Source organism: Cervus canadensis, chromosome 17 (assembly GCF_019320065.1).
Source record: "Cervus canadensis isolate Bull #8, Minnesota chromosome 17, ASM1932006v1, whole genome shotgun sequence".
Lineage (NCBI taxonomy): Eukaryota > Metazoa > Chordata > Mammalia > Artiodactyla > Cervidae > Cervus > Cervus canadensis.
Genome location: NC_057402.1, coordinates 14,927,189 through 14,999,277, shown reverse-complemented (window position 1 = coordinate 14,999,277; position 72,089 = coordinate 14,927,189). Strand labels below are relative to the sequence as shown.

The window sequence follows — 72,089 nt, the reverse complement described above, 5'->3', positions numbered from 1 at the left end:
AATAGCATAGAAAATTTTTAGATGTTCACATTTATTAATTTTGTGTTTTAAATCAATTGGGTACTATTTTCAAATAATCAGAAATTTGAGGATACACCATTTAGACAAGGTATGATATAGGGGTTTCAAGCCAGTGTTACCTTTAGATCATTTAGCACAACTCCCTAATTTCATGAACGAGGAAGCTTAGAAAAGTAAACATCTACCCAAAGTCATACTGTGAGTTAATGGCAGAATTAGGACTTAAAACCATGCTCTTCTGTCTCCCGGCCACACAATATAAGCTAAAATCAAGCAGAAGAAAAATGTAAGCCACTTTAAAGATTAAAGCATTTAAAAGATATTTTTTAATTGACTAATTCTATATAGAATCTCTATGCAAGTCACAATGTTTGAATTTTCTTCCTACAAGCTTTTTTATCAGAAGTGATCACATCACCTTGGCCAGATCATATAGTGAGAATTTTAACACACCCCATCAATCAATGTGCTACTCTCAAATATCATGCTATCCGGGTGTGGCCTTTTGCCACTTAATTTAGAATACTGATAATCTCAACACTTATAGAGGAATGGCCTTCTACACTTTACCCACTCAAACAAATATGCAGAATGTTAATTAGCTCATGCCTGCATGCTTAGTTGCTCAGTCGTGTCTGACGCTTTGTGACTGTTTGGACTGTAGCCCGCCAGCCTCCTCTCTCCATGGAATTTTTCAGCAAGAATACTAGAGCAGGTTACCATTTCCTCCTCCAGGGCATCTTCCAGATCCAGGGATCGAACCCACATCTCCTGTGTCTCCTGCACTGCAGGCATATTGTTTCCCCACTGAGCCATCAGGGAAGCCTATTAATTAGCTTCAGTTCAGTTCAGTCGCTCAGTCACGTCCGACTCTTTGCGACCCCATGAACCGCAGCACGCCAGGCCTCCCTGTCCATCACCAACTCCCGGAGACCACCCAAACCCATGGCCATTGTGTCGGTGATGCCATCCAACCATCTCATCCTCTGTCATCCCCTTCTCCTCCTGCCCTCAATCTTTCCCAGAATCAGGGTCTTTTCAAATGAGTCAGCTCTTCACATCAGGTGGCCAAAGTATTGGAGTTTCAGCTTCAACATCAGTCCTTCCAACGAACACATGGGCCTGATCTCCTTTAGGATGGACTGGTTGGATCTCCTTGCTGTCCAAGGGACTCTCAAGAGTCTTCTCCAACACCACAGTTCAAAAGCATCAATTCTTTGGCACTCAGCTTTCTTTATAGTTCAACTCTCACATCCATACATGACTACTGGTAAAACCATAGCCTTGATTAGATGGACCTTTGTTGGCAAAGTAATGTCTCTGCTTTTTAATATGTTATCTAGGTTGATCATAACTTTCCTTTCAAGGAGTAAGCGTCTTTTAATTTCATGGCTGCAATCACTATCTGCAGTGATTTTGGAGCCCAAAAAAATAAAGTCAGTCACTGTTTCCCCATCTATTTGCCATGAAGTAATGGGACCAGATGTCATGATCTTAGTTTTCTGAATGTTGAGTTTTAAGCCAACTTTTTCACTCTCCTCTTTCACTTTCATCAAGAGACTCTTTAGTTCTTCTTCACTTTCACTTTTCTGCTTACCATTACTTAAATTATTTGGCCCACTAGGAGGCTTACTTAAGCAAAAACATCACTTTGCAACCAAAGGTCAATACAGTCAAAGCTATGGTTCTTCCAGTAGTCATGTACCAACGTGAGAGTTGGACCATAGAGAAGACGGAGCACTGAAGAAATTTATGCTTTCAAACTGTGGTGCTGAAGACTCCTGAGAGTCCCTTGGACAGAAAAAAGATCAAACCGGTCAACCCTAAAGGAGATTAAACCTAAATATTCACTAGAAGGACTGATGCTGAAGTTCCAATACTTTGGCCACCTGATGCAAAGAGCCGACTCATTGGAAAAGACTCTGATGCTGGAAAAGATTGAGGGCAGGAGGGAAGAGGGTGACAGAGGATGAGATAGTTGGATGGTATCATCGATTCAATGGACATGAGTTTGACCAAACTCCAGGAGATAGTGAAGGACAGGAAAGCCTGGTGTGCTGCTGTCCATGGGGTTGCAAAGAGTCAGACATGACTGAGCGACTGAACAACAGGAGGCTTACAATCTGCCCATAAGACATCTAGGTAAAGTACACAATTGGATCTTCAAACACATAGACCTCTGCAATCTTGAAACACAAATTAGACAAGGGTTGGAACTTCCCTGGTGGTCCTTTGGCTAAGACTCTGCCCTCCCAATTCAGGTGGCCTAGGTTCCATCCCTGGTCAAGAAACTAGATCCCACATGCCACAACTAAAACCCTGCATGCCACATCAAAGATTGAAGAAGACTGAAAAAGATTGAAGATCCAATGTGTCACAACTAAGACCAGGCACTGCCAAATAAATAAATTAGTTAATAAAAAACATTAGATAAGGATCAAACCTGAAAGACACGCTGAGCTTTCTTGCTACTTTAATTGTGTAGAAGGGTCTACATGTAAAAGAGAAAGGAACACGAGATAAAGGAGTCCTAAAGAATGTTCAAATTAGTGATTTTATAAGGAGAACATGTTAAATCAACTGTTTATTAAGATAGACTGATAAGAGTTTGTGAATTTTCTGCAAGATATGAGAAAAAATGTATATATTAACTGGAAATTTTTTGTAGCTATGAAGACAAATAGGGTAAGCCTTTTGAATTCAAGAGGTTATTAATTTCTCAAATCTGTGTTAACTGGAAATTCAGAAGGGCCAGTAGAACATTGCCAGACTGGTAGAAGTGAAAAAAGGATTCCCACCATTAGTTAATCAGCAAATAACACCCTGATAACTCAAGTTGGTAAAGAATCCACCTGCAATGCAGGAGACTCCCGTTCAATTCCTGGGTTGGGAAGATCTGCTGGAGAAGGGATAGGCTATCTACTATAGTATTCTTGGGCTTCCCTTGTAGCTCAGCTGGTAAAGAATCCGACTGCAATGTGGGAGACCTAGGTTTGATCCCTGGGTTGGGAAGATCCCCTGAAGAGGGGAAAGGCTACCCACTCCATTATTCTGGCCTGGAGAATTCCATGGACTATATAGTCCATGGGGTTGCAAAGAGTTGGACACAACTGAGTGACTTTCACTTCACTTCACAACACAATTCCTAAGGATATGTCATTAATTCATTAGATTGAACTACTTAGAGTTACATACAAAATATACAATGTAGTAGGGAAAAAGAAAACTTGAGAATAAAGGAAGGACCTCAAGAAGTAAAATACACACAGGGCCAAGATACACTGAAAAGATGTGAGAATCAATAAATTTTCTGTTTGCATTTTGGTCTGGTCCCAGTGGGGCATGAAAGGAAGTAAAATTTTTCACTTCAGATTTAAAGGAAATGGGGCAACAGAAGTATAATTTTCCTGTTCTAAGGCTAAACTATATCCTCAGATATCAAGTTTCTGAAAACCAGAATAAAGACATCTATTAAGCTTTTATATTAGACATTCACTCATATTATCACTGTTTTTTTTATAGTCAATACACAAGGAAAATCAAGTCTCCTCTCTGTTTCGACCAGGGAAAGAGGGCAATGAGTAGATATCTTCAATTGGAAGAGAAACATGGTCCCTAATTTCAAGGTGCTCTTGTACATTCATCTCTCCATTCTTAATCTTCAAACTAATCTTTTATGTCAAATGACTTAATCACTATATTATGTAAGCGTCAAGGATTATACCATGAACACAAAGACAGATAGTAAAATGCTTCTAGCCCTAGTCCCATCATATGCTTGGGGAACAGTCATAAGGTATATATAAGCCTGTTTGCAAGATAGAGCAACAAAGAATAACACACTCTTTGAATGAAATAGTCATTTAAGTATACGGCATTTCCTCCAAGTGATATAGAAATCAATTATTTTTGTTTCAAATTTATCGTATTAACCACTAAAATGAGGACAAAAGACAATGAAAATTAATTGGAGAAACTTTAGATTATGTAAGTGAAGTTTGACAAAAACATTTTTTCCCCACATAATGGAGACAGTTTGTTGTATTATGCAGTGCTATTCAAGCATTCCCAGGCACATACCAGTGGTTCTGCTCTATAGCACCCACATCATCATGACAAGCAATGAAGTGTGTTTCTGTTATGACTGTCACCATTGTTTTGACTGTCTTTAACCTACTTGGCAATTTGTGAATCCTTTTGTCAGAATCTGCACCCATAAAGTGGTCACAGCATGGCCTTTGTTGATAAACTGTTCTCACTTCACTGACGGATCTATTCTGATGTCTCAAATATAGTGACAGTGATCCCACAGTGACAGCTAAGACTGGAAAAATTCAACAACCCAATTTTAACTACAAGATACAGAAGAAGACCCAGAAGACCCTGGTGAATTGAATTCATAGGTCTCAAGGTACAAATGCAAACTTCTTCCAGCAATGTTTGAGAATACCTAGTTAAATACATTCTTCCCAATATTAGGTATTATGCTATTTTAAAATCTTTGTCAAATGGATTAATTAAAATAATATCTTGCTGTAATTTATCTTTTTTCTTATTTAATATTTTCATATCTTAATCTGTCATTTCTGTTTTTCACTTGTTTATTCTCTTTGCCTGATTTTCTATTGAGAACATTGTCTTTCATTTCTTGAATTGTATGTACAGAATACCAATTCTAAACTTGGGAATTTATTAAGGGATAAGTAACCAATATCTCTTTGGTCTAAAATACCTGCAACAGGATGAAGAAAACATTATTAATTAAAATTCCAGAGGAGCTGGTAGGGGAGAAATGTATTTCTCCCGAGTCTGTACTTGAAGAAAGGGTTGCTTTGGAACTTGAATTTTTGGAAGTTTGAGGTATAGGATAGGCATGAGAAAAACAGTGGGATGTTGTGGGTATGTGAAGTGATTGGAAGCAATCTAAATGTCCAGGAATATAAGATTGGTTAAGTAATAGTATGGTAGGCAGCTTCTAAAGCAGCCCCCAGTGATACCCAGTCCATTGTATCCTCCTCACCCTTTTATGCTGGCTGGACCTAGTGACTTGCTTCTAACTAACAGAATATGGCAAAAGTGACGGGATGTTACCTCTGAGACTGAGGTATAAAAAGATTCTAGCTTCTGTCTTGGTCATCCCTCTTGTTCTCTCACTATCTCTGATAGAGGCCAGCTGCTATGAGCTGCTCTGTGGAGAAGCCCATATGGCAAGGAACTAAGGGTGGCCTCAAGCCAACAAGTGAGGAACTGAGATCTCAGACCAATGGCCTACCAGGAACACAATCCCACCAACAAACATCAGTATAAAGTTTGTAAATTCTGCCCCATTTGAGGCTTATGATTTCTGTGATTCATTTAAAGCAGATGTTTGTTGCTTTAAACCAACTTTTGGGGTAACTGGATAATGCAGCAGACATTAAAAATTATAATGTGGATGGATGTGTGGCATTGGGAGGGTGATGTGGATATGGGTGTATGTACATGTAGTCTCTCCTGATGCAACACATGCAAGCCAAGACCCTAAAGACCTCATAAAAGCTCACACCTTCTCTATCCCTTCTAGCACTTTTCACTTTCCATCTCTTCTGAATTACCAATTTTCATACGTTGTGCAACCCTCTGAACCTTGGCAAGTTTCACTAGTATACACTAATTTGATGCAGCTGCTGTTTTGACTCTGCCCTCACATATCCTTTCCCCTTATGTTTGACTCTTGCAATTCTCTTTACTTTCTCACTCTGCCTTTTCCTTAGGTCAGTCTTAAAAGAGTTTTGTTTGTTGTTTAGTCGCTGAGTTGTGTCTGACTCTTTTGCAACCCCATGGACTGTAGCCTGCCAGGCTCCTCTGTCCATGGGATTTCCCAGGCAAGAATACTGAAGTGGGTTGCCCTTTCCTCCTCCAGGGGGGTCTTCCTGACCCAGGGATCAAACCTGCATCTCCTGCATTGGCAGGCGGATTCTTTATCACTGAGCCACCCAGGAAGCCCTCATTAGAGTTAAGGGGCACTAGAAACACTAAGACTCTATCCATCAGCCCCTTAACACACCTATAGCACAATTACTGACATCCTTAAAGGAAGCTTTTAAGTCTTCCCATAAGCTAATGCTGGAGAAGGAAATGGCAACCCACTCCAGTACTCTTGCCTTGGAAATCCCAGGGACGGAGGAGCCTGGTAGGCTGCAGTCCATGGGATCGCTAAGAGTCGGACACAACTGAGCGACTTCACTTTCACTTTTCACTTCCATGCACTGGAGAAGGAAATGGCAACCCACTCCAGTGTTCTTGCCTGGAGAATCCCAGGGACGGGGGAGCCTGGTGGGCTGCCATCTATGGGGTCGCACAGTCGGACACAACTGACGCGACTTAGCAGCAGCAGCAGCATAAGCTAATGCCTTCTAAATAATTTGTGTCCCTTCCCAAAGTCAACTATGATAACATGATTTTAATGTTAATATTATTTCATTCTGGTCTTTAAACAATTAATAAAAATGGCATAAGTGATAACTCTCAGTTCAGTTCGGTTCAGTCACTCAGTCGTGTCCAATTCTTTGCGACCCCATACACTGCAGCACGCCAGGCTTCCCTGTCCACCACCAACTCCCAGAGTTTACTCAAACTCACGCCCATTGAGTCAGTGATGCCATCCAACCATCTCATCCTCTGTCATTCCCTTCTCCTCCTGCCTTCAATCTTTTCCAGCATCAGGGTTTTCCAATGAGTCAGTTCTGGTGAGTCGTATCCAATGAGTCGTATCTGGTGGCCAAAATATTGGAGCTTCATTCAGCTTCAGCATCAGTCCTTCACATGAATATTCAGGACTGATTTCCTTTAGGATGGACTGGTTGGATCTCCTTGCAGTTCAAGGGACTCTCAAGAGTCTTCTCCAACACCACAGTTTAAAAGCATCAATCCTTCAGCACTCAGCTTTCTTTATGGTCCAACTCTCACATCCATACATGACTACTGAAAAAAGCATAGCTTTGACTATATGGACCTTTGTTGGCAAAGTAAAGTCTCTGCTTTTTAATATGCTATCTAGGTTTGTCATAACTTTTCTTACAAGGAGGAAGCATCTTTTAACTTCATGGCTGCAGTCACCATCTCAATGGACATAAGTCTGAGCAGACTCTGGAAGTTGGTGAAGGACAGGGAAGCCTGGCATGGTGCTTCATTCGATGGGGTTGTAAAGAATCAGACACAACTGAGTGACTGAACAGCAACAGTAATCATATAAGGAAGTTATCATTATCCTCACCTTACATATGAAGAAATTGAAGCTAAAGAAATTTGATAACAGACCTGGGATCAGAAGGCCTAGATTAGATGTTGACTTTTCACCATCTCCTAGTGACCTTAAACAAATCAATTAACCTCTCTCAGTATGAACTGATGTTCTAAATGAAGACAATAAATTTTCCTCTCTGGTCTTTTATTAACTGTTATCTATGTGGGAATGACTACAGAATCTGTCTCTCTTAAATTTTACCTCTAGATTCGTGTTTCCAAATGCCTACTAGATAGATGTTCTTGAAAATAAATGTCCCAAACTGAATTCATTATCTTAATTTAAAATATCTCTCTGCTTCCTAAATTCTTGACTTCATTAAGTGACAGCTATATCATCTTTCAAGCTAGAAACAGAGTTACACTCAACTCCAGGGATTCAGGACTCCCACAGCCAAATACACACTCTTCCATAAGCAGATACCTAATCCAAAAAGAAACATTTCCCAGAGCAATCTTCTTGAGTATGTCTTCACGGTCACTCTGTTCATGCTCTCATGTCCCCTAGGCTGCAGATGAATGACTCTCACCAATAATCACTATCTGCCCCAGTCTGTCCTCTTAATAGTCATAACTGCCATATATATATTACAAACTGAGTCTGATCATGTCACTGTACTGCTTAAAAACTCTGTTAACTCTCACTCCTACCAGTGCAATCCAAAGTTCTTAGCTAGGCATTCTAGACCCTTCTCAGTCAGCCTCAACTTCTTGCCAAGTGCCACCTCTAATTGCCCCTCCCCACTGAGCATCAGTTAGGAAACTCTCCCTCTGCATCATCTGTTCCCTCTCTGAAATTCCATCCTCTAATTTTGCCCCTGGTCAAATGCCTTCAAGATCCAAGCCAAATGTTATATTTTTCCCTGACTTCCTCTGGCATCATCTCCTCATCCTCCTGACATCCAAGGTACTTTTGTCCATGTCTCTAACATAGTCCCTAATTGCAAAGGAATTTAATGTCCCATTTATCTCTTTCATCAAAAGAGAAGCTTCCTAAATGTAAAGACCATGTGTGAGTCACACTATATCTCCTGAGTCTTACTTTATCATAACACCTGCAATACATTTCTTAAGCCACAAAATTAGAGAAAATAAGGTAACTCTTTGTCCATCATTTAAAATCAAGAAAAACAAAGACAACTAAAATTCAATATGCAATGATAATTCAAACTCAGCAAGGTTCCCGTTCATTTAAAAGTAAGGAAAAATAAGATCCAAAAAACTAGTCCCCTAGGATTAAAACACATTATTGTATAATTATAGACTACATTTTAAAAATTGAAGTGTGTTGCTTCTTTAGGGACTTGATTTCTTTCATTCCATTTACTATTTTTATAGCACGTATGATAAGCCTCCTAAAGTCATTTCCTAAGTAACTACTAGAATAAAAGAAATTCAAATTAAATCAAGTTTTTCCTAGGAATATTAAATCACCATTGCCTATGATTACCCAATGTATATTCTGGGTCACTATGATTCTTAGTTAAAAAATTAAATTCTATGATAAAAAAACATTAAAACTTCCTCTGCAATAAAGTAATCCTAAATCAATTAATAGCAATGTACAGATATATAAGCTCATTATTTGCAATATTCTTCATTGTTTTAGCTATCAGAGATGAGTTACAAATATTATAAACAGTTTAAAATATATAATTGCTTTATTATTCTTATAAAATATTAAATTTTAATTATTAAACAATGCACTTTAAATTGTAACATAATCTAAATACTTATTATACAATCTGTCACTAAATTCTGTGATCTTAATGATCCATGTTGACCCATCCAGAGTTATTATGAACTGTAATTTGAACCTCTGCTGATACTCAAAACTTTTTCTGAGCAATGTCTTTCAACAGACAGAACAATGTAGAGTTAAATCCATTATTCTTCTGAAGAATTTAACAAATCTTTTTATCTCTAAATTACATTTATCATCTACACTATATTGTAAAGAGCATTTCAAATTCTAAGTAGTTGCATAGCAGTCTTATTTGCCCCACAGCATGTGGGATATTAGTTCCCTGACCAGGGTTTGAACCCACATTCCCTACATTGCAAGGCAGATTCTTAACCACTGGGCCACCAGGGAAGTCCTACAAATAGACATTTTATCTACCTTTCAGGTATATTTTACTTTGTCAGAGACTGCTGGTTATCTACTCAATGTGCATTCTCCCCCTCTTTGCCATTAATGGGATTCCAATTCTGTTGGCAGCATCCATGTTCAAAAAAAGAAAAGAAAAAACAGCACCTATATTTCCTACCTCCCTTGAAGATTGGGATGGTCTTGAGACATAGAACAGGCCAATGCCATGGAAATGGAATTTGTTGTTGTCTTCTGGAGAAGCTCCAAAATAGGAAATTTAACTCAGTTGACACAGTCATTTTTGAACTTTGCTCTTGTCCCTTCTTCCTTCTTTAGGTCTTGAAAAAAGGGCCCGAAGAATTGCAGACATTTTAGCCCTGACACCTGCAGCCACCAAGGCAACACCAGCAACCAGACTTCTCATTACGTAAGAAAAAAAGAACAAGCCTCTATCTTATTTATGCCACTGTTATTTGAGTTTTCTGTTTCATGCAGCTGAACCAAATCCCGGGGAAATTTGTACTAATACAATAGTGCCAGTTACTAGAATCACACTGCGTACCTATCTGCACAAAAGAATGGCACCGCTTTCACCCATAGGTTTTATTAAATTTTAAATTTCATCACTTTAATAAAAGTCATTAGACAGATCCAATTTTGTCTATAAATGAAAAGTTTTTGAGAGAGTAGGTCCCAAAAAAAGAGTAGAGTATACAGTAAAGAAGCAGGACAATGAAAGAAAGGAAGGTCAGCAGCCTCAGAGATAGATTCCTCCACAATAGAGCACTGGAAAAGGATTAGGCAGAGTCCAACAGAACTGTTTCAGAAAATAATGACTATGTTTAAAAAAAAAAGAAAAGGAAGGAAAAGACTATGAGCCTTTGAAATGTGTAGAGTGTTACAAAAATAATGATTTGGTCTGTTTTTCTGTTCTTTACATTGTGGCTTCATTATTTTGTTTGAAATTCTCAGAACATCAGACATATTCATAGACACCAAGTCATATATAAAAGATTTTGAATTCATTGTATCTTTCACTGAATATTTTCAATGACTACTCTATGCCAGACACTAACTATTCTAGGTCCTGAAGACAGGGCTGAAAAGGAGACAAAGTTTTTGTTACTAAGGAGGTCATAGTCTGAAGCAGAGGAGGGGAGACAGATGTACACAAGTTAGACAGTGGTAAGTGCTAAAGAGGAAAAAAAAAAGGAAGAGTTGAGAGATGTCAGGACTAGGTATGATTTGCTATGAGACAGTGAGGAAACCTCCCTGAGATGATTTTAAGTAAGTAAATGTTAATCACTCAGTTGTGTCCAACTCTTTGTGACCCCATGGACTATAGCCCACCAGGCTCCTCTCTCATGGAATTTTCAGGCAAGAATACTGGACTGGGTAGCCATTCCCTTCTCCAGGAGATCTTCCCGACCCAGGGATCGAACCCAGGTCTCCTGCACTGCAGGTAGATTCTTTATGGTTGGAGCCACCAGGGAAGCCCAGATGACTTTAATAAAGATCTAAAAGGAGTAAGCAAACAGCTTATGTCAATATCTAGGGAAAGAACATTCCAGGTCAGTGGGGGAGGGGAAATGAGCAGAAGTTGGGAAGTTGGAGTGCTTACTTCACATGCAGCTCAGAGTATAGTTGGAGGCCAGCAGGCTAGAGGGGAATAAAGCACTAATCTGAGAACAATGTGATTGTGTCACATCTCAGACAGCACATCTATTTGTCAACACTCATCCATAACATAAAAAGCCTACGTTAGAGCATCACAGTTTGCAGTGATATTGGAGGAGGGATGGTTCTTAAAAAGGAATGTTTTTTAAAACAATAACAACAATAGAATTCTTGATATATCATAAGAAAATTTGCTTTTAAATAACTGGTCTCAAAAAAACAATATTTTCATATTGTCATCAATTTTTAAAAGGGAGTAGACTCAAATATTTCTTGCACTTTTTAAATCTCAGGGTTTCAAAACTGTATTGGACATATTAAGTACTAGTTTCAACCTTTAGATGATTTTTATCCTGTAATACAAGTAATTTTCTGAGAGAGTATTGCTTGTGTGAAGAAAATTAAGCTCCTGTCTCGATTTAGGAGTATGTCTGAAAGAGTATCCCTTAGAAGGGTTATATTCTTAGGGGTCAGAAATAGTAGATTGAGGTTTGTAATGTATATCAAAATGGAAATTTTATTTTGATAGATTTTATATCATTCCAATTGCCCCACTGAAATGTAGATATAAGAATACTAAAATCTGCTACATTAAGATTTTCAGCTCGTTGCTCTAAAATGAATGTATCTTGACTGCCTATGTGCTTGGGGTGAGTCATTTATCCTCTTATTCTCCCACAGAGAATTTGATTGCATTCAAACTATCCAGCTGGAGAACTCAGCTACCTTTGGAAAAGTTGATATCAAATAAGGATCTGTGAAGAGCTCTCCTACCCTGCTCAGGAGTTTGAATGTGGCCTGAGATGGCCATCATCACCTCTTCACAGCTAAGGGAGCCAGAACAGGCATCCTGCCATTTCCTTCAGTTACTTCTTGTGTTTGTGAATTCACCACTCTAGAAGATGAGAGAATAGATTTTAGCATGCTTGTGTTTATTTTCAAAAGTTTATATGTTACTTTGACTCATCTTTTCCCTCAATATTCATATCAATTAACACTATTCAATTAGATTTTAGAACTTTAATTAGTATTAAAACCATTTAAACAATCTAATTTATAGGTCCGCTAGTTTGTAGATTTCTAAATAAATCAATGATGACAATCATCTTTTTCATCTTTGTCTTTAATAACAATCATGGTATAATCTTGTATAGTACTTGTAATAGCAGAGACTATTTCAAATGCTCTAAAACCATTAATTCTTTGATCTTTTAACCTACTCTAAGTAAGCACCATTATCACCTAACAGACAAGGAAACTAAGCAACTTGGAGCTAAGTATCTTGTCTCACATCACACAACTGGTAAGTAACAGAAACAGGATTGAGACCTGGCATTGTGAGCTCCAGACCCTGGGCTTTAACCATGATGTCATGCTGTTTAACCTATGTTCTTGGTGCTATATTTTCTTCAAGTGAATTACATCTACACAATGTGAATCTGTTATTCTGCAGATACATAATTGTGCATAAAGTAAGGCACTACCAGATGAGAGGTAGCCAAGATAGTGACCCAAAGATAAGAAACGTAAGCATACATCCATGGAAACATACCTAGTGCTACCAACTTATAAACTATAAACAATAGTTAACTAAGCTGAGTGTGTAAAAGGAAATTCCGTCTGAGTTTAGGAGAAAAACTCCTAAATCAAAGTTATTAGCAAATGGTCAAAATGAGACCAGGTATCATTGAAAAAAGAGGAATAGGATTTAGGAAAGAGAAGGCATAGAAGGGAAGGTCAGCTTTAGTCAAGAACATGAAGAAGGAAAACAAAGGATTGTTAACAGAACAAATACACCAACTATAGGAGAAGTAGATTCACCAACACCAATATATGATTCAAGGATTTATTCATTTACATATATCATGCTCTTTTAATATCTTGGGGCTGGGTATTTAAATAAATCCTATTGCTATTACTTTTGCTTATGGATTTTTTTCACCCAATTCTAATTTTCAAACATCAGAGAAACTGCTAGCCCTCCTACAAACTTGGAGCCCTTGGCTTTCAGATCATTCAGTTACAGAATCAGAAAATCAGAATCAGCTCTGTAATCTAATCCAGGCTTAAAACTTACTTGCTCTGGGGAGTCACTTGAATTCTCTAAATCCCCATTTCCTTCTCTGTACTATTGGAAAACAGTACCTCTCTCATGTGGTACACTGGGAGAATTAAAATGAGCTCATGTCTAGAATTCACTGAATATCAGTACTATGTTTTGGCCACCCACTCCTGTGTTCCCCTTCCCAGGGCTTCCCTGGTGGCTCGTGGATAAAGAATATACCTGCAATTCAGAAGACATGGGTTTGATCCAAAGGTCAGGAACATTCCCTGGAGAAGGCAAAGGCAACCAATCCAGTATTATTGCCTGGAAAATCTCACAGACAGAAGAGCATGGCAGGTTATAGTCTATGGAGTTGCAGAGTCAGACACAACTTAGCAACTAAACAACAACAACCCATTCCCTTGTTCCCCTTCCCTACACACACACATACACACACACACTAGAATTTAAGGTGAGTCTTAAGATCACCTAGTACACCTTTCTTGATTCAGAAAGGAAAAACACAAAGGCTAGTAACGTGAAAATGTTTATCAGTTCAGTTCAGTAGCTCAGTCATGTCCGATTATTTGCAACCCCATGGACTGCAGTACGCCAGGCTTCCCTGTGCATCACCAACTCTCGGAGCTTGCTCAAACTTAGGTCCATCAAGTTGGTGATGCCATCCAGCCATCTCATCCTCTGTCATCCCCTTCTTCTCCCACCTTCAATCTTGCCCAGCATCAGGGTCTTTTCAAATGAGTCAGTTCTTCGCATCAGGTGGTTTGTCAAAGTATTGGAGTTTCAGCTTCAGCATCAGTCCTTCCAATGAATATTTAGAACGGATTTCCTTTAGGATGAACTGGTTTTATATCTTGCAGTCCAAGGGACTCTCAAGAGTCTTCTCCAACACCACAGTTCAAAAGCAGCATTTCTTCAGCACTCAGCTTTCTTAATAGTCCAACTCTCACATCCATTCATGACTACTTGAAAAACCAGAGCTTTGACTCAACAGAACTTTGTTGGCAAGCTAATGTCTCTGTTTTTTAATATGCCATCTAGGTTAGCCAAAACTTTTCTTCCCAAGAGCAAGCACCTTTTAACTTCATGGCTGCAGTCACCATCTGCAGTGATTTTGGAGCCCAAAAAAATAAAGTCTCTCACTGTTTCCATTGTTTCCCCATCTATTTGCCATGAAGTAATGGGACTGGATGCCATGATCTTTGTTTTTTGAATGTTGAGTTTTATGCCAGCTTTTTCACTCTCCTCTTTCACTTTCATCAAGAAGTCTTTAGTTCCTCTTCACTTTCTGCCATAAGGGTGGTGTCATCTGAGTATCTGAGGTTATTGATATTTCTCCCGGCAATCTTGATTCCAGCTTGTGCTTCATCCAGCCCAGCATTTCACATGATGTACTCTGCATGTAAGTTAAATAAGCAGGGTGACAATATACAGCCTTGACATACTCCTTTCCTGATATGGAACCACTCTGTTGTTCCATGTCCAGTTCTAACTGTTATGTCTTGACCTGCATACAGATTTCTCAGGAGGCAGGTAAGGTGGTCTGGTATTCTGCACTCTTGAAGAATTTTTACAGTTTGTTGTGACCCACACTGTCAAAGGCTTTGGCATAGTCAATAAAGCAGAAGTAGATGCTTTTCCAGATCTCTCTTGCTTTTTCAGTGATCCAATGGATGTTGGCAATTTGATCTCTGGTTCCTCTGCCTTTTCTAAATCCAGCTTGAACATCTGGAAGTTCACGGTTCATATACTGTTGAAGTCTGACTTCAAGAATTTTGAGAACACTTTGCTAGTGTGTGAGATAACTGCAATTGTGAGGTAGTTTGAGCATTCTTTGGCATTGCCTTTCTTTGGGATTGGAATGAAAACTGACCTTTTCCAGTCCTGTGGCAACTGCTGAGTTTTCCAAATTTGCTGGCATATTGAGTGCAGCACTTTAACAACATCATCTTTTAGGATTTGAAATAGCTCGGCTGGATTTCCATCACCTCCACTAGCTTTGTTCATCGTGATGCTTCCTAAGGCCCACTTGACTTCGCATTCCAGGATGTCTGGCTCTAAGTGAGTGATCACACCACTGTGGTTATCTGGGTCATGAAGATCTTTTTTGTACAGTTCTTCTGTGTATTCTTGCCACCTCTTCTCACAAAACCATACAAATATAGGAAACATTCTGTTTGTTTGATTTTAACTTTTAACTTGCTGAGGGGAGTAGATTTTCATTGTCTTTCCATTGACTAAAACCACCATCTAGAGAAGGTATCACTGCCTGAGGTTGAGCTCACTGACAAGCACTCTGCCTGCTTCATCTTACCTGGAGCTGACCACTCATTTCCCAAGGCCCTAGGCCTCAATTTATTTCAGGCCTTTCTTCCCTCTGGAACTTTCACAATCATAGTCATCCCCTGAAGATCCCAGTTCTACTCCTGCCAAACCTCTAACATGGCATGCATTTGCTTTAGGGCATTCTTTAAATTGAATCTACAAAGGAATAATGAAATAGAGAGGAAGTGAAAGTCAGTCAGTCATATCTGACTCTGCAACCCCATGGACCTTAGCCTACCAGGCTCCTCCATCCATGGGATTTTCCGGGCAAGAGTACTAGAGTGGGTTGCCATTTCCTTCTCCAGAGGATCTTTCCCACCCAGGGATTGATCCCGGGTCTCCCGCATTATAGGCAGAAGCTTTACCATCTGAGCCACCAGGGAAATCTTTAAATAGAGAACATAAGCAATATTTTAGGTAATATTGGCCAGAAACCTTTCCACATATAAAATGTACTGAATGGTAGCTCAGCTACTTATCTCACTCAGCCAATGTGGACATAATGTTATAGCTTCATGAAACCTTCAAAATGTGTATACATATAAGTAGCCCTAGAAGAAAACATTCCTTCTGCACCACTCTTCCTATTTCTTAATTTTCAGATGCCAAATGGTCTTTCACTCTCTGTGATGAATATCCATACTTTAAAAATGCTCTATTAGTCATTTTTACCTTAATATGAAATTAAACACATAAGTTACCTCAAGTTACCACTCCTGGGAGTATTTGCATTTGAGGTGTAACTACTAGTTGTACAAAGAAAATATTTGTCATATGTTAGGAGGACTTCCAGCATCATCACTTAGATGAAAGAGAGATAAGAAAATAACTGGCTAGTCCCCTAAAACCACAGAGCTTACCTATTTACATTGCTCTTCAAAAGATCAGCTTTAGGGAAGGAAAATTATAAAATGACTTAAAAGTTACATCCTTAACATATATTTTCATACATACAATTCAAGTTTTTTTCTTGCTTATCCCTTAATTCCTAGTCTTTTCCCTTACCCACACCTTACCAAGCCCTTCTCCTCCATGCTCATTCTCTGTTCTGTGCCCCAGCATGAATTTGCTTTTTACCCATCTAACTAAGTATTGGTTCTTTCTTGGCTCATCTGGTCACTGGGATAACAAATTCTATCTACCCAGTGTGTTAGTCACTCAGTCATATCAAAATCTTTGTGACCCCATAGACTGTAGCCCACCAGGCTCTTCTGTCCATGGGATTCTCCAGGCAAGAATACTGGAGTGGGTTGCCATTTTCTTCTCCAGGGCATCTTCCCCACCCAGGGATCAAACCCAGGTCTCCTGAATTGCAAGCAGATTCTTTACCATCTGAGCCACCAGGGAAGCCCTAGATTGGGTGCAGTTACTGTCATATCAGCATGCAGTGTGATTAACCCTCTGTCTCTCAAGCTACCGTGCTCCCCTAGTTAAATCATTCTGTTCCCTAGTCTACTTCCTTGAGGACAAGTGAATCTTTCTTTAAGGTTCTTCATCCCCATTAATAACAAGATTGGAGGGGGGATGGGGAGTTAGTGTTTAGTCAGGACAGCTTCCATTTAGGAAGGTAAAACATTTGGGAGATGGATGATGATAAACAGTTGCAGAACAATGTGAATGCACTTAGTGCCACTGAACTATAAAGTTAAATATGGTTAAAATAGTATGTTTTATATCATATGACTTTTACCACAAAAAAAATTTTAGAAAAAGAGAAAAAAAAAAATTTTAGAAAACACTATTCGCAATTTTTTTTTAAATGGCTAGCTAGCATTTATGGAGCCTGTTCTCTGTAGCATTTCACTGTTGTTGCTGCTGCTGTTGTTTAGTCGCTAAGTCATTTCCGACTCTTTGCCACCCTGTGGGCTGCAGCACGCCAGGCTCCTCTGTCCTGCATTATCTCCTGAAGGTTGCTCAAATGTATGGCCATTGAGCATTTCATCAAGTTTTTTCATTAAGTTTTTTATATACACCACTGCATTAAAAACCCTACTAAGCCAACTAATAAAAAAAATTTTTTTTAATTTAAAAAAAAACCCTACTAAGCCCACTTTACAGGTTAGGAAATTGACAAATAAGACAGATAATGTCTGATCTCACAGCAAAGTGGTAGAGCCAGGATTAGCTGACATTCAAATTCTCTGTGTCCACTTCTGCCTGTCCCTAATTAAAATTGCCTAGGTGGGCACAGACAAAAGTGACTCAAAGCACATGCTGGAGGAACCAAGTGCCTCAAAAGTATTTTCTCCACACTTGCATTTTCTACAAATTGGGTCCTATAGACCTTAACATTCTTATTCTTGTTAACTCCCGGCATTTCTCAAAGCTTCCTCTTCAGTTTACAGCCCATCAAATTCTCAGCTCACACATCAGGAGTCTATGTGCCTGGCACATGCCGATCTATCAGATAGTATTCTCACTCAGCATGGATAAATCTTACATCTGCACTTAATAATGACTCCCATTTCCTGTTCAGGGGTTGTAATATCTATACACAGATGGATAGATGAGAAGGTGGAATTTGCCACTAAGTGTCACAAGATTGCCAGTCTGAAGCATTTGAATGCAGGACTTGTTCATTGGCAAAATCTTGGCAATCTAAGTTCTTTTGGTTTTGTTAGTTGTCCCTTTAAATTAAAAAGTTAGGGATAATTTCATTTTTATAATCCCTTAACTACTTCTGACAGACTAAGCCTAGTACACATCTGAAAATGACACTGTATTATAACTGCTTGTAAGACAAAACTGGAGATTAAAACTATAAGCTCACATTTTTTTTTTTTTTTAAGCTCACATTTTAATGTTCAAATACATAAAAGGAAACAAAATAATAATGCAGATACCCTTTGTTACACAGAAATCACTCCTGTAGAATTTTGGAGATTACAGAATTAAAACCTAAGGAAAGGCCTCAATGCCCAGAGTCAAATGAAAGTAAAATAGATTTGAATTTTGCTCTGTTTTGCTCAGTACTCATCCATAAGGAAAATATGCTAGTCTTCACTAGGTTATAAGCCTTTTAAAAATGAGATTGTTTAGAAAATGAAATTTAACACTTGGCTACCAGGGTAAACTTGATACAAGTGAATAAGTATGTCAACCATCATGTTTTAAGTTCCAACTATGTGAAAAAATGTTCTAATAAAAAGAATGGTTCTTTTCTTGCTATCCAAGTAGGTGTCGTGTCTCTTTGTCAATAGGAAATTGGCTTCAGTCATACACCCAATAACAATAGCACCGACTCACACCCTCTTTGGAACATTGGTATGTCGGTGTCATCAAACGTCACAATGAGAGATGAGTCTATAACTATGAGGAAAAAGTCCCATGGTACAAAGCTGACCTGATCAAACAATGACTTTGTCACTGTCCTTTTATGACCAACTAAGCCTGCAGAGTTAAGCTAAAGACAGTAAAATAGCTCTCTGTATTCACTCATTTTTACTCTGGCACAATACTATGCAAGATACCTGATCAAAGATTCCTAAAGTATCTTAAAACCTTCCAATTTTGCTTTTGCACACAAAAAACCCAAACCTCCTCTTTCCCGTTGTCTCATTCTGTCTCCTAACTTCCCCTTCAACATCTTCCACGTCAGACAAGGGTACCCAAACTCCTGATCCATGTAGCTCACATCTCTGGCCCAACCCAGACAGAGCTTTGAAGACCCACTCATCCTCATTCCTTCCAAAGCCAACCAGAAGATCTCTTTTTATCATCAACACAGCTCTTTAGAATCTACCATTCTACTTACTACTAAATTTTGAAAGTGAATGGCATGTGTATATCTTCTCCTAAATCATGATCACACTAAAATAATAGGAATTAAAAAAAAAAAAAGATACAACAAACGCAAAGACAATGAGAGGTGGGAGTGAGGCAGAAGGTTGAAAACAGGGAAAGTGATTGAAATTCTGTATACAGAGAAATTTGATTTTCCTCAGGCACACTCCCTTCCCGCAAACCGCCGTGTCTCTCACCCCACTCACCCATCTCTCACACATACCCCACTCACCCACCTCTCACACATACCCCACTCACCCACCTCTCACACATACCCCACTCACCCACCTCTCACACATACCCCACTCACCCATCTCTCACACATACCCCACTCACCCATCTCTCACACATACCCCACTCACCCATCTCTCACACATACCCCACTCGCAGGTGGAGACCAAGAGTAAATTCTCTGTAGAATGAACCTGAGAGGGCTCAGATTCTGGGATACCAGAGGCAGAGCAGGGAAGTGAGACAAAGTGCTAGCATCAAAAATTTGCATCCTGAAAGCTAGGACCACCTAATCTTTTGCATCATGCTGTTCCCAGAATACTGGCAGCCAGGCTTATGGCCACTGATTAGAAACTGAATCTTTCTCTAATAAAAACTGACCACTCGAGAAAAAGGACTTAGAGATGCTGACATCTAAGGGCTAACCTCATCCCCAATCCCAGCTAAAACTCTGGCTTTCTTCCTAATTGCCCTAAAATGATACCCACTAGTAAGTAAGCCCTGGCTTGACATACAGAAAGCTTCCAGCCAGGCTTTCAATTCCCTGCTATAAATAAAAACAGACATGTGCAGATCTCCAGAAAGTTGAATCTCTAACATGAGAGGCATAGAAGAGAACAAACAGGTAGAAAATAGTAGCCTGGAAGAAACATACAATGACAAGTATAAAACAAATAAAACTCTGTAAGTAATATCTTAAAAGAGATAAGAAGAGATAGCATTTTTTTAATAATAAATGCTGGGGAGGGTGTAGAGAAAAAGGAAACTTCCTCCACTGTTGGTGGGAATATAAATTGGTATAGCCACTGTGGAGGACAGTATGTATGGAGATTCCTTAAAAAACTAAAACTAGAGCTACCATACGATCCCAGCAATCCCACTCCTGAGCCTATATCCAAAGAAAACTATAATTTGAAAAGATACACGCACCCCAATGTTTATTGCAGCACTATTTACAATAGTCAAAACATAGAAGCAACCTAAATTCCACTGACATATAAATGGATAAAGATGAGATACATATATACAATGGAATATTACTCTATCATAAAAAGTAATGAAATAATGTCATATGCAGCAACATGGATGGACCTAGAGATTATTGTACTAGATGAAGTCAGACAGAGAAAGACAAATATGAAATATCACCTATTTCTTGTTTTCCCTCTTCAACCTTTATTTATTTATTTATTTTTAATTGGAGGATAATTACTTTACAATATTGTGTTGGTTTCTGCAATACATCAGCATGAATCAGCCATATCACTTATGTGTAGACTCTTTAAAAACGATACAAATGAATTTGTTTATAAAACAGAAACAGATTCACAGACACAGGAAATAAACTTATGGTAAATGAAGGGTAAATGGTGAGGGAGGAATAAGTTAGGAGTTTGGGATTAACCTACACACACTACTTCATATAAAATAGATAACCAATGAGGGCCTACTGTATAGCACAGGGAACTATACTCAATATTTTATAATGACCTATAAAGGAAAATAACTTGAAAAAGAATATATATATATAAACACATATACATCTATATGCATGTGGATATGTGTGTGTGTATAACAGAATCATTTTACTGTATATTTGAACTGACATGACATTATAAATCAACTCTACTTCAATAAAAACTTGTTTAATAAAATAAAAAAGAAAATAGAGCACTTTTAAGAGCAAAAATTAATATGGCAATTTTTTTACAAAAGGTAAAACTAGAGAAAAGAAAGAGCCTTTAGAAATGAAAAAATGACAGTAGAAATTGGAAGTTTTTTAATGATTTAAAATATAAAGCTGAAGAACTCTCCTAGAAAGCTGAATAAAAAGATAAAGAGTTGGTCCTTGGCTAAGAGGAGACTCTGCCTTGGGCCCGCCGGTGTAATAAACTGCACTCCACTATCTGCATTGTCCTTTTGAGTGAGTCTGTTTCCCGGAAAGCGTGGCTGTAACATTTGGTGCATTGGCCGGGAAACTCCTCACTTTGAGGAGACAGGTCTCATTTGAGGCCACCCCGAGGCTTTGTAGCTTGAATCTCCTAGAGGGGGGAAGGCGCCTCGCCCCTCTGGAAGGATTCTGCTTCTCAGCGCCCAGACCTTTCACGTCAGCAGGTAGTGGACGGCAGCAGGGGAACTGAGCGCTCAGTTAAAGTTGCAGGTATTGTCCCTTGATCCATCACACCAGAGCAAAGAAGGCATACCACGCTGACCCGGAGGACACCGAGTGGACCACCCAGAAGGACCCCACCGACCCATGGGAAACCAAGATCATTCTGAGGAGGAAGAAGAAAACTAGGTCCCAGACGAGCCCCCTACAGGATGGAGCTGGGTAAACGACTCCTGCTGCTCGGCCTCACCAATGCAATTCTGAACTTGGGTATGTGGGGCTATGCCCCTGTCAGTAATAGACAGACTCCCCTGGTGGGTATCGTCACTCCGTTATGGGGACTTTAACAACAGAAAGGAACTTTCCTCTCTCTCACCAACCATAACCTTTCTTTGCCCTCTGGTGTTAGAAGAAGCCATCAATGGGCCAGGGACATAGGTTACATTTAACATGAACACCAGCCTTACGGAGATAACAAAGGCTTATACCTCATATATGAGAATTAAAGAGGAAAAGGGCTCCCTTACAAAAGGGGGACAGGCCTCCCGGTGCCTTGAGCAATACTACCAGGTCTGGGATGAATATTTCTGGATGACTCCTGAGAAAGGACAGTTGATACTGTTTGCTGGGAACAAAAAGAACAGAAAGTTGGATTTGGAGACCATCCCCTAAACCCAAAAGAATTGTTATTTGTCCCCTGAACAAAGTAAACAAATCTTGGAAGTTACCTATCACCCCAATCAGTCTGCTCAGTGGCCCGGTTCCGACTAGAAATATAATCCTGGAATCCGCTGGGTAGCCCCCAATGGGACCCAGTGGCTCTGTGGGCTTAACTTATGGCCATGGTTACCAGTTGGCTGGGTGCGGCATTGCACATTAGGATTTGCTTTCGCCCATGGCAGAATTAAGCCTAGCCTACACCAGCCTCCAGTAAACCTGCCTTATCTGCATGCAAGATGGATACGATCTGTGTTCCAATGGTATGACTATCTTGCTGCCTTGTTTATACCCTCTGTAGGGACAATGGATATCATGGTTAAGGTAGAGGCCTTAACTAATTTCATTAAACAGGCCCTCTTAGACAGTACTAAAGCCATTCAAGCTTTGAACGAAGAACAGATTCAGATGAGGAAGGCAGTAATTCAAAATAGGATGGCATTAGACATACTCACAGCAGCCCAAGGAGGGACTTTGGCGAATGGTGTGTACATCCCTGACTTGTCTGAAGATGTATCTGCTGCCTTGGAGGATATGCAAAATCAAGTGAAAGCCATGTCTAATGAACTGTTGTTATAGTAATCTTGATCATACTGCTTTGTGGGCCCTGCTTCCTACAATGCCTTGTGAATTTTGTAACCCAGAGGTTGATAGCATTCTCTCATGTGGGTGGCAGGAGGGCTAAGGTACAATATATCTCAATAAATGATGCTCGTTATGGAAACTAAGAGCATCAAGAGGGGGGAATGAAGAAGGAATTCATAGGGCCTGGACTCCATCTCAGGCCTGTCTGTGCTGATCGTGCGCGGCCACCTCTCCAGTGGACTCTGAACTCTGTGCTTAGCGCCTGTGGGAATGACAATGGAAGGATAAGACCCCTCTCTGGGCAGGGGAATCTTGAAGAAGAGAAAACAGACACTAATCACCCCTGCCTCCAGACACTATCTATCAGAATGTAAGCACAGGCTTATCAGTTATTAACTATTTGGAATGTAACTGTGGGCTTATTGATTATTGACTGTTTGAACACATAACACATGAATGATGGGGTTATTGTAGCTGTATTTACCCTTCCTTTGTTTATGTAAGTCTCAAGGGAATTGGGGTAGTGGGTTTGGACACATGGGGTATAAAAGATTTTCACAAATGCTGGTCGGGGTCCTTGGCTAAGAGGAGACTCTGTCTTGGGCCCGCCGGTGTAATAAACTGCACTCCACTAAAAAAAAAAAAAAAAAAGATAAAGAGTTGACAAAAAAGAAAAAAAGATAAAAGACTTAAAGGATTCTTTCAAGATATTCATTATCTGACTGATAATAGCTCCAGAAAGAAAGAGAGAACAGAAGAAAGGAACTAGTAAAATAAATAACTCAAGAAAATTCCCCAAACTGAAGGATATATTCCAGATTTTAAAAGGTGAACTAAGTACCCAATGTCATGAACAACACACATGCACTCTCTCTCTCTCTAAGACTGATAGTTGTGAAATTTGGAATACTGACGAGAAAGATCATTTTAAAAATGGTGCACTGGGAAGACCCAGAGGGATGAGATGGAGAGGGAGGCGGGAGGGGGTATCGGGAAGGGGAACACATGTAAATCCATGGCTGATTCATGTCAATGTATGGCAGAAACCACTACAATACTGTAATTAGCCCCCAACTAATAAAAATAAATGGGTAAAAAAAAATAAATGAATGAAAAAAAAAAATAAAATAAAAATGGTACAAATGAACTTATTTACAAAACAAAATTAGAGTCACAGATGTAGAAAACAAATTTATGGTTACCGGGGGGAAGGATAGAAGGAATAAATTGGGAGATTGGGATTGACAAATATACACTTCTATGTATAAAATAGATAATTAATAAGGACCTACTGTATAGAATAGAAAACTCTATTCAATACTCTGTAATGACCTAAATAGAAAAAGAATCTATAAAACAGTGGATATATGTATAGCTGATTCACTTTGCTGTATAGTGGTAACTAACACAACACTGTAAATCAACTATACTCCAATAAATAATGTTTAAAAGTATAAAAAAATTGGTATAAAAAGGTTAAAAAAAAAGAATCCAGAGTGAAATATATATTGAAAATAATAATAACAGATATCAATATAAAACAAGGCATAAGAAATAGAACGGCAAGACTCAAGAGCAATGCTGAAATGTAGACTATAAGAAAACAATGTCTTCAATATTCTGAGGGAAATACAATTTTAATCCACAATGCTACAAATAAAACTTAAACATAGGAAGATGAGATAAAGATATTTTCATACATGCAAAAGAGCATAAAAATTTATTTCTCAAACATCCTTTCTCAAGCAGCTATTGAAGAACTTCTTTATATAAAACAGAAATGGGGATTCCCTTGGTGGTCCAGTGGCTAAGAGTTCATTCTCCCAATGCAGGGGGCCTGGGTTAAATCCCTGGTCAGGGAACTAGATCCCACATGCCACAACTAAGACCTGGTGCAGCCAAATAAAATACATTTTAAATTTTAAAACACAGAAATTAAAAAAAAAAAAACAAAGGAAGAGATGGGATCCTAAAACATAGTCCATCATCAGGATGGCAGCAAAAGAAAGTAATTTCTAATCCACAATTCAGAAATTCTAATTTGAAAAGAGAAAAATATAAAGTATAAAATGACTCATTTCAAAAAAATTAAAAGTAGGGTTTTGACGTGCCGGGGAAATGAAATCAATTTACCTGCTTCTAACATTAAATGTCCTCCACTAAAATCACCTATTTCTTGTTTCAACTCTTCAACCTTTCTTTATTACTTATTTTTAATTAGAGGATAATTGTTTCACAATATTGTGTTTGTTTCTGCATCAACATGAATCAGCCATAAGCATACATAGGTGTACATATGTCCCCTCCTTCTTGAAACTCTCTCCCACTTCCCACCCCATCCCACCCCTCTAGGTTGTCAAAGAGCACTGTCCCTTTCTTGAAAGCAACACTACAGTGAATTATAAAATATGCAAAATGTCTCTTCAAATATGAAAAAAACCTTGGTATTTCTGAATCAGGAAATATTGAAAGCTTATTGTTTTTACAAATTATTTGAACTTTTAAAATGTATCTTCCATATATCTTTCTGGTCTCCAAAACTGGTATGTGAAACCAGGGATTAAAGTTCATCTTTTATTGTAATGCCAAAAGTTGCCAACATAAGATAAGTATTCAGTGAACAACTATGTAATCTATGAGATACTGAGTTTATAGTAATTAAAGCATAATTAATTCATGTGAATTGCTACTTGAGCTGTTAAAACTCTTAATGGTGTTACAGAAGAAGCTATCAAAGACCCAACAGGAGTAAGCAAGTGGGGCTCCAGTATTTTGCACAACATATTAGAAGAAATCAGCCCTTCCCTGAATATCAAGAGACAGAGGCTCATTACCTATACTATACTTTGAGCAAATACTAAGCAAAGTTCAGGAAATTTCTGTGGTTCTAGTTAGGGTTCTAAAAAAAGAAGCTGACAGTCCAGGACAGATGGCATGGGAAATGTAGGATAATATCCCTGGGGAGAAAGAGAGAAGGAAAAAAGGTAAGAAAGAATGGAGGAAGAGAGGATATTTGGGAAAGAGAAAAGGAAGGAGAATTGAAGAGAGAAAAGAAGGATAGGAAAGAAAAGGGAAGGGAAATCTGAAAGGAACAGAATATTCAGAACTATTCTCTTAGTGGCACTAAGTAAATGTTCTTATTAGTATCCTCACAGAAATTATTGTCAGAATCCACTATTTCTAATGGTACTGATGAACCTGTTTGCAACGCAGGAATACAGACATAGAGAACGAACTGGTGGACCCAATGGGGGAGGGGGAGGGTGGGATGACTTGAGAGTAGCACTAAAACACACACATTACCATACATAAAACAAATAACTAAGGGGAAGTTGCTATATAACATGGGGAGCTCAACCCAGTACTCTCTGACAACCTAGAGGGGCGGGGTGGGGTGGGAGGTGGTGGGCGGAGATTCAGGAGGGTGAGGACATACGTATACTTATGGCTGATTCACACTGTCGTATGGCAGAAACCATGCGCGATCACCATGCTTTACAAAATATTGTAAAGCAATTATCCTTCAATTAAAAAAAAGTTTTTTAAAGAATTCACTATTTCTTTCCTTTATTTAACAAACACACGTTGTGACTCTGGCCTCAGGCACTGTGCTAGGAATTAAAGATTCAACAATGAACCCTATACCATGATAACTCTCCTTGTGAAGCTTAAGGTTTGTGTATAGATGTGTGTATACCTCATAAAAACATGTATCTTCCTCCTGTTATTGTTTTTATAATTCTTAACATATCCTTTTGTGTTTTCATCAAAATCTGGAATAAAGAAACCATTCCAGACCCTAAATGGGTTGGTCTTACTGACCATACTCAGACTTTGGGGGAAAGAAGATGCCAAGGGTATAAAGCCAACTAAGCACCACTCCACAGAATCATGCTTTACTGAGTTTTTTATTTTCTTGTGTACACTGCTTATTACAGCTACTGGTTTGTTTTTATTGCTGCTGTTGATGCTAAAAGGGACATCTGGAAACCAGGGATTAAAAGTTTTCAGCTCCATATGAGCTCAGGGTTATAGCCCTAGACCTTAGGCAAGTCACTCTAATCAATTTTGCCAAGGTTCTCACCAATAGAATCTGTAAGATCAAGACTGGTGTGTCAAGGGTCTCTTGTACTAAGAAATATTTTAAAAGCTGCAGTCTTTTGGAATTCTGCTTTCCTCTGTAGCCCACTAAGCCTCGGGGATATACTGAAGCAGGACTTCAATAAAGACTAAGCTTACATTTTACGTGTAGAATTGGAACCAGCGGAGAAGACCTGAGATGCAGTCATAGACAAGTGTTCAGGCAAGTTATTTTATGCATCTCTCCTACACACAGACTAGAAACTACAGCTCCAAAATTGATCCCACTGGGACCTGAGGCAAAACATTTTCCAGGATGAATATGCTGCGCTAATTGCTCTCCTCTATCTATTTGTTCCCCATCCTTTCCTAGTTTCCCGCTTTTCTCTTTACCTTTGCCCCATGGTGATGTCTCATGGGAGTAAATCTGTTTCCTTTTTTCCATTACAGAGTCGAAAGAAATACTCATGAGAGAGGGGTTGTCTGAAATAAGAACGAAGAGGACAAAGACACATTCAAGAAAAGAGTCCCTTAAAAATTACACATCTGGATATGTTTTATGCACCAACTTATGCAATTGAATCCTTAGGAGACCAGGAAAAGAAAACACCCTAATTCTTTTACAGAAGACCAATAAGGTCATTCATTCCTTTGCCTCTTCCTCTCCATTGCTTAAGCCACTCTAATAATGAAATGAATTCCCTTCTCTTCTTTTTATTTTCATTGTGTGTGACAGAGCCTTGGATGGACATTTTGTTATTCTGCAGTCCTTGTGGACAAAGATATCTGAGATGTGAGGGGCATGTTAAGAAACCATTTATAGCTTATACAACAGAGCTTTAAAAAGCCCAGGGTCAGCACAGCAGTGTCTATTTCACCTAAAGCAAAAATTTTAAGGCAAAGGAAAAAGAGAAATGGTGCTTTGAGTTTTATTTACCACTACTGATAATTCAAAGAAAAACAAAAAGAGCAGAGACTAAATGCACTATAATTAACCTAGACTCAGAAGAAGGGATTTTTGAATGTGCAAAATAAAAAAGTTTAAAAATTACAATGCTTCAAAATTGTTATTTGACAATGTTTCTGTATCCTGGCTTCAATTTAGAAAAATCTCTGGAGCCAGAATTCCACTATTCTAAAACAGTATAAACATCTTTATCCTGAAAAACTTGGTTTCTAAACATCTTAAAGATGATGATTACAGAATTTATTCTCAAAGCCTTTTTTTGTTACCAAAAGACATCATAATGAGAAAATAAATTTGGTTGCCAATGATTTGAATTCTAATAGTGTAATTTGCCTACACAAGTTTGCTATTCACAGCTTTTAAGAGACTTGAAACAGCAGTTTAAGGGCTCATAGACATTCTCTTACTTTCCATTAATCTTTACCTCAAAAGACTCTAGTTACTAGCTACATTTGGGCAAACTACCAACCCAAGAGGTATACAACTGTGAAAGTTTCCACAAAGTCTCTCAGAGTCACATTCAGAAATAGGTGGCCAAATAAGGAATGTGCAGTGTATGAGATTTGGGTTAGAAATAATGCCTAATGGGTTAACCTCTCTGAAGAGAGAATCAAAGCTGCATTTACAAGTGATAGAGCTGGTTCTGTCAGTCAGTCATCTCCTACCAATCTATCTAACCCACTCTGATCTTTCCTCTTTTCCTGCTAACCAATCACCTCTCCTCCCCTGCTCAGAATCTTTCTTCTTCCATCTGCTGACTTCTCTTCAAAGGTCAGGACACGGTAGAATACATACTACATATTAAAGATTACCACCTCTTAAATTGACTTCTTTAACTTCTCCCCTCCCTTATTTTAAAGGAAATTCCCACTTGATGCTCCCCAAGAGCAATATAGTAATTTTGTTGAATTAACACAAAAAGAACTTCTTGGGAGGGCTTGTGATCACAGTGGGCATTAAGCTTGGTGATGCAATCGCCCTGTGTTGCGACCCTTGGTCAAGTCTAGTGAGCGCTATGACTCCAGGCTCCGCCCCTCGAACCAAGGGATCCAACAATCGTCACTAGCACTCGGGAGGATGACCTGCAGGAGGATGACAGGATGACCTGCAGACTCAAGTCAGCCTGCTGGGCTTGTACCCCAGCTCTAGACATGAGCAGGTACCCATCTTGAAAATGGGATTGCTAATGATAATTACAGTACCGATACAGTTGTTATGATGTTTAAGTAAATAAAAACTAACAAGGTGCCAAAGTGCTTTAATATAGTATCTGGAAAAAAAAAAAGAATATAGTACCTGGATCTTAGGCTACATTAAATAGCTTGTCAAAATAAATTTTAGGCTTGTTAAAATTAACGAATTTTAAAACGTAGACTGTTATCTATGTACCAATCTCATTTGTGATTAAAATATAATGTCACCTTTGTTAGCTTAGGACTTCCCTGGTGGCTCGGACGGCAAAGCGTCTGCCTACAATGAGGGAGACCCAGGTTCGATCCCTGGGTCAGGAAGATCCTCTGGAGAAGGAAATGGCACCCCACTCCAGTACTCTTGCCTGGAAAATCCCATGGACGGAGGAGTGTGGTAGGGTACAGTCCATGGGGTTGCAAAGAGTCGGACACGACTGAGCGACCTCACTTTCACTTTGTTAGCTTACTTTTAAATTTTTTTCATGTTTGATATTAAAACTTCTCAGCCCCCATTTTTCTACTTTATACAACATAAAATAAAACTCTAAACTGTATTTTTTTTTTTAATTAAGCGTCTTCTTTTTTTTTTTTCCTCCTCTTTGGACCGCAAGGAGATCCAACCAGTCTATCCTAAAGCAGATCAGTCCTGGGTGCTCATTGGAAAGACTGATGCTGAAGCTGAAACTCCAATACTTTGGCCACCTCATGTGAAGAGCTGACTCATTGGAAAAGACCCTGATGCTGGGAGGGATTGGGGGCAGGAGGAGAAGGGGACGACAGAGGATGAGATGGCTGGATGGCATCACCAACTCGATGGACATGTGTTTGAGTAAACTCCGGGAGTTGGTGATGGACAGGGAAGCCTGGCGTGCTGCAATTCACGGGGTCGCAAAGAGTCGGACACGACTGAGCAACTGAACTGAACTGAACTGAACTGAACTGAAACACTATAGTACCTGGCAAAAGAGCTTAAACTTGAGTGGATTATTGCAAAAATCGACTCTTTCTTAATAACATACTCTCTCATTCTAAATGACATAGGAAAACCTATATAGTCTAAGTTATTTCCCTATGGTTTTTTCATTTGCAGGCTGTGCTTTCAAGCATGAACACAGCTAAGTAGAAAAAAAGAAAAAAAAAAATGGCTTCAGTTACTAAACCCTATAAGCCAGTACAAAAAGATGCAGCTAAAGGTGCTCTTTTCCATCAAATTGCTATCTTAAATGCATTTCATTGTGGTACTTCCAAGTTTGGATGGTATTTTAATGGAAGTAAATGGAAGCTAAAGCCAGTTTGAGCAGTACTGTATTACAGGCTGCAGCCATGACTCAGAGTAATTTGATCTAACCAGATTCAATGCATTACATCATGAACTTCAGATTTTTCTCTGCAGTAAAACCATTTGGAATCCTGATTTCCAGCCAACATTTATTTCGCCTGTTATAATTCCTAAATTAGAGTAGTATGGACCAAAACATGCCAACGTCCAAAATCTCATACATATTCAGAAAAAAGTTGGTCAGGTGACCTTGCTCAGTAAGGAGGCAAAGATTAAGAACTCAAGGAGAAAAAATGTATAATATATCTAGAGATATATAAATATATAGAGAGAGAGGTTCCTGAAAACAAGGGACTTAATGTTTTCAATTCAATATGCACTTAGAGTCAGTGTTCCAAATCTCAGGATCGTTAACTAATCAATTTAACCACAATTTTCACCAATTTTCTCAACCTTTGTAAGGTTGAGACCAGAAGGTTAAGGCATGCCACAACAGAATTACCATCTAGCAAGTCATGGTTCTGTCTCCACTGCTCAGACTCAAGCTGTAATTCATGAAGGGTGTCCATCTAAAGAGCTGACATTTGGTATGAATTAAATTTGGTATGGATAAAATTCAGTGTGATAAAGACACATATAATTCCAATTTAAAAGAATAATTTGATGGTAAAAAGCCTTCATTTTAAAAACTTGAAAGATATTTTAAAAACAAATGACTATGTTTGTGAAGAAATTGCTAAGTAAAATCCCCAGAAGAAAATCTGACACCATGTTGGAATTGTTTAATTGAGCATTCACTGTCTAGTTAGAATTACATGATTTCAATAATGTTCAACATTCATAAAATAAACCAGAATCCTTGTACTGTGCAACCTCACATTAAAAAAAAAAAAATCCAAAAGATCAATAAAGATGGTAAAGAAGCAGAATTAAAAGCAGTAACATATTCTAGAATATGCCATACACCACTTTGTGTTCATATTAACAAGAAAACAGACTAAATAGGAACTAAATGGGACAAATTATTTTCAGCCACAAAGGACAGTGCCTATTTGCATGTTAAACTACACAAAGCTTCATGGCCCTTTTTAGAAATACTAAATTGGAACTTTTCCAAGAAACACTTAATCAAAACCTCAAGTGATAATCTTCAAGTTGCATAAGACAGTACCGAAGATTTTTCTTTAATCATCTGACCCTTCCTTGGGACATAGATAAAACTGAGTAACCCTTTTGAGCTATCTCATGCTTCTTGCCGACACACATACCATGAATTATTAACAACACTGAACATATTAGAAAACATATGGCAATAATCATCTTTTCTAAATAACAAACCTAAGTTTGAACACAGCTTTTTTAATTGTGTGAAGTTTTTAAAAATATAAATAGCTTGTGGGACTTTTCTTTTAATTCATAAGTAACACACTGTACTTACATGTAATTTTAAAAGGAAAAATAAAACAAAGAAAACAAAAGTCACCCATTATCTTATCACCTAAAAAAGTAACCACTAACATTTTGGTGTATACTTCAATCTTCTTTCCAAGTCTGTATATACAAAATGTTTTTGCATGCATGCTTTTAGTCTCTCAGTCACATTCAAATCACATAGACTGTAACCTGCCAGGCTCCTCTAACCATGTAATTTCCCAGGTAAGAAAACAAGAATACTGGAGTGGGTTGCCATTTCCTTCTCCAAGGGATCTTACCACCTTAGGAATTGAACCCATGTCTCCTGTACCACAGGTGGATTCTTCACCATCTGAGCCACCAGGGAAGCCCCTTATATAATGTTTTTAGTTTGTATAAAATTGGGATTCTCCTAGAATATAGTTTCACAAACTTAATAATACACTACAAACATTTTTTTCACATCATGAAATATTCTTCTACTAATTATTTTAGTGAAAATGGTATTTAACCAAACTCTATCCAAGATTACAAATTGTTTAATTCATTATTGCTATAAATAATGCTTTGATAAATATTCTAGTAGATTAATCAAAAACTGTTCTCTTGGGAAACATTCCTAGAAAGGAAATGTTATGTTAAATTATACATATGTTTTAATGTTTTGGAATATATTGCCCAATATCTAAAAAGCTCTTTTTTCAAGTGCTCCATGTTTTACTTAGTCGACTGTGCTCCTAGCTAGATTAGTAAAAATGATAGTCACCTAGAATCCTTCCATGATTCATTCAAAAGGCTTTCACAGTGCTGGCCTCCAGTATTTCAAATAGGTATCAATTAGAGTTCATATGGTAGCTCAGTGGTAAAGAATCCAGCTGCCAATGCAGGAGACCCAGGTTCGATCCCTGAGTCGGAAAGATCCCCTGGAGAAGGAAATGGCAACCCACTCCAGTATTCTTGCCTGGAGAATCCCACGGACAGAAGTGCCTGGTAGACTACAGTCCATGGGGTCACAAAGAAACAGACATGATGGAAGCAAATTAGCACTAGAGTTTGTATGTCATTGCTCCCGCATCAATGCCTACAGTCCAGAGACAACACCAAGAACAAACATCAAGTTACACTTACCTCAAGGGATCATTTAATAAACATTATCCCTTTGCAACTGGGTGAGTATTCTAAAAATATTCAGAAATGAGGCTTTCTTATTCCAGGTGATTCTATGCTATTCTATACTATAAGACACAATTCAGGGGATTGTTTTCTATAAGTCATAATTTATACTTACAGTAACTTTTAAATGAGTTTCTTTCAAAATAACTATTTTGCATGTTGTTTTCAACAAAGATTTTCCCTGATCATGATTAGTTTAAATGTGAGTCCACATGGTTTGTGGCTACGCAAGTGACGCAGTGGTAAAGAATCCACCAGCCAATGCAAGAGATGCACGAGTTGCAGGTTTGATCCTTGGGTCGGGAAGATTCCCTGGAGTAGGAAACGGCAACCTACTTCAGTATTTTTACATGGAAAATTCCATGGACAGATGAAGCTGGCAGGCTACAGCACACGGGGTCAGAGAGTCGGACTCGACTGAGCAACTGAGCACACTCAAATAACACACGGTTTAGTAGTTAAGGGGAAAGTTAAGTTCAGCGGTTGGTCACCCTGTGTTTGAATTCTTTCCAAGCTACTTGCTGGTTCTTGTGGCACTGAGCAAATTAACCACTTTATGCCTCGATTTCTTCACATGTGAAATTTGAGTACAACAAGAGTGAAATTTCTCCTGAAGTTGTTATATTAAGAGCATTAAATAAGAGAATCTCTGTAAGATGCTTAACAGTATGCTTAGCACATAATAAACATTCAATATCTGTTGGTAGTTGTTATAATTAAGCAAAAATTGCCTCTGGCACTTTGAAATTTGTTGCCCTTCATCTACCTAATAAAGTATATTCTGTGCAGCTTGTGCAGATATAAGGTCTTTTTCGTATCTGTAATACTAAACGAACCTTGGTGACCCTCAGAAGCCAGCAAAGGTGCAGAGTTTTGATTAAGCGGTTAGATAAAATCCTCTCTGGCACCTCTGGCAACACAGCCAATGCTTAAACTGAAACAACACTGACATCTAGTGGTACTAGAGGTGAATTACATGTATTAAGCAAACTGGCAAATTTAAAAACCCAAATTTTCCTACAATCTCAGGGGAAATACGTTACATAAATCCTTACATAGATTTGTGCCTATGCTCTTTGGTTATATCTCATCCTTTGGTTACATAAAAAGTGTTCTGAATAACTGAAGTCCACATTATCTATCATATCAATTTTTACTCATTTTAATCAATATATTTATCTTAAAATTCCAAAAAAGAGATATATTTAGAGAAATATTAATATATGTTCACTTTACACTCAAAGCATGTATAAAAGCCTAACAAAGTAGTGCAAATTAATCCAACATAATACAACAGGCATAAAATACATTAATAGGCCTTGAATATTATATATTAATTTATGAATCCATTTTATACAATTTTATAATGGACATTAAAGAATTGAAACCATTGTGTTAAATAAAATATAGCCAATCAAGAGTTTTTTTTTCCCATTACATTTTTCTATAACAATAAGGAGTTGGAAAATTAGTGTTTCAGGAAAAGGTTTACATATCAATCATGAAGCAAGCTTTAAGAGAATTTCTTACAAGCTGGAAGATTAGTCACAGGAAATCCATCACTATAGGACTATATTTACTGAAGCTGTGCTGGAACTATTTTGCCATGTGTTTTAGTCTCTTGGTTACTTTCCTGAAAGGAAGCCTTAAGAATTATTCAGCAGCAAGACCCCAGCAATGCTAATTAGAAATGCTAATAGGAAGGACTAATGCTTGAAACTCCAATACTTTGGCCACCTGATGCGAAGAACTGACTCACTGGTAAAGACTCTGATGCTGAGAAAGACTGAGGGCAGGAAGAGAAGAGGGCAACAGAGGGTGAGATGGTTGGATGGCATCATTAACACAATGGACACAAGTTTGAGCAAACTCCAGGAGAAAATGAGGGACAAGGAAGCCTGGCATGCTGCAGTCCATGGGGGTCGCAAAGAGTCAGACACAATTTAGTGACTAAACAACAACAAATAGGTGCAACTAGATCATGAGAACAAAACTAAGAATGATCCCCTGAGTTAGCTGAACTCACCATCACTGTTAACAGCATCTACTGCTTATAGAGCATTTACTACATCTCATACTCTGATAGACTCTTCTATTTCATAGCTGCTCATTTATTCAACAAATAGACCACCTATATAGTGCTGCCAGACCATGTAATGACAATGGTGGATCACAACAGATATAATTCCTATCCTAACTGAGCTTATAAATCACTGGAGAGGATAACAATAACCACCAATCTGAAACAAACTTATAACTGTATTATGAGGCAAAATTGCACCCCCTAAAATTCATATGTTGAAGCCCCACCCCCAGTACCTCATCATGTGACTATATTTGTAGACAGGGCCTTTGATGAGGTAATTAAGTTAAAATGAGGCTTTTAGGATGGGCCCTGATCCAATCCGACTGGTGTTCCTACAGGAAGAGAAAATGTGGAACAGAGACACAGGGGTGCACACACACACACACACACACACGCACACAGAGAAAAGATCATGTGATAATTCAGTGAGAAAGCAGCCATCTGCAAGTCAAGGAGAGAGGCTTCAGCAGAAACCAAACTGCTGACACCTTGATCTTGAACTTCTGGTCTCCAGAATTGGGAGAAATAAGTTTCTGCTTTTAAGCCCACCAGTCTGTGTTATTTTGTTACGGCAGCCTTAGCAAACTAACACGCTGTGAACAAAACGCCGTTTGAGAAAGGTTCACAGAACTATGAGCACATACAATGGAGCATTCGGTTTAGTCAGAGTCAGAGAAAAATGAACTCTAAAGAATGAATGGGGGTTAATAAGTCTGAAAGGGAGAGGCAGTATGCTCCACACTGAAGGGAGAGTTTGCACAGGACCCTGGGGTGAGAAGACGCAGGGCATATTTCTGGAACTAACGGGAAATCGACATGGCCAGAATCCAGACAGTGAAGGGACGCATGCTATGAAGTGAAGCTGGAGAGGGAAGCAGAAACCAGATTATGCAGATACTTGCACGCCAACAGTTAAAGATGTTGGTCTTTATCCTGTGAAAATTGAAAATCATTAATGTGCTTTAAGCAGAGAATAACATAATTTTGAATTTTAAGATCACTCCAGCTGGAGAAGGGAGAAGAGATTTGAGGACAGCAAGAAAGGAATGAAGAGACCAATTAGGTAGTTATTTCAGTGTCTAGCATAGAGAAGCAATAAACTGAAGGAGGGTGGTAGCAGTGAGCATGGAAACATATACACAGACTCAAGAGATATTTAAGAGGTACTGCCACAGAGACATGGCAAAAATTTAAGTTTTAGAGGGTGATGGAGAAAGGTCCTGACAGATTTCTGGCTTGTAAAATGGATAAATGAAAAGGGTACCATCCAATAAGAAAAGGGCTTCCCTGGTGGCTCAGTCGGTAAAGAATCCGCCTGCAATTCAGGAGACCGGGGTTCAAACCCTGGGTCGGAAAGATCCCCTGGAGGATGAAATGGCAACCCACTCCAGTGTTCTTGCCCGGAGAATTCCATGGACAGAGGATCCTAGCAGGCTACAGTCCATGGGGTCACAAAAGTCGGACACAACTTAGCAACTAAACCACAACCACCACCTTCCTTTAAGAAAAGGAGATGGATGAGAGCAAGATTTGGAAAGAAAAAGATTTAACTCTATTTTTAGCTCTGCTTAGTTGAGTCTGAGGTTGAGTCTGAATCCCTCTACTTTGACACATTCACATAGAAATGTCAAGAAGCTGGCTTCGTCAAGTTTGGAGTTCAGAGAAGAGATCTGGGTTACAGATATGAATTTGGGAGTCATCCACCTGTAAGTAGTAAAGAAAGCCACTGGTGTAAGTAGGAATACCTAGGAAAACAGTATAAAGAAAAAAGAGAGGAATCTAGGACTGAGTTTGAGGAACTCCAAAGACAAATGAGTGAACAGACATGTAGGAAGAAACCTAGGGAAGTGCAATGTCATGTACTCTAAGAAGGAAATGATCACCAGTGCAGGATGCTACTGAGATGTTAGGATTGATTTAGGAATATGTGAGAGTTGATCTGGGGCTTAGCTGAGGGGTGAAGGCAAGATGAAATGTGGAAGCAGTGAAAATGTAGAAGCATTTTGAGACATATTCCTTATAAAGGAAGGAAATAGCTGTGAGGCTGACAAAAATGTTTGGGGTATAGTTTCTTGGGTTTTATTAATATGAGTATTATGGACTGAATGTGTCCCCTCAAAATTCGTAGATTGAGACTCTAATCTCCAGGGTGTTGGTATTATGAGACGGGGTCCTTGAAACGTGGTATAGACTGAAAGTTTGTCTCCCCAAAATCAACCATTGAGATCCTAATCTCCAGTGTGGTATTAGGAGATGGGGCCTTTAAGAGGTGATTGGGTCATAAAGGCAAAGCCCTCGTGAATGGGATCAGGACTCATAAAAAGGACCACGAGAGCTCCCCTGCGCTTCTACCAGGTGAGGACACAGAGAGCAGTCACCAGTCTGCAACCCAGAAGAGGGCCTTACCAGAACTCGATCACGCTGGCACCCCAGTTTCAGACTTCTAACCTCTAGAACTGTGAGAAATAAAGTTCTGTGGTTTATAAGCCACCCAGTCTATGGTACTTTGTTATGGTGGTGGAACTGACTGAGATAGGAGCTAATTAGGTATAGAAGAGGTCATGACGGTGGGTCCTGTGTGGTAGGATTAACACCCTTACACAAGGAGAAGGCAGCCATGTGCAAGTCAGGAAGAGCCAAATCTGCCTGCACTTTGATCTTGGACTTTCCAGCTTCCAGAACTGTGAGAAAGAAATGTCTGTGGTTGAAACTACCCAGTCTATGGTATTTTATTATACCATCCCAGGACTAGAACGGTGGGAGTTCTGGGAGTAGGGAGGGAGTATTTTGTTTGAATTGGCTAAGATTAAAGGGAGGTAACAGGAATATGCTTTAAAATTGATGAGAATCACAGAATGTCTGTATCCTTTTTTTTTTTTTTTTAATTTTTTGGGCATGCTATGAGGCATGTGGGATCTCAGTTCCTGGACCAGGGATCGAACCCACACGCTCTGCATTAGAAGCACAGAGTCTTAACCACTGGACTACCAGGGAAATCCTGAATCATAGCATATCTGAAAGGAAGACATTTTGGTTCACATACTATAGATCAGGAACCCAAGGATCATAAAGAGTAAGTACTTAGTCTTAAGTAATACAAATAAGAAGTGACTGAACCAGGTCCTAAAACCAGGACTATCTGACTCCACTTTGACATACTGCCTCCCCACAAATATTAATATCTATTGTGCATCAACTACATGCAAAGCCAGATAACATAATTCAAATCTAATTAGGATTGGGGACACATTCAGTACACAACCTGATGATGACACTCCAAACAAACAGAATCTGATCTCAAGTTCAGTACATACCAGAAAGATCCTCTCTTGCCCTTGGCACTGCCAACTCTGTATAGTGGCAACATGAAAATTTAGAGCTGCCAAGAAATTCTGAGCTGCCTCAAGGAACCAGGAATTGGAGGAAGGTTCAAGAAATGGCAGGTTAGGAGTAGGAAAGAAGGGAAAAGGCATTCTCAGAGATCCATAGAGAAAAAATGGAATCACTAATTTACGTAATATCCTTAATACTGCTATAGTTCTAATGGTATCACCTCATCTTACTTCTTATACACATGTTCCTCCTTTATGAAGATTTTTAATAAGCATGGGCAAAAGATATTTTCAATGGAAGATACCATCTTTGTAGAGGTTGTAATCCCTAACTACTGCTTGAATTCTAGTCAAAAAGAGCACTCAAGAATTCCAAGCACAGACCTTCCTTAAGACTTAACACCATTGGATATTTGCTCTGTGTTTTTGTACTTCTTCAAGGAGTATTTTGAAAAAGAAAAGAATTTAAAGGTTCTATTTCAGTGAGTTTCAACCTTGCCTACACACTGGAATCATCTAAAAAACTTTAAAATTACTGCTTTTAAAAACACTGATGCCTGGGATCCTAACCCCAGAGAATCTGATTCAATGGGTCTCAGGTATGGCCTGTCTATTGAAATTTAAAATTTTCACCTCATTATTCAAATGTATAGCCACAGGCCTGTGAAAACCATACAATGAAAGGTATCAATGAATGATCGGGGTAAGATCGTTCTTGTAACAGTCAGTATTCACTCCGAGGTAGATATGGTGCTGGGAGCTGGGACACAGATAATAAGACAAGATCATTACCCTCAAGGAGCTTACTTACATCCTCATGGAAGAGTCAGACATAAAGCAGACACTCATGATATCTTTACTAAGTCTTGTGGTAGAGATATAACCCAGGTGCCCACTACACCACCACTCCTTTCAGTTTAAAGGATGCCGTTAGTTAATGGTCGTGGTATTCAAAATAGTTTATCCTATTTTCTCCACAGTGGGGCTTCCCCGATAGCTCAGTTGGTAAAGAATCTGCCTGCAGTGCACAAGACCCTGGTTCAATTCCTGGGTCTGGAAGATCCACTGGAGAAGGGATAGGCTACCCACTCCTGTATTCTTGGGCTTCCCTTGTGGGTCAGCTGGTAAAGAATCCGCCCGCAATGCGGGAGACCTGGGTTTGATCCCTGAGTCGGGAAGATCCCCTGGAGAAGGGAAAGGCTAACCACTCTAGTATTCTTGCCTGGAGAATACTTCCGTGGACTGTATAGTCCATGGGGTCGCAAAGAGTCGGACACGACTGAGCAACTTTCACTTCACCTCATTTCTCCACAGCGGGTGAATTTTTCTCCAGGAGCTCAGAATTGTGGTTTCATAGATTCTGCTGCCACTAAGAGCCAAGAGGGTCTCTCCATCACAGTCCACTCTGTCAGTAGAAGTTCTCTTCTTTCTTGAGATCCAGGAGGGAGTGAGAAACAGCAAAACATCCTCTGGTAGACACTGTTCTTTGGCTACTACAGATATCTTCCTCACTCACCGCTACCATTTCTTCCATCTATGTAACTCGAACATCAATTTTGTATTTAGGTAAATAACAGCAAAGTCAGGCTTTCCTCTGCAGGCCCAGGAGCTGAATCATGATCAATATGAAGCAGCCATGGTAATGTCTCTCCTTGCCAGATAAGGTCTTTTCCAGCCACCTTTGTAACTAGAGGTAACCAAGTGACACAGCTCTGGCCAATAGGATAGAAGGGGAAGTCTGAGAGTGGACGTCTAGAAAGATATCTCCATGATAGGAGAAAGCTTTTGATCTCTTCCTCCTTTTTCCTGTCTTAAAAGCAAATGTAATGTCTGGAGCTAAGGCAGACATCTTGAGACCTTGAGGCAACAAGCCCAGACACAAAAACAACATGCTGAGAACTGTAGGCAGGAAGAGTGAAACCACCTGAGTCCTGAAATCTTACTGAGCCTCTGCTCCAGCCCTGGACAAACGTCATCCAGATCACTTCCCCTATGCAAAAAAATAAAACCCTGTTTGTTTAAGCTACTCTTCACTGGGTTTTCTGCAACTATCAAAATCAGGATTAACTAATACACAGTCCTTCTTTCCTTGTCACTTTTGGCCTCCAGAAGACTAACATATTAGAGAGAAATGTGATTATAAATGTCTTTACTGAAGGGACATTTTGAAGAGAAATATCATGTGGGATGGACAAAATTAACCTGCCAATTAATCTGTACTTTCACATGTACCACATAAGTGAAGCATCTCAAGATGCTGGCCTTCATCCCTCACAAGGAAGGTGACCACCTGATAGTTCCCTGTGCTTCTGATCAGGCCCACCGCCCTCAGGTTCACAGACCTGCTGAGGGAGGGGATTGCAGCTGTCCAACTAAGGAACCACGCTTCCCAGATCCCCTCCCCTGTATGGTTCTGAGGCAGGTTGCACAAAATAAGAACTTGCAGGAGATTTGAAAGCAAGGAGTAAAGCAGCAACCACTACTCTCTGAAGGTATTCTTGATAGCCACAGAAATGGACAGATGCAGGAGGAACCAGCTTGTCTCTCTCTGTGCCAAAATCTTCTCCCCAAATGCTGACTTCGGGAAGGGACTAGCACCTAGCCCCCGTCAGAGGCAGTAGCCACAAAGAGGCAAGAGCCCGCCATAGATCTGCCTTTTCACAGTCTCACTCTGCTTGCTAGACACATTTAGCTTCTCAGATGGACCACTGAATCATTTCATTTCTGATCCAGAAACTCCCCTTCCAGATCTTCACTCACCCAGCTCCTCAACTCTACAGGTCTTATTCCTATAATAATTCCCTTATCCCGTACCCTCTGCTCCCCTGACTGGTATGCCTGTCCACCCACTCCCTACTTCACACGTTAAAAAAAAACTGTTCTCAATTTCTTCCTCACATCAGGTGGTGATATTACCCCCATTCTATTTCAGTTCTTTAACAAAAGTGAACATGTGTCCCCCAGTTCTAGTTCCAGTTTTCCTCCTGCGATAGTGACAAACCTGCTGATTCTCTTACTAGGGGACCAATTAAGTAAGCACTTTTCTCAGTGACAAACATTAGCTTTCCCTGGAGACAAATAAGTCTCCATGTAGAAAAAAGATCATTTCTCCAGTAGTAGGGATCTGGTTTGCCGTGAAGAAACAACAGGCAGTCCATTTTCACTCAGACTGCTGGGGTTCTGTTCAGCTGGTCTGAGACCAGGCAGAGAATCACACAGATATATCCTGTCGCCCAGGTAATGGACCCAGCTCATTGTATCCTTTTGAGCTAGTGTCTCTCTCTGATGAAAAGGTTGGGGTGGGGGTTACTTGGCAATCTTTCCACCATAAAGTGGGAAGCCAGAACTGACAAAATTCCAAAGATAGAGTAATAAATGTAGCTGGAGAGATCTGGAAAAGGTTTCACATATATAGAAGGTTGCACTTTAGCTGGGGCCTAAGGCAAGGAGAACTTTTTTCCAAGTAGAGTATCCCTCACTATCTGATTCTGACTGATCCTGAGTCCACATAATAAGTAAGAGTGAAAAATAAGGGGATATAGCATTATCTGAGCCTACTCCAAATTCTGTTTCAAACTGAAATGACTTTGCATCTCCTTGCAAGGAAAGAAGAAGGGAGAAAGTTTTCACAGCAGTGCAGTAAAATATCAACTTTGTTTTCTTACATAAAATTTTTAGGTACAGACTTTTAAATACTAGAATCCAGTTACTCACAACCCACAATAATTTTGTAAAATAATGTTAGCACGGAAACCTCTTCACAACCATTTTTCAGAGAGGGAGACAAGAACTGTCATTTAGACCTTTCTTTCTCAAATTTCAAAGTTGCCCCAAAATGGGTATACCTTGACCTCAAGAATGGAAAAAGTAACATCAAAAGCCAACTATTTCTCCATCATCTTTTCAAAGAAAACAGTAATTGTTTAAAAATTAAGACTCAAATTTAGGTTTCCTTAAAGACACGTAGCACTTTAACATGTAAAATAGATCATCAAGTCCCACCATAAAATTAAGTTTTACCCCAGTGAACTTTTCTTAAGCAGCTGAAATAGTGCCATAAAAGGTCAAATCCTCCATAAACTCTGGAGAGCAAGATTGTTCAAATAATGTTAAGATTGAAATCAGCAAATAATGTGCTTTCCATTTGAGTAGGATTAGACTGGAGCAGACAGAAGGGAATAAAATGCAGCTGGGAAAGTCATTTAAATATAGTCAATATGGATCTCAGTCAACAGACTCACATGTAAAAGAAAAATCACCTCCACTTACTATCGGTCAATATTATTACTGGCCAGCAGAAAACTCAAGGCAGTCTCACACACACACTCCCAGGGCTGAGCCAATGCACCATGCTCTTACCTAACACCAAAGTAGAAGGAAGGGCACTCTGCCCATTGGGCATCTGCCCAAACAAGTCATGCTTGTGAGCTAACCTTCATGGTTTCCTTCAAGTCCAACAGACCTCTCCAGCTTTATTGCTACAAATGATACATGAGAGTCTACTAAGGCAGAAAACCCAGCACTTGATGCCACCTTCTGTTCATATTCTCTGGTCTGGCTACCTTTTGAAACAGAGCCAAGAGTGGTACACCCTACAGATTATATCCCACAGATCTCTTTCTCCCTTCAGTCTAGATGGTGCCTCCATGCTCCGTCCAACCTGCCTCTTCCCTCAAACCCTATCATCCCTCCTCAAAAAAAACACTACAGTGGCTGCGATAGTGTGTATCTCCCCACCTCCTCTTCTCCCCACCTCCTACCCTCCCAAAACTCATATGTTGAAACTTAATACCCTGTGTGATGATATTAGGAAGTGGGGGCCTTTGAGATATGATAAAGTTGTGAGAGTGGAGCCCTCATGAATGGAATTGAGCTCTTAAGAAAGAATATCTACAGGGCTCCCTGGCCACTTCTACTGTGTGGCATACAGCAAAAAGACAGCCATCTAGGAAGCAGTCTCTTACCAGACAACAAATCTGTCAGTGCAATGACCTTGAACTCCCCAGCCTCCAAAACCTTGAAAAATAATGTTTATTGTCTATAAACCACTCAGTTTATGGTATTTGTGTTATAGCAGCCTGACAGACTAAGACAGTGATTGATTAAACCCAAAGCTTAGTTCAGTTCAGTTCAGTTGCTCAGTCATGTCCAACTCTTTGCAACCCCATGGACTGCAGCAGGCCAGGCCTCCCTGTCCATCACCAACTCCCAGAGTTTACTCAAACTCATGTCCATTGAGTCAGTGATGCCATTCAACCATCTCATCCTCTGTCATCCCCTTCTCCTCCCACATTCAATCTTTCCCAGCATCAGGATCTTTTCAAATGAGTCAGTTCTTCACATCAGGTGACCAAAGTTTCAGCTTCAACATCAGTCCTTCCAATGAATATTCAGAACTGATTTCCTTTAGGATGGACTGCTTGGATCTCCTTGCTGTCCAAGGGACTCTGAAGAATCTTCTCCAACAAAACAGTTCAAAAGCATCAATTCTTCAGTGCTCAGCCTTCTTCACAGTCCAACTCTCACATCCATACATGACCACTGGAAAAACCATAGCCTTGACTAGATGGATCTTTGTTGGCAAATTAATGTCTCTGCTTTTTAATAAGCTGTCTAGGTTTGTCATAACTTTTCTACCAAGGAGCAAGTGTCTTTTAATTTCATGGCTGCAATCACCATCTGCAGTGATTTTGGAGCCCAAAAAAATAAAGTCTGACACTGTTTCCTCTGTTTCCCCATCTATTTGCCATGAAGTGATGGAATCAGATGCCATGATCTTAGTTTTCTGAATGTTGAGTTTTAAGCCAATTTTTCACTCTCCTCTTTCACTTTCATCAGGAGGCTCTTTAGCTCTTCTGCACTTTCTGCCATAAGGGTGGTGTCATCTACATTTCTGAGGTTATTAATATTTCTTCTGGCAATCTTGATCCACCTTGTGCTTCATCCAGCCCAGCGTTTCTCATGATGTACTCTGCATGTAAGTTAAATAAGTAGGGTGACAATATACAGCCTTGACGTACTCCTTTCCCTATTTGGAACCAGTCTGTTGTTCCATGTAAAGTTCTAACTGTTGTTTCTTGACCTGCATACGGATTTCACAGGAGGCAGGTAAGGTGGTCTGGTATTCCCCTCTCTTGAAGAATTTTCCATAGTTTGTTGTGATCCACACAGTCAAAGGCTTTGGCATAGTCAATAAAGCAGAAGTAGATGTTTTGCTGGAACTCTCTCGCTTTTTCAATGATCCAATGGATGTTGACAATTTGATCACTGATTCCTCTGCCTTTTCTAAATCCAGCTTGAACATCTGGAAGTTCATGCTTCATGTACTGTTGAAGCCTGGCTTGGAGAATTTTGAGCATTACTTTGTTAGTGTGTGAGATGAGTGCAAATGTGTGATAGTTTGAACATTCTTTCTTTGGGATTGGAATGAAAATTGACCTTTTCCAGTCCTGTGGCCACTGCTGAGTTTTCTAAACTTACTGGCATATTGAGTGTAGCACTTTAACAGCATCATCTATCAGGATTTGAAATAGCTCAACTGGAATTCCATCACCTCCACTAGATTTGTTCATAGTGATGCTTCCTAAGGTCCACTTGAGTTTGCATTCCAAGATGACTGGCTCTAGGTGAGGGATCACACCGTCATGATTATCTGGGTCATGAAGATCTTTTTTGTATAGTTCTTCTGTGTATTCTTGCCACCCCTTCTTAATATCTTCTGCTTCTGCTAGCTTCATACCATTTCTGTCCTTTATTGTGCTCATCTTTGCATGAAAAGTTCCCTTGGTATCTTTAATTTTCTTGAAGAGATCTCTAGTCTTTCCCATTCTATTGTTTTCCTCCGTTTCTTTGCAATGACCACTGAGGAAGGCTTTCTTATCTCTCCTTGCTGTTCTTTGGAGCTCTGCATTCAAATAAGTATCTTTCCTTTTCTCCTTTGCCTTTCACTTCTCTTCTTTTCATAGCTGTTTGTAAGGCCTCCTCAGGCAACCATTTTGCCTTTTGGCATTTCTTTTTCTTGGGGATGGTCTTGATCACTGTCTCCTGTGCAATGTCACAAACCTCCGTCCATAGTTCTTCAGGCCCTCTGTCTATCAGATCTAACCCTTGAATCTATTTGTCACTTTCACTGTATAGTCATAGGGATTTGATTTAGGTCATACCTGAATGGTCTAGTGGTTTTCCCTACTTTCTTCAATGTAAGTCTGAATGTGGCAATAAGGAGTTCATGATCTGAGCCACAGTCAGTTCCTGGGCTTGTTTTTGCTGACTGTATAGAGCCTCTCCATCTTTGGCTACAAAGAATGTAATCAATCTGCTTTCAGTGTTGACCATCTGGTGATGTCCATTTGTAGAGTCTTCTTTTGTGTTGTTGTTGGAAGAGTGTGTTTGCTATGACCAGTGTGTTCTCTTGGCAAAACTCTGTTAGCCTTTGCCCTCCTTCATTCTGTACTCCAAGGCCAAATTTGCCTGTTACTACAGGTATTTCTTGACTTCCTACTTTTGCATTCCAGTCCCCTATAATGAAAAGGACATCTTTTTTGGGTGTTAGTTCTAGAAGTTCTTGTAGGTCTTCATAGAACTGTTCAACTTCAGCTTCTTCAGTGTTACTGGTCAGGGTATAGACTTGGATTACTGTTATATCAAAAGGTTTGCCTTGGAAACAGAGATCATTCTGTCACTTTTGAGATTGCATCCAAGTGCTGCATTTCTTTGTTGACTATGATGGCTACTCCATTTCTTCTAAGGGATTCTTGCCCACAATAGTATATATAATGATCATCTGAGTTAAATTCACCCTTTCCAGTCCATCTTAGTTCGCTGATTCCTAAAATGTTGATGTTCACTCTTGCCATCTCCTGTTTGACCATTTTCAATTCACCTTGATTCATGGACCTAACATTCCAGGTTCCTATGCAATATTGCTCTTTACTTCCATCACCAGTCACATCCACAACTGGGTATTATTGTTTTTGCTTAAGCTCCGTCTCTTCATTCTTTCTGGAGTTATTTCTCCACTGATCTCCAGTAGCATATTGGGCAACTACTGACCTGGAGAGTTCATCTTTCAGTGTCCTATCTTTTTGCCTTTTCATATTGTTCATGGGGTTCTAAGGCAAGAATACTGAAGTGGTTTGCCATTCTGTTCTCCAGTGGACCACATTTTGTCAGAACTCTCCACCATGACCTGTCCATCTTGGGTGGCCCTACATGGCATGGCACATAGCTTCATTGAGTTAGACAAGGCTGTGGTCCATGTAATCAGATTGGTTAGTTTTCTATGATTGTGGTTTTCAGTCTGTCTGCCCTCAGAGAAGGATAAGAGGTTTATGGAAGCTTCCTGATGGGGGAGACTGACTGAGGGGGAAACTGGGTCTTGTTCCCACGGGCAGTAAATCTCATGCTCAGTAAATCTTTAACCCAATTTTCTGTTGAAGGGCAGGGCTGTGTTCCCTCTCTGTTATATGACCTGAGGCCAAACTATGGTGGAGGCAATGAAGATAATGACAACCTCCTTCAAAAGGTCCCATGCAGGCACTGCTACGCTCAGAGCCCCCAACCTGCAGCAGGCCACCACCAATTCATGCCTCTGCCAGAGGCTCCTGGACACTCACGGGCAAGTCTGGGTCAGTCTCTTGTGGGGTTCACTGCTCCTTTCTCCTGGGTCCTGGTGTGCACAAGGTTCTGTTTGTGCCCTCCCAGAGTCTGTTTCCCCAGTCCTGTGTAAGTTCTGGCAGCTCTATGGTGGGTTAATGGCGACCTACTCCAAGAGGGCTTATGCCATACCCAGGTCTACCACACCCAGAGCCCTAAGACTGAACAGACTAAGACAGTGGCTGATTAAACCTAAAGCCTAAATCATAACTAAAATCATTTCCTCCCCAAAAGAACCCCAAGCCCTCAATTCTCACTCCTTTACTTGCACTGTTTTCTACACAGCACTTTTAAAAAATCAGATATTTATATTCCTAATTGTATAGCTCTTCCTATACAATTTCTTCCTATAGATTTTTTATTTGTATACGTAAAGTGTAAATTAGCATCTAGAATAATGCCTGATCTGTAATAGACACTTGATAAATAGCCATTGAATAGGTGTTGAACACACAATTTAGCTACCAAACAGCTAGCTGTCTTCAGGAGCAGGGAGGGTTTAATCTCCAAACCCTCCCCAGAAGCAAGGGAAAATATTTGTTTCACATCCACCTAGCACACTGAGTTGAAAAGGGGGGAAAAAATTACATTTCCATGTTTAAAATAGTCTGAAAATTCTTACCTTGTTTTTTTATTTTCTTACCTTGTTTTCAAGTTAAATGATTATTATGCAGTCTCGGGTCTCCAGGAAGCTCCCACATTATCCTGAAGCTAATTTGTTCTAGGCCTGAGGATCTAGTTTTCTCCCCACACAGTGCAGTTGGAGAAACATGTGAAAACTGGGAGGAAGGGAAAAGGAAGACAGCAGAGGTGACTCCTGATCTTGCTGTCTGTGTTCTACTTGTGTTATATTTCAATCATTAAAATATATCATGGGGTTCCGAGAAATTACATGAAAACCTTTTTCTCCAGTTAAAGCTAATCAATTAAAGGAATAAAATGCACAGAAATTAAATAGAAAATTATAATTGGCAGATGGGAAAGAAATCATTGAGAGGAAAACATCTGTTAAAAAATATATTCTTGTTAGTTGACTTTTATCTGGTCTATAGAAAAGTAGGACTCTATTTCACAAAAAAGTCAGATGTCATGTCTCTTTATCACTGTGTGACTGCACTTATAATGCATTCATCAGGCTTGTTGACTCAAGTTATTACATTCTAATATAGATTAGCTAAATTGTTGGAACACAGATGCGCACTCTAAGAGAGCATGAATTTTAAAATCCAGTTTTATATTACATTTCTTGAGAAGTTTTTACTGTGATTTGAAACCCACCCTGGAAGAGCATCATAGAATATTCTGCCCATTTGTATTTTATGTGACAAAACCAACAGGTTCACCATTTATTCCTAACTAAAATTGAATTGTCTGAAAATTGCAATAACTGTCAGCCTCTAAAGAGTTTATCTCATGTCTCACAGTTTGATTGGATTGTTTTCTGAAACAGTCTTTCCTTTTCAATTTCATAAAGACCATAAATGCTTATATTATTGTTCTTTTGTTCTCTTTCCCAGAACTTTGTTCATTTTAATTTTTAGTCATAAAGGCCTAAAATGACCCTGCTTTTCCTTCTAATCCACAATTCAAGTAAAGTGCAATTGTGGGGCATTTGACATCTCTCCATCTATGACTGCATGGAAAAGATAAGGACCTTAATAAGGAAAGTAATTAGTGAATCAAGTGATCAGAATCATAAAGTAGCAAAGCAAATTTAATTCTATAAATAAATGATTATTAAGCTACAAACCTGAAGCTGAACCAGTTATCAAAAAATCAAAGCACAGAATGACAGAAGGCATTAAGTCATGCCAGACTCCCAACTGTAAGTGCTCTGACCTGGGATAGCCCTGCGGTAGCAAACAAGTTACTCAACAAAGTTTACTGTAAAGCAAGTTTGTATAGTGATGAATATACTTCTTGAGCATTAAAAGCCAAACTAAAATTACACTGGAAAAAAAGTCATCCATAAACACATCATAATTTATTGAAGCCCTAATCATGCTAGCATGATTAATATTAGGCATTATAGTAAAAAAATGGAGGAGGAAATGGCAACCCATTCCAGTATTCTTGCCTGGAGAATCCCATGGACAGAGGAACCTAGCAGGCTACAGTGACTAGGGTCACAAAGAATCAGACACAGCCCAAAGCTTTTGGCATACATGCATGCATGGTAAAAAATAATAATAATAATAAAAAATAAGCTTGGTTATATTTACAGCACAAATGTAAAAAAAAAATCAAAAAGAAAAATGTTTCAAATATTTTTTAAAATATTTACTTCCTTTTGACTGTGTGGGGTCTTAATTGCAGCAGGCAGGCTCCTCTAGTGCAGGGCATGGGCTCAATTGCCCCCACAGCATGTGGGATCTTAGTTCCCCAACCAGGGATTGAACCTGAGTCCCCTGCATTGGAAGGCAGATTCTTAACCACTGGACTACCGGGGAAGTCCCTTAAATATTCTTTAACTATCAAAAAGTATGTCATAATGAGGGGAATCTAAGCAGCATATCTAGATACACATACAGCTACAAATATGATTTCAATTATACATATAGACACACAGATATTAATTAACAACAAGCACCTCAGAGTAGTTGAATGCATGATTTTTATTTTATTCTTTTACCTTTTACAGATTCACAAAATTCCTAAAATAACATGTTACCATGGCAATCACATACACAAAAGCATATTTAAGTCATCTGACTCTCTAAATGATATCTACCTCATCTAACATTCTTTAACCTCGACTATCAAAAAAAATGCTTCATATACTCTATATTAAATAAATACTAAGTCTAGAGTATTAGGAATGTAACATTATCACAGTCTCTTCCCTATTTATTATTTTCATGAGAACCTGAAGCTCCCCATCCCTCCCCCACCAACAGACAGACTAGAAAGCAGGCAAACAAGTTCTCCACTTCTTTACACTTGGAAGACAAAATCTAAATTGGAAAATCTTCATGTTAGATATTTTTTGGTAAGATACCCTTGAGATACCTCCAAATTTCACATAGAGGACTACCATCTGCCAATCAAGGGTCACGTTAGGCTCTTCAGAGACCTAAATAAACATTGAAGAGATTAGATACTTCACATGTAATTTTTCAAAGTGATACAAAAATCACATATACACTAAAATTAAAATTGCCTCTGTTTAAATGTTCCACTTACAAAGTTTAGAATTCTCTTTTCAATAGTGAAGGCAGATGATTCTTTTGCTGCTGCCCTAAACAAGCCTATTCTCTATCCTTTGCCTAACCTATCCATATACCTAAACAGTGATCAGCTCTGCTCCCCTACTCAATTATGCAGTAAAAGACAGCAGATTAGGGAACTGAATTACCAGCACATTCTCTCTTTGTATAAATATCCCACCTCAAATGTCAAGGTTTTCAGATTAACAATAAAAACATGGTTTGTAAATTCTTTTTCTTCCCGTTTGAACCATGCAAAGCCCTTTCTACAAGGTCAGATCCAAAATCATATACTGTTCCTCTTGTTTCTTACGGAAGCATTCATTTATTCATAAACTAAATGTAGGACTGAACTGAATAGGACAATTTGGAATAATTTATCCCAATCTGGCTATAGAAACACAAAAGCCATGATAATTAAAATATGTGAGTATGTATGTTGGTTTTTATACATTTTAGACATTTTAAGACTTGACTTTGAATTCAGAAAGATGCTACAAAGAGCTCATGTGTTTCAGGAAGCAGAGCCTTCAGAATGAAAACCAAGTACTGAATCCAGTTGTCTGAAACAATCAATCGTCAGCAGCTTGAAACAGGTTTGTGTTGTGCTCTGTGTTTAAGTGTTAGCAATTATAAATTTGGAAGTGTAGCTAACACCTAAAGAGAAGGAGAGAGCTTTCAATGCTACTTACTGTTCAAACTTACTTGACAATAAAGAAAAAGGGAAATTCAGTTTTATTTGTAATCTGAGAGAGCACACACACAAAAGAGAATATGTTTCTACCATTATGCCCTCATAGCAGCAGCAACTAAAGAATTCAGAAACAGAGGGTTCAGGAATTCAAGAGTTCACTAGACAGAGGGAAGTGTTGGATCCACGGACACTGGCCTCCCTTTCGTCTGAGTCGGGTGTTTGTTCTGTGCCCTGTTTAATATGGAATGAAGAAGACATTCTGCGGGCCCCAGGTCATCTAAAGAGAGTCTGCAGCTGTCACCTTCATTGCCACATTAGCTATGAGGCAGAACTTCCAGACAATTTCTTCTGTATGGCTCTAAGATATCTTCAAGTCACACCTTCAAAAGAAAGTGACAGGTAATTGCCTCTAACACAATTCTCTTTCATCACCAAATGTATTTTGAAATATAATTCAGGTTTTTCATTTTAAATCCAATAAAACTTCTTTTAGAAATGCATTAGCACATATAAATGCTGTTTTATTAATATATACTTATACTAGTTCAGCCTTCTTGTATGTGTTTGTATTGTTATTATCAGACTGAGTCTGTGAAGAGAACTGACTTTTGTTTAGGTAAAATCCAAGACTGCCACCTGATATAATGTGAGGTGTATGCTAAATGGTTGAATTTTTCAAAATTATTCCTCTTGCCATGAAGCCTGGAAAAGTTCCACCATTTAAAATTTGCTGAATTCAGGAGCCTCCTTAGACTACCCTTGGACTACACCCTTGGAGACAATTATAATTCCCAAGAATTAGTCATTAAATAATATAAAGCCAGATATTTATGAAAATAATTTTCATGTACCAAAAAAGTATCTAAAATTTTCTACTTGATTAGATAACAATATCATAACAGACTTTATTAGGTTACCTTTTCAATGAACAGTTTAAAAAGCAAAAAATTAACCAATCATCTATATTAAAGTATCAGCATCAGAACTGCCAAATTCAATGGGCTTTTCTCTCAGTTCAGTTCAGTTCAGTCACTCAGTCATGTCCGACTCTTTATGACCCCATGGACTGTGTAGCACACCAGGCTTCCCTGTCCATCACCAACTCCCAAAGCTTGCTCAAACTCATGTCCATTGAGTCAGTGAGGCCATCCAACCATCTCATCCTCTATCATCCCCTTCTCCTCCTGCCTTTAATCTTTCCTAGCATCAGGTCTTTTCCAATGAGTCAGTTCTTCACATCACGTGGCCAAAGTACTGGAGTTTCAGCTTAAGCATCAGTCCTTCCAATGAATATTCAGGACTGATCTCCTTTAGGATGGACTGGTTGGATCTCCTTGCAGTCCAAGGGACTCTCAAGAGTCTTCTCCAACATCACAGCTTTTCTCTGCTCTTATCTTATTCTACCTTCCAGTACTATTTGCCAACATCAATTCCTCTCTTCTCCTTGTTTCCATGACTCCAATCCTTCCAGGTTTTCTCACTGGTCATTTCTCCTCCAGCTACTTCCTGGCTTTTCCTCTAAATTTTGAAGTTGCTGTTCAGTTGCTAAGTCGTGTCCAACTCTTTGCAACCCCATGGATTGCTATACACCAGACTCCTCTGTCCTTCACTTCTCCCAGAGTTTGCTCAGATTCGTGTCCATTGAATCAGTTAATGCCATCTAACCATCTCATTCTCCATTGCCTTCTCCTTTTGCCTTCAATCTTTCCCATATCAGGGTCTTTTCAGACAAGATCGGGCGCGTTCAGGGTGGTATGGTCATAGACCATCAGGGTCTTTTCAAATGAGTCAACTCTTCACATCAGGTGGCCACAGTATTGGAGCTTCAGGTCCAGCACCAGTCCTTCCAAGAATATTCAGCATTCATTTCCTTTAGGATTAGCTGATCTAATCTCCTCACTGTCCAAGGGACTCTCAAGTCTTCTCCAGCACAATTCAAAAACATCAATTCTTCAGCAATCAGCCTTCTTTATGGTCCAACTCTTACATTTGTACATGACTACTAGAAAAGCCATAACTTTGACTATACTGACCTTTATTGGCGATGTGATGTCCCTACTGTTTAATATGGTGTCTAGGTTTGTCACCACTTTCCTTCCAAGGAGCAAGCATCTTTTAATTTCATGACTCCAGTCACCATTCACAGTGATTTTGGAGCCCAAGAAAACAAAATCTGTCACTGCTTCCACTTTTTCCCCTTCTATTTTCCATGAAGTGATGGGACTGGACACCATGATCTTAGTTTTTTAATGTTGAGCTTCAAGCCAGCTTTGTCACCCCTCTCTATTACCCTCATCAAGAGGTTCTTTAGTCCCAAGAGTTATTCCTGGGCGCCCTTCTCTGTCTGCATTCTCTAAGTGACCTCATCAATTTTCATAGATTCATAGACTATCTGTGTGTTTGTGACTCTCAAATTTACATCTTTAGCTCAAATCTTTTTCTCCATAGACTCAGACAAAAGCAGGCTATTTGAAACCTTTACCTGAAGGTCTTACAGACATTTCAAACTCAACATATTCAATATGGGAGTTTTCACCATCTTAACTATTAGTTGAGCAAGATGGTACCAGCATCCCATCCAGTTACTAAAGCCAGAAACCAAAGAGTCATCCTTGAATTCCACAGTTTCTCTCATGCCTTTCAACCAAAAATATATCTTGACTCTCTCCACACATCTTTTGTTCCTCTGTGCCAGTAGCATACTAGGTAACCATTATCTCTTAGCTAGATTACTGCAAATTGCCTCCTCCTTACTCTCCCTTCTACCATTCCCCCACTTCAATCCATGAGACACACAGAAGCAAAACCAATCCTAGCATATATTTTGAAGCAGCCATTTCCTTTCTTAATCCCCTTCCATGGTTTTTTGTTTCACATGGAATAAACCTTCCCACAATGTCTTCTAAACTCCAATCCCACCTATGTCTTCATTACTCTCCACCTTTCTCTGAGACCTTCAGCTACTCCCACTGTATTTCATCAAACACTTCTCCACCTCAGGATGTCTGTATATACTAGAAGTGTGAATAGATTCCAGATATATTTTTGGAGATGAGTTTAAGGACATGAGAAAAGGGGGAGGTTCAAGGATAACCCTTTATTGGCCCTCCCTAAACTCTTCCTATGACTCTCCATGTGGCTAACTCCTTTTCATCCTTTGTATCTCAGCTAGCCCTGAACACCATTGAGCTCAATCCTATAGTCACTCTGAATATCTCCCATCACTCTATATCCCTTCCATCAGGATTGGTAGAACTTCCAGCATAGAAGCAAATACAGACTGAGGAAAGGCTCTGCCAAGTGATGTAGGACAGTGAACCTCAGGTCACTGTTGTATCAGGTATGAAGGGAAGAGACAAAAACAAGACAGTAACTCCCAAAGTGAGACTATACTTATTACACAACTGCATGCAGTTGTTTTGGTTCTGAATTCCCAATCTGCCCAAAATAGATCATTTAATCTATTTTGTTTTGATAAACACAGTCAAACATAAGAATATTTTAAAATCACTTTTACTTTAAAACTTGGTTCTCCTCTTTCAATAAAATTCAAGTACTACCTCAGTATTTGAAGATCATGGCATCCGGTCCCATCACTTCATGACTAATGGAGGGGAAAATAATGGAAACAGTGAGAAACTTTATTCTGGGGGGCTCCAAAAATCACTGCAGATGGTGACTGCAGTCATGAAATTAAAAGACACTTGCTCCTTGAAAGAAAAGCTATGACCAACCTAGAGGGCATATTGAAAGCAGAGACACTGCTTTGCCAACAAAGGTCCAGATAGTCAAAGCTATGGTTTTTCCAGTGGTCATGCAGGGATATGAGAGTTGGACCATAAAGAAAGCTGAGCACTGAAGAATTGATGCTTTTGAACTGTGGTGTTGGAGAAGACTCTTGAGAGTCCCTTGGACTTCGAGGAGATCCAACCAGTCAATCCTAAAGGAAATCAGTCCTGACTATTCATTGGAAGGACTGATGCTGAAGTTGAAGCTCCAATACTTTGGCCAACTGATGAGAGGAGCTGACTCATTTTAAAAGACCCTGATGCTGGGCAAGATTGAAGGCGGGAGGAGAAGAGGATAACAGAGGATGAGATGGTTGGATGGCATCACTGACTTGATGGACGTGAGTTTGAGTAAGTTCTGGGAGTTGGTGATGGACAGGGAAGCCTGGTGTGCTGCAGTCCATGGGGTCGTCAGACATGACTGAGCAATTGAACTGAACTGAACTGAACTGAACTGAACTACCTCAGTCACTATTCACAGCTCAAAGGTTTTTCTCTTTGAGCTTTCTTCCCCCACTAAACTCCCAGATGAACCAGCCCATGATGCATCCTGGTAGCAAGTCAGTAAAGACAGACAGAAAGCCTGCGTATAAAAGACAGGTTGTGCGGCTGGTTCACATTCCCGTCCAGGCTGCTGGCATCACCACTGACCTGGCTTCTGGTGCTAGTGGTGTCCAGTTTCTGGTTCTATTTTTCAACAGGTTTAAAGGTTGCTAAGCATCTCACTGGGCAGTCTATCCACTACCTCTTACTGTCAGGAGAAAGGTTGTAGACTGCCACCTCAGGTCCCAGGTAGTTGTCCACACAGCCACTATATTGGGTCTCTTCATCCTGTTGTAAAGCCTTGGAGGTAGCAAGCCAGTCTAGAGCCTCAGGTATTTTCTTTAGCCTGCTCTGGGCCTCAGGAAAACCTATCAGTATCAACTCTGACAAGCTCAGCTCTTCAGGAATCTAAGAGCTATCTTTGTCTCCTCTCATAGACTACATCCTGCCCATTTTCTGCTCTTCTTTTCCCAGTTCCAGGGGTGGGTTATACCTGTAGGTTTTGCCTCTGACAGAGCTCTAGACAAGAAGCTAATACCAGGGTCTATATTAAATACTTTGAATTCCAAAAGAGAATTTGGGGAGACCCTAACTTTAGAATGGGATGGGACAGGTAGAACATTCTCCTCTCCCTGTATGAGGCAGTGAAGTGAAGTCACTCAGTCGTGTCCGACTCTTTGCGACCCATGGACTGTAGCCCACCAGGCTCCTTCATCCATGGAGTTTTCTAGGCAAGAGTACTGCAGTGGGTTGCCATTTCCTTCTCCAAGTGAAAGTGAAGTCGCTCAGTCGTGTCTGACTCTTTGTGACTGTAGCCTACCAGGCCCCTCCATCCATGGGATTCTCCAGGCAAGAATACTGGAGTAGACTGTCATTTCCTTCTCCAGGAGATCTTCCCAACCCAGGGATCGAACCCGGGTCTCCCACATTGCAGGCAGACACTTTACCATCTGAGCCACTAGGAGGCAGTAGGAAGGTATAAAACATCTAACGTTAATGTTTCTTAAACTCTCCCTGACCACAGAAATCTCCATAGTCCATCCACTTGGCATAGATCCTCTTTTGAAGTGATCAATCATATTTCTCATATCTGGTGGGATCAACATCCTGTCTAGATTGCCTTTGTCCTCAGAGATCCTGAGTGGAAAATGAAAAAAATAAGCTCTGTATGAAGTTATTGTAATGAGTAAATACTTCATATCAGTTTAATTCAGTTCAGTTACTCAGTCATGTCCAACTCTTGTGACCCCATGGACAGCAGCACACCAGACTTCCCTGTCCATCACCAACTCCCAGAACTTACTCAAACTCACGTCCATCAAGTCAGTGATGCCATCCAACCATCTCATCCTCCGTCGTCCCCTTCTCCTCCCACCTTCAATCTTTCCCAGCATCAGGGTCTTTTCAAATGAGTCAGCTCCTCGCATCAGTTGGCCAAAGTATTGGAGCTTCAGCTTCAGCATCAGTCCTTCCAATGAATAGTCAGGACTGATTTCCTTTAGGATTGACTGGTTGGATCTCCTCAAAGTCCAAGGGACTCTCAAGAGTCTTCTCCAACACCACAGTTCAAAAGCATCAATTCTTCAGTGCTCAGCTTTCCTTATGGTCCAACTCTCACATCCCTGCATGACTACTGGAAAAAACCATAGCTTTGACTATCTGGACCTTTGTTGGCAAAGCAGTGTCTCTGCTTTCAATATGCCCTCTAGGTTGGTCATAGCTTTTCTTTCAAGGAGCAAGTGTCTTTTAATTTCATGACTGCAGTCACCATCTGCAGTGATTTTGGAGCCCCCCAAAATAAAGTCTGACACTATTTCCATTATTTCCCCATATTTGCCATGAAGTGATGGCACTGGATGCCATGATCTTAGTTTTCAAATGTTGAGTTTTAAGCCAATTTTTCACTCTCCTCTTTCACTTTCATCAAGAGGCTCTTTAGTTCTTCTTCACTTTCTGCCATAAGGGTGGTGTGATATGCATATCTGAGGTTATTTATATTTCTCCCGGCAATCTTGATTCCAGCTTGTGCTTCATCCAACCTGGCATTTCACATGATGTACTCTGCATATAAGTTAAATAAGCAGGGAGACAATATACAGCCTTGACATACTCCTTTCCCTATTTGGAACCAGTCTGTTGTTCCATGTAAAGTTGTAATTGTTGCTTCTTGACCTGCATACAGATTTCTCAGGAGGCAGGTAAGGTGGTCTGCTATTCCCCTCTCTTGAAGAATTTTCCACAGTTTGTTGTGGTCCACACAGTCAAAGGCTTTGGCATAGTCAATAAAGCAGAAGTAGATGCTTTCCAGGAACTCTCTTGCTTTTTTGATGACCCAACGGATGTTAGCAATTTGATCAATGGTTCCTCTGCCTTTTCTAAATCCAGCTTGAGTATCTGGAAGTTCACGGTTCACATATTGTTGAAGCCTGGCTTGGAGAACTTTGAGCATTACTTTGCTAGTGTGTGAGATGAGTGCAATTGTGTGGTAGTTTGAACATTCTTTGGCATTGCCTTTCTTTGGGATTGGAATGAGAACTGAACTTTTCTGGTCCTGTAGCCACTGTTGAGTTTTCCAAATTTGCTGGCATATTGAGTGCAGCACTTTCACAGCATCATCTTTTAGGATTTGAAACAGCTCAACTGGAATTCCATCACCTTCACTAGCTTTGTTCGTAGTGATACTTCCTAAGGCCCACTTGACTTCACATTCCAGGATGTCTGGCTCTAGGTGAGTGATCACACCATCATGATTATCTGGGTCATGAAGATCTTTTTGTATAGTTCTTCTGTGTATTCTTGCCACCTCTTCTTAATATCTTCTGCTTCTGTTAGGTCCATACCATTTCTGTCCTTAATTGTGCCCATCTTTGCATGAAATATTCCCTTGGTATCTTTAATTTTCTTGAAGAGATCTCTAGTCTTTACCATTCTATTGTTTTCCTCTATTTCTTTGCATTGATCACTGAGGAAGGCTTTCTCATCTATCCTTGCTATTCTTTGAAATTCTGCATTCCGATACCCCTGTCCAAGGGCAAAATAAAAGATACCCCTCATACTAGGGCAAAGGGAAGCCCCAGCAAGACGGTAGAAGGGGCAAAATCACGTTTAGAATCATCCCCATACCCACCAGAGATACTCGGAGGACTCAAACAAACCTTGTGCACACCAGGACCCAGAGACCACCCCCCCAAGAGACAGCCAGAACTGTGTTTGAGTGTCTCCTGCAGAGGTATGGGTCAGCAATGGCCTGTTTCAGGGGCAGGGGCTCTGGGTGTGGTAGACCTGGGTAAGGCATAAGCTCTCTTGGAGGAGGTCACCATTAACTCCACCATAGAGCTGCCAGAACTTACACAGGACTGGGGAAACAGACTCTTGGAGGGCACAAACAAAACCTTTTGCACACCAGGACCCAGGAGAAAGGAGCAGCAACCCCAAAAGAGACTAACCCAGACTTGCCTCTGAGCGTCCAGGAGTCTCCTGCAGAGGCGTGGATTGGCGGTGGCCCGCTGCAGGGTTGGGGGCACTCAGTGCAACAGTGCAGGCATGGGACCTTTCAAAGGAGGTCACCATTATCTTCATTACCTCCACCATAGTTTGACCTCAAGTCAAGCAACAGAGAGGGAACACAGCCCCGCCCATCAACAGAAAATGGGATTAAAGATTTACTGACCATGGCCCTGCCCATTAGAACAAGACCCAGTTTCCCCCTCAGTCAGTCTCTCCCATCAGCAAGTTTCCATAAGCTTCTTATCCTTATCCATCAGAGGGCCAACAGAATGAAATACTTCATATACAACTTCCCTAATCTATCATTTTTCTCTGACCCTAAGAGCAGCGCCCCCCCTGGTGGCTCAGATGGTAAAGACTCTCCTCACAATGCGGAAGGAGATGATTGATTCCTGGAGATGGGAATAACTACCACTCCAGCATTCTTTCCTTGGACAGAGGAACCTGGTGGGCTACAGTCCATGGGGTTGCAAAGAGTCGGGCATAACAGCAGCTAATACTATGAGCAGTATTTGTTTCAGGTCCTTTGTCAAAGATTGAAACCACTATTTAAAATCTGAAACCAACAGAGCAATGATCAATGTGATGCTTATTTAAAAAGTCAAGGAGAGCAAACTTCTGATCATGTAGAACACTTGTGAAAAATCTTTAATGATTACAGAAGTAAGAATAAGTTGAAAACCTTAGAAGCATGTTTTGTGTTGATTACAGAGGAAGGAATTGTATGTCAGTCTTAGACGTATGTTCATTATTACCCATTAGCAATCACTGTCACTAATCAATCAGACAGACTTAAAAGTACTTTTAACCCTAACTTTAACCTTGGCGATAGAACTATCAGTCTTTTTCTAGGAGTGAGGAGACTTTTTTTTACTCTCAATCCCTTTTTGATCCTCTCTCAGACAAAGCTGCAGGAAAGATCATCAAGATTGTCCAAATCTTTTTCATTGTTCTTGATTCCCTTGCAAGTTGATGTTTAATTTGAGAAGGCCTGATTTTCAGTTTGAGTGTTTCTCAGCATGATTTTACCTCTAGTTCGCTTTTTATCATCTGTTAGGAGATTGATACATGGAAGAATGCAAGACTCTGGATAATAAACATGATATAACTGTGGAAAAAACCAAGAATAAAGTACTATAAGAAGGTATCTACAACCATGGCCTAAGATTTCCCAGATTGTCCCAAGAAAACAAGTCTCAACAGCTCCTTAAAATCTACCTTAGATGATCAGGTTGCTTTATTCTTGTTTTATTTGACTGCATTGGGTCTTAGTTGCAGTATGTCGGATCTTTGTTATGACACGCAAGATCTTTCATTGTGGCACGTGGGCTTCTCTCTAGTTGCAGACGAGGGCTTAGCTGCCTACAACACGTGGGTTCTTAGTTTCCCAACCAGGGATCAAACCCATGTGCTTTGGAAGATGAATTCTTAACCACTAGACCACCAGGGAAGTCCCCCCTCAGGTTGCTTTGAAGTTTTGCTTAGATACTGATAGTTTCACCACTCCCATGCCTGATTAATCTATGTAAAAAGTAAAGTGTTAGTAATTCCCCACTAACAAACAAACAAACAGGCAAGGTTATTATTTCATCTGTAATAATTTTGGCTAAGCAACTTAAGTGTTTATTCTGCAGTATTATTTACAAGATTGGGGACAAATTTTCAGACTATTTAGATTATTCAACTCCTATGAATGGAATTGTTATCCCCCAAAAGATTCTTTGGCGAGTTATTATCCCTAATAAAAGTTTTCTCTCTCTAGACATTTCTAAGAAGATATAGTCCATTGAAGCATAGAAGAGTCATTCAGTAGGAATGATCTAATTACTCTGTAGAACAATTAGCCAAGTACTCAATCAATATTAAAAAGCCTGATTTCCACACAGGTAAAAAAATCCAATAGCTGATATGAGATGCATGCAACTTTATTATAATTGAAGGCTTAATGCCATTGAGTTTATCATTACAGTTACTTTTATATATCCCAAGGATATCTGCAGCCTCCTTTTCCAGTACAAGGACAGTTTCCTTTATTTATACATTGTCTAAAAAGGATGATCATCATGGATAGGGAAAATGTAACACATACTTATACTATTCTTTAAATTGACTGTAGTAGCAATAGCTTGGGAGGGTTGAACTGTAGAGTTACAGTAATAACCATCCCTAGACTCATGTATGTCACTACTGTAGTGAGAGAAGTATGATAAACTACGTCATAAATGTATAACCTTAAACTAGTAAAGAAGAAAAATACCACATAATTTGTTATTAGAGGAATATAGCAATAGAGATACAAATGTTCCAGTGTACCAGCCCCAACCTCTGGCGGTCTGGGCCACACCCAGTAAGGAAGGGGTAACAATTTGGAATGTTAAAGTTGATGAGTCCCCAAGGGTAAGGCAGTATGACTGACGTCCTGAGACTAGTCCCCCCCACCCTGAGCTGTATTCTCAGGAGCCTTGAAGTGAATAACCCCAAAATGGTCACTCTTGTCTCAGAGGTAAGTGGGGAAAAGCACACTGAAAATATTCAGCCTTGTTGGTTGAGAGGCTACAGCTTTCTTCAAAGATATTTTGGTTTGGCTCCAGAAATAGCAAAAATTATCATTAATGAATGGAATGGGCCAGTAAATACTTCAAATACTTCCTAAAGAATGGATCATGAAGGCATTTGGTCCTGCCTCAGAAACATCACTCATTTATACACTCATATGCATGATTCCTGCCCCACCCCTACTCTTTTCTACCCATGACAATATTTAACGAGGAGTTTAAAAAAACCTCTGCCATTATGCTTTCAAACCTTTTCTCCTAAAGCCATGAACTTTTTTAGCCTAGAAGTAGAGTGCTTACAGCCTGTGTTTCCAGGTGACCCATGTCTATCTGAATGCACCAGAGGGGAAAGATCTTTAGGCTATAAGGGAGAGAATTTGATAAGATGACACCCAGGTGCTACTTTCCTATCACTTACAAGTTGTCATTAAGAATTAAGTCAGCAGCTTCACTTTCTATTTCCTGATACCATACTCAATGACCTCTGTTTTAGGGAAAGTGACAAAGGGCCAGAAGAGTGCAGTCTCATCCATGCAGCTTATGTGACAGCTACTGGGATCAAGACCAGGTGAAGTCGCTCAGTCATGTCCGACTCTTTGCGACCCCATGGACTGTAGCCTACCACACTCCTCCGTCCATGGGATGTTCCAGGCAAGAGTACTGGAGTGGGTTGCCATTTCCTTCTCCAGGGGATCTTCCCGACCCCAGGGATTGAACCCGGGTCTCCCACATTGTAGGCAGACGCTTTACCGTCTGAGCCACAAGGGAACCACCCACCCACCCACACACCCACCCGCACACACACGGCCCGCACAACACCCACCCATACAGCACCCACACACACCACAGACACTCCACACACGTTGCCCACACCCCACCCACACACATACCACCCACACCACACACAACCACACCCACACCACATTGGGATAATTCAACATAAATGTGAGGACAAAATGGCCCTTAGGAGAAGGACCTGGCTCCACAGATGAGAGCTTGAGTCTTGCCACAGGGTTAGAGAAAATGGTGAGGTTACTTGAATGAGGACCTGACATTTGGAGATTCATCAGTTGGAATCCCTTTTTCATTTCCCAAAGCACAACCAAAGACGTGGGCAGGGTTAATCAGGTTGATGTTTTCCAATACTCTTCGAACCTTTGTGAAACTTATGCAGAGGGCTCTGTTCTGTAAGACTGAGTTCTTAGCTTCCTTAGCAAAGGATACTGAAACTAGGCTGAAGCAAGGTAACAAAGCAGAAACACAACTGCAACTTCCCAGGCCTGATCAGGGTTCTAAAGCTCTCCACAATACCCAAAATGATACTAGCCAGTCAAACTCTTAAGAACAGTTGAAATAAACACACAGTCACATGAAGGGACAAAAAAAAAGAAAGAAAGATCTTAAAAGAACAAGAGACCCTTTGAAATGGGAGACCATGCCAATGAGGCAATTCCCAATCTTTATATGTGAAGAGCTAGTGGGTACCCTCTAGCAGACGTTAATCCAATATAGCAGCAGCATTTGAACATTGGACCAGGTAAGAGTCCAGGGCAAAGCTAGATCACTGAGCCTGAAATGGCACTGCCCAGAATGAGGACTACCTTTAAAAAATGGGGAAAAGGAGGATTTCCTTGGCAGTCCAGTGGTTAAGACATTGTTTCCACTGCACAGGACATGGGTTCAATCTCTGGTCAGGGAACTAAGATCCTGCAAGATGCATGATGCAGTCAAAAAAACAGGGGGGAATTAAAAAAAAATTGCTAAAGGATCCAGGAGGAGACCTTTCTGCCAGATTTCAGGGTTGGCCCCAGATGCTTGAAAAAGTTGCATTAAATAGAGAAGTTACACAGCTACACAATACCCTCTGCCACACTCTGACCTGTGTATGATGTGTAATATATTGCTTTAGCCTGCACCGCAGGGCTTCACGTGTGACATCAGACATGTATGACCAGCTAACAGCAAATCTGCCTTTTGCACAGCACACCACTCCTCCCTTCCTTGACATAGCGGTGGTGCACGGCCTTTACAGACAAGAAGCTAATACCCACAGCAAACAAAAGCAAGGGCACATTTTTACCCCTTACGTAGACTTGAGTCTTAAGAAGGCTTCTTTCTTCTTGGGCACACTATAGGACATATATTTTTTCATTCCATAAACAATAACTAAAGAGAAATAAGGCAAGCAGTCAGTTACTTTGCTTATAGAACTCAATTATTTTCTATGAAAGCAAACAGTGAGCACCTATTTTTTGCCAAGCATTTTAGGAAGCCTTCTTTTCAACAGTATCAGTCTGAAAATCAGATGGTACTTCCAACTAAAATCCCTCAGGATTTTGTTGTTTTAGAACTGAAAGTACTAGAGGATGTTTAGAACAGATGGTCTCAAAAGGATATCTGAATTGGGTGCTCCCAAGAAGGAGAATGTGATTGCTCTTATTGCTGCTTGCCTAAAACATCACAGTAAATTCCTAATTGGTGTCCTACCTTCTATCCACTGTCTCCTCTCAGATCCATTTTTCCCAAGCTGTCAGAGCCATCTTACTAAAAAATCAATCTTGGCATTTCATTTTCTCCTTTTTTCTTCCCTCAATAATCTTCCATTAAGTCCAAACTTGTTATCATGAATCTCACAAGCCTTTTATCACCTAGTTCTGACATCTTTTTCCAATCTCATCCCCTCTCCTGCAAAGGCTAGGATATCTTCCTAACCTACAAACGAGAAGAGGTTTAAAAAATGTCATTAATCTTTTTATAATTTCACATTTTCTGTGGCACTGGGACAATAATATAGTAGCTCTTTCCCAGAAACAGTCTTATAAAAACCCCAAAGGAACCAATGGTTAGACTCTGATTCAAAGTACAACTGTTAACAGAATTGCTGTGAGCTGTGGGATTTTTTTTTAAGCAAAGCTACATAGAATATTATTTGTGCCACAGTGAAGCAGATTCAGGCCAGAATTTTAAAGAGCATCATAAAATCTACTGAGAATAAGCAGTGACCACAAACTTAACCCAATACCCCTTTGGGTTGTGATAATATAATGGTTCAAAAATGGACCCTGGGGTCTTATGCTGCCATTATTCTCTCTGAATAGTCCCTTTATTTGCTGGAATAGCCGTGAACAGATTTTCAAAGTAAAAATCAAATCTGGCTTGGGCTTAGAGAAAGGAGATGAGAGCATGCTACTGTCCTTTCTGGCATGCCCTCCACCTGGACTGGACCCTCTTGCTGCTCAGCGCCAGACCTGCTACTATGTGCACCATGTATGTTCACCTTGTCTCGCTGCCTCCTTCTGCCCCTAACCAATGTGACTCACATTGTCTCAGTACCTACTTCCAACTAAAGGCTGATTGAATTATTGGTCCCAAGTTTCCCCTGTTGTAGGATTAAACATCCGTACCACGTGACATGTCACTTCGTATGACCTCCCACTGTGGGTAAAATATACTTTCCTGCCCCTTTGATACTGGCTTTGCTCTGGTCACTGAATGTTTGTGGACATGACATGAGCAGAGACCTTAATTGTACTTGCATAGTTTGGCTGGTACTTCTGTGCTCCATGAGGAAAATAACATCCCCAGGTAGCAGCTGGTCCAAGGAGAATGAGACAACTGGGGTGTATGTAAATGCAACTGATCCCAGTCAAATCCAGCAAAGCCACAGGCAACCCACAGCCCCATGAGCAAAAATATATAAATGTCTGTCTTTGTAAAACCCTGAGTTTTTGAGATGGTTGTTACTCAGAACTATTGTGATAAGAACTGAGTAATACCCTATCTAATAAATCCAATATTACCTTGTATAGTCAGACTTTTATCTGTGAAATGGAAATAAGAAAAAGAACCTAACTCAAATGGTTATAGCAAGAAATAAATGAGATAAAAATTGTGAAACCCCTAGGTAGCGGCTGGCCCACAGAAAAATACATTATAGTAATTTTGAGGTTATTTGATCAAGTATTACTTTTGCAAGTGTATCTGCATTTTCAAACATTTTCCCCAAACAGAACGATCGCATTTATAAGTTCAGCTAGGTACTCTGCCCACTAATAAGCCACAGTGCCTGTTTGGGAAGGTCCAAAGTGGAAAAATTCAGGAAGAGCTGAGAGAGGAGACAAAAAACACATAAGCATTTACTTGGAATATTAGGGAGGCAGAACACACTTTGGAGGACACTCAGGCCAGTCTCCAATGAGATAAGTAGCTTGACCAAAATCCTAGAACTTAGGCTCCTTTTAGTCCTCTCCTGACTAACACAACCAAGACAAGCCTTAATAAGCTCTTCTTAGTACTAAGCATTTGCCTCCAACAAAGCTTCTAATCTGACTCACGATTCTTCAAAGTTCACCTTTGAGGGAAACATTACTGTATCCTAGGGAAACAGAGGGCTTCCCAGCTGGCTCAGCAGTAAAGAACCCCCCTGCAATGCAGGAGATACGGGTTCTATCCCTGGGTGAGGAAGATCCCCTGAAGAAGGAAATGGCAACCCACTCCAGTATTCTTGCCTGGAGAATTTTATGGACAGAGGAGTCTGGTGGGCTGCAGTCCACGGGGTTGCGAGAGTCCTACATGACTGAGTGACAACAACCACCACAGGAACATAGAGGGACTTGGTTAGAATTAACACTGATTCCTCCAGCTCCCTTTCTAAAGAAATCTATTTCTTTCACTAAGTTCTGAGTAAATATGACTATCAAAGCCAAATGCTTCCCATAAAAACGTCATCCTTTTCTCTAAGTACTTTAAGCAATTTGAACAAAACCACTTTAAGCTCAGTTACACAATAGTTTTACCTACAGCATTTTAAAATAGGACAGCAATTTAACCCAGAGAAATGGATATCTGATGGCGAACTTGGAAGCATGGCAGCAAGTGAATAGTGGAGAGAGATTTGAGAGGGAGAGGAAGATTTATAAGGCCCTGAAAATCATAGCAAATATTCATTTATTTGTTTAATCTAGTGACCAAGCCAATCATGGTGGCTGAATCAGGACAAATGTATGGAAGGATTTCAAGAACCTGAAACATATGCTGTGCTTCTTTCTCTTATAAAACGTAATAGGTCAAATGTGAGTAGTTCCAGTCACCCCATGGGCATCAAGATCCTGAGTCATGCTAACATGTATGTCTATTCTGAAGGAAGCTAATGTTTTTTTTTTCTATAAGAAAACAGAAGGACGTGTATTGGCACCTCCTATGTACTCTTCTAGGAGTCTTACAATGTTACAAAGCAGGTAAAGCGCCAGCTTCATGGGCATATGACAAGTGTGATCAGATAGAGCCTTTCTCTTAATAGCTCTGTTGTTTCCATGTTGAAATTCTTAATGATTTTAATTTTGAGCATGTGTTTTGTAAGTGGGACAACAGGGGATGCACATGAGCAGAACAAATACATGCATGTGTCAACTATAACTTGCCACTCCAGTCACATAGCCTTCATGGCTTCCATAACATGCTTATTTCCCTTCGAGTCTCACTAAAACTCAGTGAACAGTGGGTCCACCAGAATTCTGTGCTCATGTTCCATACGACACATCTATGTCATATGTGTCAGTAGGGTTACTGATACATCAGAGTCCATGCCCTACCCTTTTAAATGAGGCCTTGCTTGGAGCACAAGTGGAAGACAATGGTGTTCTAAGAAACATGGACAACCAAGGGACCCAATCATATACTTTTTTAATCATGTTATTTCCCAGTAGCACTAACGCTAAATATCATGACATAGTAAAAAAGGGAAAGGTAAGGCAACCCACAGGTGAGTTCATTTCAGACCTTTCCTCCTCATCACTAAGTTAGACCTAAAGTGTATTGGTATAATATGCACATATAAAGAACTGAAATTAAATGTTAGCTTTGTGCAGCTTTTTTCCCCACTCTTCTGATAAGAATGAACTATATATGCATGTACACGCTATGAAATACTAATGATTCCACATACAAATTAAGTGCCTTTATATTTATACTTATGGGCTTCTCAGGTGGTTCTGATGCTAAAGAACCTGCCTGCCAGTGTAGGAGACATAAGAGACGCGGGTTTGATTCCTGGGTCAGGAAGATCCCCTGGCAGAGGGCATGGCAACTCACTCCTGTATTCTTGCCTGGAGAATTCCATGGACAGAGGATCCTAATGGGCTACAGTCCACAGGGTCGCAAAGAGCTGGACCTGACTGAAGCAACTTAACATGCACACAGACATACTTGCGTTTACAACTATATGTTGCAAATATGTATTGGCATTATACAGAATAAAGATGAATGGTCAGATCCAAGTTAATCATTTAAAATATCTTTATGAACTTACAATGATTACACCATTATGTTTTATAAGTTATAAAATTTTATAAAGGAAAAAACACTTTATATATCAGTACTTTAGTAGCACTTTTTTTCCTGCTTTTTTAACAAGTAGCCCGGCATTTTCCTTTTGCTATAGCTGGCCCTGAGTTGGTACCATTATCCCTCATATATATAAGAAAACTGAGACTCGGTGAGATTAAGTAGCTTTCTCAAGATCACAGAACTAGCAACTGGCAGACACCAAGACTCAAACATAAGCCTGACTCCAAAGATATTGCTCCTCTACCAGTTCGTACTGCATCCAAACAGCAGCTGGGATGAGAGCCAAGAGAAACTACAGATTCAGGCTTGGGGCTGACTGTTGCTTTAACTCCTGTCCAGATAAACTTGTTTGGAGCAAAGATTTTGGTTAAGAGCCCCCTTGTGGTTCAGACGGCAAAGAGTCCGCCTGCAATGCAGGAGACCCAGGTTCAATCCCTGGGTTGGGAAGATCCCCTGGAGAAGGAAATGGCAACCTACTCCAGTAATTTTGCCTAGAAAATCCCATGGATGGAGCATCCTGGCAGGTACAGTCCATGGGGTGGCCAAGAGTCAGACACGACTGAACAACTTCACTTTCTTTCACTTTACCTCACATACTACAAAGTAGCTGTAAAGTTAAGAAGGCTGTTTTAAGAAACTTCTAGCAGTCTTTTCATTAATCTGTGATCTTGTTTCTCAACTACAGGCTTGAGGTCATCAATTCAAATGGAAGTTTATCAAGCTCAGTTGTCAAATAAGAACCTTCAGTTATCTTTGAAACTCTTTTTCTCAATCTCACATATTTCTAAATTTCATATACTAAGTCACATGAAAATACTTTAACATTTTTTTTTACTTTAACATTTTTATACTGTCATAATTACTAATTGAACAGTCCAAGGAATCATGTTAGTGTGACTGCAATAAAAATTTTTCTAATGACTTTTGCCCACTCAATATTTGCCTGATATTTCATAAGCATCCTGTTGTCCACAAGATCTTAGACCACTAACAATTTACCTTCTGACTTGAGCAGGCATTTTCTTAGATTGACAGCAACAGTTAGTAAGGCCCCTCTCTCAACTTTCCCCTTAGCACTTACAAAGTCAGAGTCAGCAAGCATATATACTAACAATAGTTAAGGGATCATAATTTTTCACAAACTATAAATGGTCAGTGAGAGAGTTATCTTTCTACCACACGTGAAGGGGGAAATGTGTTTCTAAAGCTAAAAAATACAGATATTTCCTTTTATCTACTTTAAATAGAAGTCACCATCGTGCTTGAAGGTGACACACATATATGCATATATATACACATATATATGTGTGTAAATATACACACACATTCACTTTTTACCTCTATATCGTGAAGTTGCTGTCATAGCTAGAAATGTGAAATACTTATGTCAAAAACTTTATCACAGCAACTCTTCCTTTGAGACTTTCAGAGAACTGAGTATAATTTATAGATATTTCTAGACATAGAACACAAATACTGCTGTCAAAAAAATTTCCTCTAAGAATGATGCAGCAAAGATGTTACTGTCAGAAAAACAATGAATTCTTCAATGATAATTTCTATAATACATTCCTTAAAGTATAGGAATAACACTACATAAATATTCTTATTTGAACTTGAGAAGACATGCATAAACATAAACTGTATTTATAGGTTTAAAAATTGCACTACATGAAGTCCTGAAAAATATTCCTTTTGATTTTTTAAATCCATGGAGTCCCACTGCTAGCTGAAGAATAAAATAAAAAGTGGAGGATGCAAAGACACACAACCAGGGACTTTTCAAAACAAAACTAAATGTAGTCTTCCATCAAAAAATGACTTTCAATAAGAGAGAAATTATAATTTTCCTCATGCCAAAAACTGCTCATCTGGTCCCCACAGCTCAAGAGCCAGAAAAAATTCCAAGGGGGAGAAAAATAGTGAGTCTACTATATAAGAAGAAACTAAAAGCAAATGATATTCTTATTTAGAAAACAGAGCCTGAGAAAATATGATTCTAATTTAAAGATGCATACACTATATAAATATAGTGATGAGTCCCTAGGTTCATGCCCACTAGATTCAAACACATATCAGAGTTATTCCTAACCCAAAATATTAATTTAATAATTTATAATGAGAAGTGAACCAGACATTGCTGAGAATGTTAGGTACATTCAAGAGGACAGATTAAAGTCTGATGGTTGTTTATGAGGCTAGATTTAGAAAAAGGATTGGTGCTTGCTTACAGAATAGGTCCAAAACTCTGGGATCTGAATTTTAAAATCCTTTCTCCTTTCCAGAATATTTCTTTCAAAAGAACCTGTCACTAGAAAAGGAGTACCCTGCAAAACATGATAGGTTCCAGGGATCTTTAGAGTAATCAATAATAGAACTATAAGAACTATTTAAGGAACTCTTAAAAACACTAGAGTAAATCCCTAAGTTTTCAGGGAGAATACTTATAGTCTCCCATAAAACATCTCCTCATTTTACTATAGAAACACCCTGCTGATTGGCTCCAGCCACACCACAATGCTTCTGGGCTGAAGGTACTTCTGGAGTCCATCTTCAAAGCCTCCAAGAGTCCCATCTATCTGAATGTTTCTCCCCTCTTCAAAAGTAAAACCTGACTCAGGTAGACCCAACTAGGAAAGTTTCTTTGTCATTGCTTTTCATTTATTTCCTTCTCCCCCTTCCTCAATCAAATTCTTATCTCAGCTCCTTTTTCCTCCAGAAAGGTAAATCATTTAATGTCTGATAGTGTGTTTAATATATTATTCTTCCCAATGGGTTTGCATTTTTACCAAGTAAAATGCCTGTGTAGACATATTTCAGGCTTCAGGGCCTCTGATAAGGTCATGATTTTTTAAACTTCAAGTATCTATAAGAATCATTAAGAACTTATTTAAAATGCCAGTCTCAACTCCTACAGATTTTTTAATTTAAGGTAGGATCCAGAAACCTGAACTTGTAACAAATAACCTGCCCCCACGCTCTGTGATGCTTAGGTGAGCAATCTGAAGGACCACTCTTTGAGGAAGTGTTGCAAAACGAGGTATTTTTTGATTAAGGAAGTCTAGATTATCAGAAATCATTGACAAGTATAGCTCCCTCCCTCTCTCTTCAACCAGTATCAGCACCTCCTTATAATTATAGCTATTTATTTCCTAACCAGTTATAATTATTCTACTGCTCACCCTGCAAGTCCAGGCCTATAAGTGTCTACTCTGTATGCCAACAGGCATACAAATTGCACCTTGATTCAGATGGACTTCATGTTCAAGTCAGGCTCTTGTTCTCAAGTTCTGAGATTTGTTCTAGTGACACAGTTGATCTAAACGCCATGATTCCTGGCTTGAGGTTCTTTCCTACTATGTCCTCTCAGCATTTGCCTGCCCTCCGGGCTTTCCAAGCTCCACAACCTGTCAGTCTCTGATGACCACAGACTGCACTTTGCTGATCAAGAACTTTGCTGATCCTCCTAAGCCCCTGTTTTTCCAGGGTTGGTCAATGGACCACTCACATCTTTTAAAATCTGGGTACCTAGGGGTGGAATCCAGAAACACATGTTAAATAAGTTCCTCAGGTGTACTCAATGTAAATATCATTGGTATTAAGCAATTTCTCAAAATTGCCTAAGGATAAAAAACATCAGGACGCTGAAAAATAGTTTGCTAGACCTCACCATCTGGTGATGCTGAAGGGGGAGGGGGTATGCTTTATTCTTAACAAGTGTTCCAGGCTAATTCTAATAACAGCATTTGAGAAACCCTGACCTAAAGTAACAATGTAAGATTTTAACATCAGGATATCTTTACAAGTTCAGATATATTATTCTGAATATTAAAACTAGGAGCAGGAAGGTGGCTGGTATTAGAAAGGTAATCAGAAGATAACAAGTAGCTTAACAGGAAGGCTTGCACTTAAATTTCATCTCTCACATGCAAATATGTTAAGTGGTAATGAACAGATTTTTAAGTAATACTTGAATACTTAAAAACTCATGTTGCAAGAGTGAGATTTTTCGGTTCCCTTTTAAAAGATGAATTACTTTGGAAGAGTTTTCCCCATGAACACATCAAAAAGACCTCTACATGTGGAGCAATTCTCACTAATAACAGAATGGAGACTCACACAAAAACTCATATAACCAAGGCTGTAAGAAAAATTCACACGGAGTCAGATAGGTCGGGAAGAAAAGTGGTAAGTTTGGGACCTGGGCCCCTGGCAGGGAACAGAGAAGAGGAGGGGGGTTACACAGTCTTAGAGATCTTCCCTGGGGAGTGAGTGGTATGAACCACATATTTGTGCAGCCCACCCCTGGGGTCCAACACTAGTAGGCCAAATGCCCTTAGTTGGTTTGAAAACCAGTGAGACTGATAGCTGTAAGAAACCTCGTCTCCA

At 39.7% G+C, this 72,089-nt stretch overlaps 1 pseudogene; it reads left to right on the top strand.

Moving 5' to 3' along the window:
• The first annotated feature begins 21,797 nt into the window (after positions 1–21,797).
• On the top strand, positions 21,798–23,030 carry LOC122419693 (annotated as a pseudogene).
• The last annotated feature ends 49,059 nt before the right edge of the window (positions 23,031–72,089 follow it).